The following is a 72,089-nucleotide window of genomic DNA, read 5'->3' as shown; positions in this document are numbered from 1 at the left end:
TCAGGTCTAGAACAAGAAGCTCACTTTTGCTAAAAGAAAGTTAGAAGAATTATTATGAAACAGAAGAACTCTTGTCTCTTTAGTGCAAAATTTAGTTTCGTATTGTTAACCATTAAAACAAAAATGAATGACAAATGGTACTCTTATTTTTATTTATAAGTATGTTATCTTTATTTTTCTTACGAATTTTTACGCTGACGTAAGAAGTCGTCTGCCAATGTTAGTAAGAGTGGTTTTAATAACCCAATCTTTTAATGGAAAATTGTTTTCCATTAACACTTAACATAAGTGAAATGGATTATAAATGTAATTTAGTTTTATAAACAAATAATATTATCTTAGATAAAATATAATTTATTTTATAAAAAATTAGAGACCCGAAAAAATTTCATTATAAATCTCTGATAGCTTTAGAATTTCTACACCAAAGGTTTAGATCAATTTCTATTACTAACAGGAAGAACCTCAGCAATAGGGGGAGTGTCTAAAATCAGTCAAAATTGTAAAAGGTCACGCCAGTTTCAACAGTTCTGTGTGGGAGAAAAGCACGGGTCCTAAAAAATGAGATTGTTTGTAGAATACAGGCTTCGGAAATATACGTTTTGAGGAGTTTGACGGGTGTAACAAGGATAGATAGGACGAAGAATGAGGACATTCATCGGGATTTGAGGATGTATAGTTAAAACAATCAAATACGCTATTATAGAAGTATTTCTGTTTAATTATTTGTTTCAACAGTTGCTACCTATTTCCTTACCTACCTATTTTGGTAATATTACTTTTTGACTGATTCTTGTTTTGAATTTATCTACATTCGCTTATTTGCCAGCTTTTTATTTATATCTGTATTTAATGTTTTGTTCATATGTGTATGAGGTCCTTCTATCTGACAAAGAACCGAATGTGTTGGACACATGTCGTCTATAGATTGGACAAGTTATAGAACCAAGTGATGACATTGCTTAATACATCATGAGTGTTTACTGTATCTTAGTTATTATTATAAGTATTTTTGATAATATGAATGTTTACTGATATCATAATAAATTATAATTTACTGATTGTTTTGGTAGGGGGTCATCATTTGATGGCCCTCTCTCATGTGATATTTTAATGTACCCTTTACTTATTTTTTCGTAGAAACCTATATAGCTAACTTTTTGTTTTACAGCAAAAAAAATTTCATACATATGTTGAATTTTTTTTTTTTTAAATCTAGTTGCTTTGTTGAGAAAGTTTTTCAAGTCGGATTATTTGTAAATTTTGTTCTTTTTCTTCTAATTTAAGTTATATTGGCTTTACGTACAATTAAATACCATAATTACAATTACTTAATAAGTGATAAGTAAACAAGAAACCGCTACTATCTTAGGTGTATTTAATTTTTTTCTCTCGTGTATTATAATTAACTGCAAAAAAGATGACAGTAAGTTAAATTGTTATAATTAACTTTTAACAAGTACGCCGCGACAGAATTTCCTTGCCAGATTTGAGTTAGAAAAATCGTAAACAGCAAATGAAAAAAAAAGAAGAAATATCTCTTGAAAGTAAAAAGTACTTCATGACAACAAAATATTTTTATAAAATTTTTGTAAATAATACAACTTATAAACCAATAAAAAATTAGTAAAATATACTGCACAACTGTCCAGTTTGGCAACATAAGGTCTTTGCCATTTACTATGAACATTAAATAACAGTATTGGATGTAACCATTTTTTGACGTAGATTCATTTTTTAATCGATATATATTTAGCTTTTGTATGTTTTTCGCTTGTATGTAGCTTGAGTGTAAGGTTTTCTGAAGGCTCCGATATCTTCAAGCTAGAGGTTGAAGCACTCCAGAACCATGTTCTACGCCGCTTTTTCCATTTTTGGTGGATCTTCGTTTCCGGATAACGTCTGTTATTCTAAAGAGATAACATCTGTTGTTTTTTTGTAGCCATCATGAAATTATTGAAATTGTGGAATTACTGGGACCCGGTTACCAAGATCCATTGTAACAACTAGGATTGTAAGCCCTAGAGAACTTGAGCAGTAATCTACCATGTTGCCAGACACTACTTACGTTTTTGTAAATAATACAATTTTTAAAATAATAAAAAAATGAGTAAATAAAGTAAATACTGAATTATTTGAATATTCTGCACAACTGTACAATTTGACGACGAAACACCGTTGTTAAATATGAACATCGAATAACATAATACGTCCGCAACTACTTGCTCAGGTAATCCTCTTATTCATAACTGACTATCGTAGCAACGGCCACTCCACTATAGCAACTGTAAGGAGCGCCTTTTTTGCAGCAGCTAGGCTCCGAATCCTTAGGATTTGTGTTTCTTGTAAAAAAGGAATACAGATAAAAGATTTAAGTTCACTAAAGTTTAAATAAAAACAGTATTTTCTTTTAAAGGTTTAATTAATTTTTTTTTATGAATCTGAATAATTAATTTAAATATATAAAAAAATAAAGAATATAACAATATTACAAAAATTAAAACGGCGAAGAAAATAAATTAATCTACAAAATACATCGTTCTAACGCTTAGCTGTTTAAGTCAACAGTTTTCGCTCCATATTAAAAAAGATTTAATAACATTTTATGATATCTGTTTAATGTTACTACACTAGTTAAGATATGAACACCAATGATGGAGTTATCAGACATATAAGTTTAATCTGTGGATAGCCTTTTATTAAACTTGATTTTATACTAGCAATCTCTACCAGGTTGCAGATTAATGCTATTTGGACATATAATTTCATCAGTCAGTTACACATACACGCGCGCGCGCGCGTCATATTTCCCACTAACAAATTAAAAAAAAATAGGTTAATATATATATTTATTTTTTGAGTTGTGGAAGGGGGGGGGGAGTTAATTGTTGCAATGTCAGTTGGTTGTGAGTTTTTACGTGTTGTCATAGAGTTTGTAGTTGATGAATAAATTCCAATCTGAAGACGAGAAACAGATTTGGGTTCTATATCAGACACAACGAAGTGAGCGAGGTGGGTATTTAATAAGATTTCTATTTTACGAAGTGTACATAAAATTGTAATAAAAAAGTCATAAAATAAATATAAATTTATTTATTTTTTGTGAAGGAAAACAAATAGTCGAAGTCAAACAATTATTTTTGGTTAGAAATGTTACAAGAAAAGTTGATTCTTAATTACGTACTAAATTGAATATAGAAAATTATCTTCATTTTAGTTAAAATTTCTAATCAATAAAATTGAATATATATTAGGATCGTCTCATTTTCCATGTATAATAGATTAAAAGCATGAGTAATATGGAATTAAACCATTTATTCCCACTTTATAATTGTTATGTATTAACAAAATTTCCATGAGTATTTTAAGGGACTTTTTACAGACGCAAAGATGCGTAGTCATGTAAAGCTTTGTAAAGCTGTCATCAAACTAGATCCTCATTCAGTTGGTTCTTAAATCAATTCGTAGGACATATCCTACAAATATATCCCATAGGATATATTTGAATTTTCATTTACATATCTTCACCGATAAAAATAAATATAATGTTATTTTTTAACAGCCATTTATTAATGCTACAGATATATTTTACATGGTGTAATATGAAGTGTATTATTATAATGTTTTTTATTAACTGAGAAAAAGTTTTCTATAAGATTTTATTTAATGTTGTTATGCTATTATCTTCTATTTTACTAAAATTTCTTGATGATAAAAACATTCCTTTGATTATTAAATAGTGCGTTTATTTTTTAATCAATGAATAAAGTGACGACACTTAATCCGAATCATCCACTGGGTATTATTTTTTAAATGTCACCTATATTCAACCAGAATAATCTTTGACTTATTAATTAGAATAATTTTTGATTCCAATGAAATTGACAGAAGCGGATTCTAGTCAGAGAAGCTAATAATGGTGTGAAAATTAAGTTAAAAGTTTATTTTATTAAAGATCAATGTCGGTGGTAACAACCAAAGCCAAAGTTGTTGCTCGACCTGGAAAAATATATAACATTAAGTTTATTTAATACGAGAGTTGCGAATTTTAACAATCGTGAAAATTATGACAACAAATATTTAATTTTTATATCTGTAATTTATTAAAAACTTGTAAATGTTTTAAATTTTAGTTTTACGTAACAGTTAAAAAATAATTATTTTAATAAAGCACATTTAAAAAAATAAACAAAAAAAATTTTTATTTTTGAGAATTATTTTGTTAAATGATACATTGTGGTGTAAATCTGACAAATATTGACCATTATTTTTAGAGTATTTTAAATTAAATTCTAACACTAGGAATTTTTCGTTGAATGTTCGGCATTCCTTCAAGTCATTTGATTAATTTTGTAGGCCAGTATAGTACAGAGAAGCACTCCTCTACTCTAATTCCAGGAAATAAATACGAAAAGAGTGGCTCACAAATCGAGTTAATTGCTTTGCATTTGTGTAAATATATATTTATTTGGCTAGTCTTTCCTCTATTTTTGTTAAACTTTTTCTCTTTAAATATTTTTCATTTTATACTCAATATAATTTTGTATAAAAAACTAAATTTTGGAAATATAAGTGAATATATTATTTTACTAAATAAATACATGTGTCTTCTTAACTATTTTTAATATTCACTATTTTTTATTCTAGAACCACACTTCGACATTTTATAAGAATTTTGCAAGTGTATACATTTAGCGTGTTGATTAAAATTAAAATATTTTATCGAACTGATCCTGTAAATTTCCAAATTTGGTTATGTTTTTAAAAGGACGTCATAGTTAATTTTATTTTTTTTAATGATATATTAGATGTTTTCGAATTTAATATATTTTTTAAAATTTACTGATGGATTAAATTTTTATACAAACGTGAATAAATAGAGTTGAATATGATTTTTTTGATAAAGTTTTGTTAATTTCAACTTTGGGGAAAGCGTAATTTCATTACATTATATTAACTAAATGGAATTAACACTGGAGATAATAAAATATGACATATCCTTTATTTTCTCTCAATTTTAGTTTGAGAAAGTTCTACAGTAAAATAAAATATTGTTTTAATGTAAATTCACTGAGTTCTGAAAGGTTTTTATATTTTACTAGACTGCACATACTTGTCGCTTTTCATAATTTCCGATTAGTATGGAGCCTAATAACTCGCTTTAAAATAGAGTTAACAAAAATCAAGGATGTAATCTTTTCTCATCGCTTTTCTGTTGATAAGTTCAATTTGAATTCATTATTAAAATAAGGAAGTGTAATCGAATAGATACATATAACGGCGATTGAAAATAATAAAAATAAAGTCAGTCTTTAAAAGAATGAAAAGAAACGTATAAAAATAGTTGACTATGTTTTAACTTAACCCAAATTCATAGCATCTTCAACTCGCAATTATAGTTAGAAAATCATTTTCTGTTACTTTTTATAATTAATACTAAGTTCATATTTGCTCTTGCAATTTGAGCATTTTATGAGATAATGGTTTATCAAGTACCTGTAAAATATGATTACTTTTTTTAAATAAAGATTGTTCCTTTAACAACCTGAATAGTAAAATATTTTTACAGTAAATTGTGTCTCATTAATTTCAGTTATTGAGAAAGGACTACGTTATAAATAAATTAAAAAGCTTCTAATGTGAAACTTTTTTTGGAATACTTTTTTCTTTTTTTTTAGTTTGGTTTTTTCTTTATCTTCTACATGACATTGTTAGTTTTTCATTTCTATCCAAATTTTCATACTTAGAAGTTTATAAAAAAAAAATTGTTTCTTGGAGAATAGCTGATATCTGGTAAATTTTATCTAAAAACACTCAATCTATAAATATAAAAAAAAAGTTTAATTATTAGGCGGATAATCGATCGATATATTTTCCAGAACTATTTTTGAATATTTTATTCAGGTTTTAATTCTCTAAGTTAAAAAATAATCATATGGTTCTGTGGTTTGGGCTTTCATCTATATTTAAATTGAAATTTTATTTATGAAATGTAAACAAAAATCCCCATACCATAATAATAATAATAATAATAATAAAAAAAATTACAACAATAATAATAATATTTAAGGGATCTATATTTATTTCATTCACAAATCTTTACAAAGATATTTATATTTATTTAACATATAACAAGAAAAAGTTCATTTAATTTTTTACTTTCATTGTATTATTTACCGTATTTGATAGAGTTATCATAAATTTCAGTTAAATTAATACTTAATTTCGTAAACTCTTTATCTACCATTTTATGAAATCCAAAATTTATTAAATATTCTTTATTTTTTTAACGACTCTGATGGTTAATATGAATTAGTAATCAGTAAACCTCAATTTTTACCCATAACTGTTTTTTTGACGTGATGCAAAAACGGTGAGATTTTCAATTCGAATGTGTTTTTTTGTATATACATTAATTGCTCTTGTATTGAAGGTCGGATTTTAACGTATTTAGTTTCAGTTGAAAGGGGATGATCTCTAGTTAGTCCCAACTAAGTTTGATTTACTTTAATCGAGTGTTTCTCTAGTACTGAAGTGATTATAAATCTTAAATTAAATGCTTGTAGGGATAAGTAGTTAATAATAATTATTAGAATAGATAGTACAATCCATATTAGTTTGTTATATTATTGATTAATCATTTTGTTATTCATAAAATATATATAAATCTATATATCATATATTATAAATCTTAAATTAAATGCTTGTAGGGATAAGTAGTTAATAATAATTATTAGAATAGATAGTACAATCCATATTAGTTTGTTATATTATTGATTAATCATTTTGTTATTTATAGAATCAATAAAGTTGTGTTCTTTGTTCTTTCGTAACATCTTACTGAATGCACAAAGTAGATTAATTTTATTTTATTTTAGAGGATGACCCCGGTTGCCTCGTGATATTGCTGAAAGATATTGGGCTAATATAAAAATTTACCGATTAAAAAAAATTTTCCGCTACGTTGCGCATGAACTCCCTCTTCTATAAATCTTTTATATGATGTTTAGAGACATAAAAAATTTATATTAAGAACGAAAATCTTTGCAATATATAAATAAACAGGAAAATGTACATAACCGATAAGAATAATAGATAAATTATGTGCATGTATCCGGAAAAAAGTACAAGACCACTTTTTAAATTTGAAATAAAATTAAATTGTACTTATTTTGACGGTGCTCTTTGACATCGAACTTGCACTTTTGAAAAAAAGGAATATGTTATACACATAAAATTGTTAAAACTTTCCTGGCTACGTCAGTCAAGTCATACAAAACCTTGCCTTTATTTCTTCAAAATTGTTTTTGTTATAAATTCGAGGTCAGTAATTTAAAAATTTTAGACATTTCATGATAGATCCATATATGAAATATAATGTTTCAAAAAATGTTAAACGTATAGGAAGTAGAGTAAAAAAAGAACTCATAATTTTAAGTTTTATTTTTTTGAAAAAAAAATAATAATCTGTATTGTTTATATAATCAATGTAGGTAACAAATTTTATTTAATAGATTTTTTTTTAAATGTTTGAAGAAAATTGAAATTGGATTTTGCAATGTTCTTCCTTCCCCTAAAATAATCTTGAAAAAAAGTTGTTCTATGCCCTACACTTAAAATTATTTATGCCTTTTTTCAAGAAAATCAGCTTGAGATATAAGTTCAGTAGTAATGTGACACAAATACATACATACATGTTTTTTTTTTGTCTATATAAAATATTTGGATTCTAAAACGTACAGATTTGTAAAGAAATTTGTGATGTTAATGGTATTATATAAAACAAAAATAAATGAAATTTCATTTCCATAAAATATACATGTATGTATAATCTGTCTTGAAGTTCAAAAACTAGTATTTATTTTTTGAATATACTGTCAGAATGTAAAAAAAATCAGCTGTAAAACGTTGAAGACGTGTTTAGTATATTGAAAAATGTATTTGAAATAACATCTTTATTTAGCTGTGGAATGAAATTTTTATAACACTTCTTAAAAGAAATTTAATCAGTTACACATGTTGGAAGTACCTTACACTTGGGAGAAGATCTAGAATAATATTTTTTCCGGATTTATGCATTAAAAGTTCAGATATAAGTTTCTTCTGTAAATATATTTGCTTTATAACTAAATTACGTTCTCTACCATTAATGAATTGAAAGTAATATGAAGTTTTATTTACAAAACATAATTGGAAATAATTGTTACTTTATATAATGTGACATTATATTAATTATACCAAGTATTTGAAGATTTACAGTATAATATTGTTATGCGAAAATAGAAGGCAAGTTCTCAAAACTAAAGAATTTTGTATAAAAATAAAAAGCTTAACCCCCTTTAATAATAAATGTTTTCTGTGAAATATTAACAACATTGAATTCGATTTTATTTCATGCTCTTAGAATTTGTTTACTAATGAAAACTGCTGTTGCTTAACAATTAAAATAAAAAAAATGTTAAAATTCTTTCATTTCAAAATTATAATTAAAATTTCAAACATTTTTTTGTATATTTACTTTACATTTTAATCATATTTTATTGTCAGAGCGCTTCAAAGTTTGCTACTTCTTCCTTAACAACAAGGTTGGTTTGATAGAATTTTTTACAATTCATTCTTTACTACGATGGAAACGTAAGTCATTTACAAAAATTCTTCACTAAGATCCATGTAAATAAATAACCACTTAGACCAGACGATGCAGGTAGCTCTAGTGATTTTGGAAGAAATTAGAAATACAATGGTTGAGTTCTTGAAACTTGTATAACAACGATTTATTTCTATTAAAAAAAAAAGTAACGGTTGAATTAGAACAAAATTTTACCTATAATGTATATTTATATATCTGACAGTTCGTTAAGATACTTGTTTATATTAAAACATCTAAGGTTTATTTATAATTAAGAAAATAGTATTAAATAATCAATTAAATATAAATACTTTCTTTTTACTTAAAAAAACATATCAATTTTGGATGAATAAATAAATAATAATTATTTAATAAAAATAAATATTTATTTATTTTTTAATGTTTTTTATTTATTTAATAAAAAATAAATAAAAAAACAATAAATAATAATTTATTGATGTGCAAAAGATTCACATTACATATGTTTACATATAATTTTAGTTTTTGAAAAATAGTAAGATAATTAATTAATTAACAATTTGAATGTATCCAATTAAATAAATAAATTTTTTATTCTGATTGATACATAAAAATATTTGATTTATTAAATCACAGAATTCGTACAATCAACTATAGAATAAAATATAGATAGGTCTGATTCAGTCCACATTAATTATTAATAATATAAAAAAAGCAAATGATATTAAGATGAAAACTCATTAAAGAGGTAAAGATATTAAATATAAAAAATAAATCACAATTGAGAAAATTACTTGAAATAATTTTTTTTCTGTCGAACCAAAATATACAGTCGGTTTCTCATGTCGAAAACCGTTAGTAACATGATAAAATATCATGTATGAAAGGGCGATCCAATGATGACCTCCACCGAAAACAAAACATTAAATAATTATAATAACATGATTATAAACGTCCATTTTAATAAACTAATTAATAAAAAATAATATCCAGTACATGTCATAAGTACTATCATTCCTGGGTTCTAGAACTTGTCTAATTTATGGACCCCATGTGACCAACACATTTAGTCCGCACACGATATTTTTTACCAAATAGAAGATCTGCAAGCACATATGAAGACAGCTAAATAAACGAACGAATGAAAAATTAAACGCAGACAAAAATTAAGGGCTAACAAAAGAAGCGACTAAAGCTAAATGCAAAGAATGAATAGGATAAACAATATGGGACGATCGACTAACCTATAAAGAAATTTGTTTATATGCTGATCTTGAAGCTGTGGCTGTGAATTTTACACATACTTCTGACGCATTTACTATATGTAACATCTACCTCCGTAGCAGTCGGGAGTTTACTATTGTGGAACTAGCAGATATAGTTAGGCATTTGCCAAAGCTGTTTCTAACTATACAAGACTTTAATGCCCACAGCATCAGTTGGAACTCCAATAGTTCTAGGGGTAAGATAATGGTACGATTTCTCAAGAGTACGGAGCTTATTTTTCTAAACCTGGGCATACATACACAACTCAACAGTTCTTATGGAATCTTTAGTGCCATCGACCTTACCATATATAACGCCTCATCACTCAACCTCTTTGAATCAAGAGACTTAGACTTACATTAACTATACGGCAGTGACTCTTTCCCTAATGAAATAGCGATTAAACACCGAAAAATGACAAATATTCTAAGAAGCGCGAGCCTTTTTTTTCCAATTCCTCTTCCGGAAGAAGAGTAAGCCTTAAATGGCTATCAGCAAGCTGACTGGCGTAGATTTAAGGAACTGATTTCTGAAGGATTTGAAGGTCTACATGTGATATGGACGAGGTACCGATAAATGAATATGTTAGGGACACTGCAAAACTTGCAATACGGCTGCTGATATGAGTACACCCAAAACGTCTGGGTGCATCGGTAAAAAAGTTTTGGTTGGTGGAATAATGAATGCAAATTAGCGATGCATGTCCGAAGAAGGCGTTCACTAGATATAAACAGTTTCGTGTTGTGTGTTAAACTCACTTTTACCTTCTAAGGGTAGGTAGTTCAATTCCTTTGTTAGTTAGGTATTTTCAGTCTTGCTTAAGACTAGGTGAGCTGTGTGAGATTGTTTTGAGTTCATTAATTAGTAGTACACCGATGGGAATGTCACTCGTGGCATTCTCATCGGTGGTATCCTGGCCGAGGCGGACTGGAATATGTCAAAAGCCGATATTTTGAAGACGACCTCCGGTAAATCCCATAAGGGCTTGGATCAAAGGTGGTGGTGGAGAGTATCTTCCCCTACGGGGTCAGAATGAGAATAATAGTAGCCGTGAATTCACCTCCGGGTACATACCTCGACGGTATACTAACATCAACCGGGATCAACGCCTCTTACACCTGTTCAACACTATACTGGAGGAAGGGATGTTTCTGGATGTCTACAGGGAGGCTGTAGTCATTACTGTTGCTACGTCCAACCGTGAATTCACTTCGGCAACAACTACAGTATGATTGCCTTAACACGCGCCATTTGCAAGGCGATGGAGAAGATAACAATAACAGACTGAAATGACATCTGGAAGGAATTAAGTTCTTCTATCCATGCCAATACGGGATTAGAGAAAAGCAATCACCATGGATCACCTAGTATCTATAGACATGGATGTCTGCATAGATAGATAATCCTATAGTGAGGATTCTATAGTGCGACATTCTCCTGGTAGGTGAAAAGTCCTACCAGATGGTTAGAAAGAGAGGATAATCCTTGATTTACTACAACAGAACGGTGTTAACGGGGTTATGTCCCCGAAACTAATTTTCCGAGAAGACGGACGAACGATGCGTGTTAAGGCTAGTATGATACTTTCAAAGTCTTTGAAATTAGAAATGGAGTATTTCAATGATCTGTTCTAAGTATAATGTTCTTTTTGTTGGCTATAAATGGGGAAGCAAATGTGATTTCCGCCTGGGAAAAAAAGTATCTTTGCTGACAAAACGACATCACTATCACCTGTAGAGGCAAGAAAATTGAAACTGATATGGAAGTAACGTAGAATTCGTTGAACTTAGTGCAAAGATAGGCACACAGTAGTGGCTTCAAATTGTCAGTACCTAAGTCAAGATTTATTGTTTTTTGTAGACAGCTAGACAGATGAAAGAACATTAACAAACTGTATATAGGTGATGATGAGATAAAAGGAATAGACAAGATTAAACTTCTACGTCTGACTTTTGAAGAAAAGTTCACTTTCTTCAGCCATATTAAGGAAACTAATGCTGAATATCTGAGAATGAGCCCGTCATTTTAAGGACATTTCTTGGTAAGCTTCTGAACTGCATTTTTTGCTCATTTAGTTCTTCAGGGCTGTCCTTAAGTTGCTCAGCCTTATCCATAATGAAGACAATTAATTCATCACGAGAATGAATTTTCATTTTGTACAATCATAATGCTTTTCATACGACTGATCATGGTAAACCACATTTATATACACCAAGATCGACTGATCTAACATCTTTAGATTTTTGCGAATGGCGGGCTTATTTTTGAACATTTATTATAAACTGATATCTATAATGCATTTTGGTGTAATATACTGTTCCTAAATAAAATTTGAATTTTTTTAACTTTTCTCTGTTTCATTCAACTTACCTTACACTCTTTAATTACTTTTTCGGAATTAAATTTCCTACAAGTTTTGATTAAAGACTTTTGTGTTTATTACCCATTTAATAAAGTTATTACACGTCAAACATGAAAAATAGGGGTTTTTACCCAAATTTGTCGGTTTTCACAAGAGATTTTTCAACTTACAACACATACGGTTCTGGTACCATAAGAAATCACTAATTTTGCGTTGGAAATTTTTACATTTAGTTACACATTTTCAGTGAAATAAATTGAATTAGCTTAGAATTCTATCACAATGCATTTTCAAGTCATATTCTGTAACTGTAAAATAAAGTGAAATTCTGTAAACTGATATTCAAGTGATTTAATTCTCTTGCGCTGGATCTAAAAGCCATAGGGGTTGTATATTTAATTTGAAACTTGTTGGAGATTGTTATACGGTATGAGAATGATGGATTAAATATCACAGTACTTGTAGTGAATCATGTACAGTGAAGTTAAGTAAAGTTTAGAGTATAAAAGAAGTATTTTATTTATTATTATTATTATATAACAAATATTGTAGTAGACAGATCATCTTGTTTAATAATCCATGTAAAAGTAATTAAAAACTAATAATTAATAAAAGTTATATGTAGTTTTTTTAATAGAATAAATTACTTATTAATTATTAATCGGAAGTACATCTCAATTTTTATAACAATTTCCTGTAAACGATACTGTAAATTTGAATGTTTTCTTAAGAAGGATCGAGTGACCCTTCTACAAAAACAAACCATTACCTTGAAGAAAGAAAATCACAAAAATTGAAGAAAACAATTGCTGTTGAGGAAGGTAACATAGAGAATGATATATTCCTACTCCTCATATATCAAAATATTAAAAAAAATTATTTTTTCATACTACTCCCATAATGCTACTGAAAGTAATAACAAAAAAGTAGTTAATTAAGTAATTGTTATATAACAAAAATATTAATATACGTTTCAAAAGAGTAGACTTTCATTGACCTTTTCTTAATATTTGTACCTATGAATTAACTTGGACTATTTCAGTAATATGTTCGCTTAGGATAAATTCTTGTAGGAAGTTCTGCAGTTTATTTCTTTGGAGATGAATAATCTGATTTTAGTTTGTGGATGTGCTTTGAATTTAAGCTGCAGCACATCGCTGTAACAAACGGTTTTTTTTCAAATTGCTGAACGTATATACTTGTATGTTAACTTTTCTTGTATCACAAAATTATCTTTTTAGTATTTTCTAATTCAATCATAATTTTAAAAATGTATTGTTGTTGAGTAATAATTTTGTGAACGTTGTTTCAAGCAGAATTACCACAAAAAAAAGTAGCTAGAAAAACGAGAGTAGTAATTATGCTACTAAACTATTTTTATCTTCCATTAAATCATATTTTTGGTAAGTAGGATATTTCTTACCATTCCTTCTTTTTATCTTCGCTGTGTTTGAACAGAAATATTCACTTTAAAACGAAAATTTTACAACTATCATTTAACCTTCGAAATTTATTTATTATTTTCAATGTTTTATTTTATCACAGATTGTCATCGGTATAATTGTGCAATAACGTGAACCTCATTCTAACGTAGTGGGTAAAAGGTAAATCTTAATAACACATTAAGAAAAAAGAAAAATTTTTTAAATGCTATAATTTCGTTTTATTTTATAATGAAATATAATTTTTAATATTGCAGATAATAAAATGTAGTTTTAAAGAACATATTTATTGCAACTTTTATTATTACATCATTGTCATTTTCTTTATTATTACATTTTACTCACTGTAAAAAAATAATCTGTTAAAATTTAGCAGAACATATATATCACACGATAAATTTATGGAAGCTAAACTTTTATTACTAAGTTGTTCATATTTTAGAAATTACTTATGATAATGATATTCCTTGAAATGTAATAGAAAATATTTGTATATGGTAGTTTCGGGGTCTTTTTCTGGGGCTATCTTACAATACGGTCTTGAAAACTCGTTGTCGTTCCAAAATTCTGCATTATATCTATAACAACATTCACCTAATTTGCCGTCACTCTGTAAAATAATAATTATAATATCAAAAGATCTCGTTCTAAGTTATCATATAATTTATATATTTTCATTTAATCAGTAAATTTACTAAAACTACATAGAGGTAGTTAACACGCAATGATGAAATAACTTTATTCATATTTTCTGGTTACGTTCTATTATAACTTCATCTTTCTACATACTATCTTTCACAGATTTTTACCTTGAAAATATGAGTAAAATATTCTGTTTTGTAAAGCTGTAAGGCATACTGCAACAAATATTGTTTCCTACTTAGCTAAATATGTTTGTTGAAAACAAAAAATAATGATTCTACATAATCTTTTTTTTCAAGCAATACATAATTGTTTCTCTTGTGTTCTTATTTAAATCAATTTCAAAGCATTTTTTCTTTTAGTCATTTTGTGTAATATTAGCTGGTGTAAAATTATCAAATGAATATTTAAAAGAAATGTGAAAGAAGGATAAATAATTCCTAAAAGTTAGTTTTATTAAAAAACAAACAAAAACAAATTATTGAAGTTAAAACATAAAAAATCGAATTTTTAAAAAGTAATATTTTTAAATCTAAAGAGACAAAATTAAATTCTAGCAAATAAAATGTAATAAATCGAAGTGCTCGTTTATTTTAAAAGAATTCTTTTTTCCTTTAATACAAAATGCTTATTTTATACAATACAAATTACTTCTAATCTACAGTGCAAAATTCACATATTTTGTGTTTCAGATGTGGCCAAGTTATTTTCTCAAAATTACGATTTATTTCTTCATGTAACTGAAGATTTTACCGGAAAATATTTATTTAATTACACAGGAACATTTTGGCATCCAAATTTCTCCTTCCAAAAAGTTATTTGACTTCATCTTTTCACTTTAAAGACTGAATTTCCAAGTTATGTACCTTATTATCAAGATTATTAAAAATAACAGTAAAATATAACATTACAACTGGCAAAAATCACCTTCAGTTTTAAAATATCACAAATTTTCACATGTACTTTCATTATTTTTCCTTTAAATACTTTAAAATTTTGAGACTAAATTAAAGAATTAATAAAATTTTACGGTGTATTTTTCTTTTTTCTGGTCAGAAATGTGTTTTTTTTTTTAAAACTGATCCCAATCATAAATTATATTATTCGGTTTGTTCAGCATATTCTGCTACATCTGCATATCATTCTAAAGATGATTTTGGTATAAAAGTAATATGAAAAAATTTACTATATTTTATAACGCACAACACTGATAATGAACGTGGAGAACAAGAGTATTTTTTTATTTATAAGTGTTTTCATTTTTATTACGTATTTTAAAAGTTTTATTTTTTATATATTTTTTTTTTAATGAAACAAAAATTCAGCTTCATTAATGAATTACTAAAGATTCCTTTCTCTGATTAGAAAAAAATGGAAACTGCTTTGAAATTACAAATCTCTTTTCCGCTAATATTGCAAAGTTATATATTCTGAAAATAAAAACTTTTTTTTTGAAAAAGATCGATTGAAACCCCTCAATACTGTGTTAGTTTTCTCTAAAAGAAAACTAAACAAATTCTTTGAAGAAACATTAATTAAATGGGGCTAAAAATTGAAGAATTGGAAAGCAAAACATGACGAATTTCTTCTACACCATTAAGATTTTAATGGTCCTAGAATTTACTTATATTTAAAGAAAAGCTTTCAGTATCTCAATACTTAAAAAAAAAGTATTAATTAAATAGTGCTTGAAAGGAAAATATCAAAGAGGACCCAAACCTCTTTAATTTTATTATTTTTTTTTGCTAGGGATATTCATATTACTCTAAAAATAGGAAGAACAGAACAATTCGAGTATAATTATATTTGAATCCCTTCATTAACGTAAAGGATGTATTGCTATTTAGTATTGAGTAAAGAAGGTCTTTAATGCTATGTTTTAAACTTATTTCTAAATATAGAATTTTGCAAATAAGATTTGAATGTTTCAATACCCAAAAATGTTATTGTCTTAAAAAGATTCTTACGGTTTAGAGTAAGGACAAGGAAAACTGAGCAATTTCCATTTAGATTTCACCATTTTATAAGAATCGATATCAAGGATGTATATATATATATATATATATATATATACACATATATATATATAAGTTGTGAACTTAGCAAGTTGTCTTTTTAAAAAAAGACTTTTAATTTATTATACACATAAAATATACAAAGAATGAGATTTACACTCTATTATGAATTATTAATAATTAATTAATTATTGACAATCAGTATGCTTGCTAATTATGTTTAACATTCATCTTATACATTATACATTCATTGTACGTGTTAACGAACGACCATGTGAAAGAATACTAAATTAAAACTATATTCTTAATGTCAAAGGCTGCAGCTACGAGATATTCCTGAAAATGATTTCCGGGAATTAACTGATACCCAGGCGCTCGTGGTATAAGTATAAATTTTATGTTATCTAAATAGATATTTCACCTCTTATAATACTATGTCTTTTAATAATTGACAAATTATTTAAGTTAATCTTCTCTAATTTCAAGTGATTAATTGCTGGCCTCTGTGGCCCGAGTGATAGCATCTCGATCTTTCATCCGGAGGTCCTGGGTTCGAATCCCAGTCAGGCATAGCATTTTCATCAACGCTACAAATCGTTCATCTCACCCTCTGAAGCAACATCTAACGGCGATCCCGGAGGTTAACCAAAAAAAGAGAAAAAAGTCATTAAATTAATTCATAACTCTGTTTGCTGCGCCTAATCAAAATTTAATTCATTTATATCTAAAAATTTTGGATGCTCGTAAGTTTTGCTCATAATGGGCTATCCTTACACAAAACTTTACTACCATTTACATTTATGAAATATATTCCTTTTTTAGTTAGTTTCTTTACATTTTCAATTATACATTTTTCTTTATGTGGCAGTATTGCCAAAAATTACTGTAATTCTGATATCCTTTTAACTAAATTTTAATTTACTTTTAACGTTAAATATTTACAGTCATTTATTTTACCATTATTAATAATATCTTATTCACACTCTATATTTTCATGTGTTATTAATTCAAACGAACAAAAATATTTATTATACTTATTATTATTATAATTATCATTTAATACAATTATTTTTGACTTTTCAGATTTCAATAAATATTTAATTTTTGATATAATAGTTACATATTCTAATTCGTTCTTTGTTGGAAGTGATATAGTGATAAGTAATATATGGAGGTTAGGAGTTTTTTCAACTATAGGCATTTTCAAAAAAAAGTATACAATATCATATTTCATAATCTTACAACTAACTTTCAAAATATTTTCAAAATCTGTTGTGTAACCAAACTTAAGTTCTATTAGTAACATGTTATTATAGTATTTAGATATTAATATTATAGTATCAGCAGTAATGCTTGTGTTAAATAAGCACTGCTCGACTTAAAAACATATATTCATTCACACAACAACCGAACATTTACAATAAAACTCACAGTAAAACAGCAATAAAGTCAGAGGATACCAACACCACAGGCACCTCCAACGTCGCCAGTGTCTCCTAATCTCAAATTTATTTTACTAGAAAATACGAATGACAGAAAGGTTTAAATAGTTGTCTTTCTTAAGGAAATTCTACAGGATATTTGTGCAGCCATGCACAAATATATGATTTATGCTTTAATGTTATTTTATATCTCAGTTTTTTTTTAATATACTAATTAGTAAGAAATTCTGGCTAGATGAATTTAGATTACAACGCTCGTGCGTGTAATCTGTCTCTTCTCAATCAGAATGCAATCACTCATTTGTGAGCGTCTTTCGAAACACACAGCAGTATCCGGTACACTTAAGCCAACCGGGCTGGTCTAGTGGTTAACTCGTCGCATATCAATTATTTATCGGCTGAATTTTGTATTCGAAGGTTTTGAGGTTCAAATCTCAGTAAAAGTCGTTGCTTTTATACGTATTTGAATACTAGACAGTGGATGCCGGTGTACTTTGGCGGTTGGGGTTAAACTTTACCACAAGTCTCGGGAATGTTTGGTCTAAGTCTATGCAAGGCTACACCTCATTTACATGTCATATCATTCTCACCTTATTAGGCCTTCGTCGGGGGCGGGGTTGCTTATTCTTTACTAGTTGAACAAATTGCAATATACATAAAGGAAAAGAACGTTACTGTTTAAATAATATCATCACAGTAGGTTGGATGTTGATGATTACACCGGTTTTAAAAAAAATATTTTAGTTAAAAAAAGATAATAATTTGAAAGTAAACTTTTCATTCTTTAAATTAATATAAAATTATCTATAAACGCATAAATTATTACAATTTAATTATTTTTGTCTTGCTCTTTTACATATTGATTATTATTATAAATAAACAATTTTAAGTATAAACTTAAAAGTATAATCTTTATATATCTATATTAAGTAATTTTATTACGCATTAATTACTTTATTATTCAATATAATTTATTTATTTATTTAATAAACACAAATCTACTAAAAAATTATTTTACAGATAGTAAATAGTAGAATAATCTTAATGAATAATAGGCTACTTCTTTTTTAAAAGTATATATTTCTATTCTTGTGATATATTTATCTGTAGTGGCTTTTAACATAGTTGGTGTACTTATAAACAGTATCTTTTCAATTATTTATTTGTTTGGAGAGTTACGTATTAACAGGCAAAATGGTTTCTTAGACAAAATTTTATTCAACAGCTTCTTCAATCAATTTTTTTTTAATTTTCATGAATTTTATAAACTGTAGGAGCTAGTACGCCAAATTTAAAATCTTGAAACATCCTTTTATGCAATTTTATCAACAAAAAAAATACTACGTTTGTCATAATATGAGCAAAGCTATTCTAATATAAATGGTGTAAAGTAGTATAAGAATGGACTAGTTTGGAGCAGTTTGTTTTTATCATTGAGACGTGAAAAGACTGTGCTGAGAAGAATATGTACTGAAAACTTTATTTAGTAGATACATATTTTAATAATAACTTTTCCAAGTAATATCTTTATGCTAATTACGTGATCCGTAAAATTTTCATACATTAAAAGACCCTAGGAGCTAAGGAGAGCCCTAACCTCAAAACTTAAATATATTTTTTATTATCACTGGATCTAGGAAATTTAGAATATTCAGTTCAAATGTTCGGGAATTAAATTGTTTTTTTTTTATTTGTTAAGTGATCTAAGGTACTTGTATAATAATGGGCTCAAAATTCCCAACTGTACCGGATTAAGTGGCCTTAGACAATTTTTTGAGGCCCTATCACAGAAAAAAGGATTCTGAAGTTCATTAACTACAAATTGAGTTTGATTTTCTTAATTGTCCTAGAAGGACGAAAAATCCTGTTACAAAATTACAATATTTTAATTTTTATTTATGGGTAATTGAGACTGATAGAGGGAAAATGTATAAAAGTGCACTATTTTATTCACTTTTATGGGTGTAGGAGGTTAAATTGTATTAGAGTAATAGAAGAGGAACTTCATTATACCATTAATACTTTCATCGAACCCAAAAATACAAGACCTTTTTAAAGATTTGATTAAACAGAGACTTTATTCCAATTTTGTTAAACAAGAGGAGCTAGGGATGCTAAATGCTATGAGAAAAAAGATTTGGAAATTCCATTAAAATGGGGTTTCAATTTTACGTGAAATTAGAATTATTTTTAAAATAGAAATGTTTAACACTGAATATTTAAATTTTTTTAATTGACTAGAAGGCCCATGAAATCACGAGATCCTGAACTATACAATCGCATTCTATATTCCTAATATTGCAAAATGTATGTTTGTTAATTCAAAGCAATAGGTCTTATAGTTATCACAGAATTTAAAATATTAAATTTTGACATTTAAATATTAGCTACCTACGTGGAACTTAGGAGATAGTAGAAAGTTGAACTTCTTCAATACTACTTTAGTTATTAGTTTTCATTAGTATAGAAAGCTTTTAGGTAAAAAATTCCAAATACTGCAATATTTAGATTTATTTTAATGTACCTTAGAAGCTTGACTATATATTCGCAAAGGGTCTGCAAACTCTTTAATACTGTAGTATTTTTATTTTCTTTAACTAAACTTACAGTAAAATTTTAAAAGATATAATTTAAATACTGCACTGTTAAATTTTCTTTTAAAAGAGAGAGCTGGAATGCTAGGAAATCTTAAAGAACAGAATATCTGAGAATGTATCAAATTTCATTCTTCTTCCCGAAGATACAATGTGTTTGGTTCAATAACCTAAGCTGGTATCTCGAAAAAAAATGATTTTTTTTGTGGAATTTAAGGATTTTTTTTTTTTTTTTTAATTGAGAAGGTCTATGAAAAATAAAGGATCTGTGGTGGAACGGCACCTACATTAAAATATCTGGCATCAATTATTATTATTATTTTTGTCCATGTATGTTTGGAACTAGTTTTAAAATATTATAAACATTTATATTTTTCCCCATGTTAATCACAGAACATGGTTCCAGTGTGTTACTAGATATTTCACACCCTTATTGTATCTATTGATGATCTACTTCTGAATCCTTAAACTTACTCAATAATATTGTACAAATTTTCTATATAAGTTATAACTGTTTTTCTTTTTTCTAATCATTCTTTGTTATTTATAAGGAGGAATATCAATCTTACCTTAAGGTATCAATAATGATGCAATAATAATACAAATAAGCCCATGATGGGCTTGTTTCATTAAAATCTTTATACATGAAAGAACAGTGTTTATGGAAATAAATGTTTTATTGTACATCATTACATTTAATGTTAATTCTATGTATATTTAATGCTAATTCTATGTTAATATCCAAGGTTATCGGAATTTTAAAATTGTTAAGATTTTTAAAAGGATCAAAACAATTTTGATTTCAAAAACATAACATTAAAAATGCATGTTTAAGAATGAATTGCAAGTAAGATTGAAGTATTTATTTTCACTAAATGAAAACTGAAACGATTAATTTAGGTAGCAAAACTGATGATTTGGGCTGGTAAGGGACTCTTGACATTACTGATATAAATAAGGGTTTCGTATCCTAAATTGCATAGGTTGAAAAAAAAATTTGAATATCAAAGAATTGAAATGTTTATCGTAAATTAAGCCTAAGATTCTGACAAAAGAAAAAGGTTAAAATGTTCCTATATAAAATTTTACTGGTGTACAAATTAAGACTGTTTTAAAGAGATAAACTGTCAAAACATACCAGTTTTTAATTTTAACTAAATGGTATTAGAAAACCTTTGAAATTTAAGAAGCCCCCATCACATCAGCAACACTATTTGTATGTTTAAAGGGAACAATTTGAATATCACAACATTAAAATATGAGTAATTGTGGATTGGTGGCTAAAGCTCCTTCAATGCCAAGTTGGCCTGTACATTTCTTCACAAGATTTTTTTTTATAACTGAAATTAAAATCCATTTCGATTGATATTCGAAATCTCATTTTTGAATATCGCAGCATTAAAATATTTTTTAATGGAAGTGCTTTGGATCAAAAAGCAGAGGATTTTTTGAGGAAAGTGTCAAATCCTCTTGGAAGCATTTTAATTTTTTTTTCTTTTCAATACCTTGAAAAAATAATACAAATAACTCAATGTGTTATGGTTTATAATTAAAGGTGAGCTAAAAGCCAATGAGGGAGACGTGGATAAAAATTTTAAATAATAATAATAAATCATGTTTAATAATAATGACTAAGATTTTTCCTAATGTAGACCATATTTTGAGAAAAAATGTTCAAACATTGTTTAAATATATCAGTATAATTTTGTTAATTAAGAGCTTCAACTTAACAAAACCTTCTTGTAAATCAAAACATCTGCAATTCAACAGCTTATATATTATTTATCTGTTTTTCATAAGTTAGTGTATATTTTTTGTGCCTGAGTAAGGCCGCAGGATATGGTCTGGTGACCGGTAAAGTATTTAATTTGTTACCGTCTTTGAGATTGCTTTATATAATCCATGTGTTCATTCAAATACTTCAAACCACATGTTCCCCTTGGAATGGAAGATATCACGTTTTGAAGCCGAATAAGCCCCCAAATCATATTTATTCATACAGGCCAATAACCTTGCTTCAAAGGTCTTTGAAAGACTGTTCCTTCAAAGACTATGGCCAGTCTTAGAAGGGTAACGTTATTCCTGATCACCAGTTTGGCTTTATAGGGGATCATTCATTCATTGGGCAGGCCCATAGAATTATTAGTGTAATGAGTGGGTGCCTAGAAAGAAAGGAATACTGTTTGGCAATCTTCCCAGACGTTTAAAAAGCATTCAATAAAGTTTGGCTTTCTGTCTCTCTTTTAGATTGAAATCAAGGCTGCATCTTAAATGAACAGTTTTCTCAAGTCAAATACAATCAGGAATTATCTGTCTGCATAGACAGTCAATGAGGAGTCCCTCAGGGTTTTGTTGCATAAAATTTTATGTTATACCCTGCAGACCTTCCCAGTACTAGAAGTTGTCAAAGTTTTGTGCTTCGCAGACAACACAGCGATTTTGTAGATGGTGATAAAATAATATCAGGTGATATTTATCATGAGGAGGAGCAATAGCCTGCTGGTTCAATTAGACAATACTCTCATCCCTGACGTGGACAAGGTATGGTATTTAGAGTTATTTCTATTTCGTCGAACTTGAAGAATCAAGTTAGAGGGGAGAGCAGACAACTTAATGCTAAACTTTCATGAATGTTTACACGTATACTTCACGAATAGATTGTTTCTGTATAGGATTTTCCTGAAACCAATATGGAGGTACGGTGCAAAAATTTGGGAGACTACTTGTAATAGTAATATTGAAATCATCCAACAGTTTCAAGACAAGGTGCTCGAAATGGTATCAAGTCCTTCATGGTTCAGTAGGAACAATGAGGTGAACGGGTACCTTTGGGTGCCACATGAGAAGATACGGAGGACCGATTGGGAATATTTATGAAACCGGGATATGCATGTGAATTATCTAGCGCTGAATCTACTTGGCAAGGGCAAGAATGTAAGACGACTGAAAACGCTACATGTACTGCACCTCGCTAATCTTTGAGGGCATGGATGAACATTGAAGTGCATGACCCATGGGATGATACAGTGGATGTTATGTTAATGTTAGTTTAAGACTAGTATTTGTCATATCTTGAAGCCAGGGGACAACTGAATCAACGGTGTGATTCTTTGCTTAGTATTCTGTATTTTTAATGTTTTGTGACTATTATTTTTATCTGAATTTAATATGTGTGACTTTATTTGGTTGATTTTAATGGTTGTGACTGTATTGTTACCTGTCTTTATCTTACTTTATCATTTGTTATCTGTTATCTTTGTTTTTGTTAACTAATCGCGTAGTTTGTGTCATGAGAGGTGATTCATATTATTAACATTGTACTTGGGGGTGGACTATCTTTGGATGGTCTCTTAACAAGTAACTCTTAACCAAAAATTTTACTCATGATTCCAGTTCTTTTGGCGATCGATTGCAAAAATAAGTTGCTCATAAAACCATACATATATATATTTTTTTAATTTATCATCAAAAATACTTTTATTATTTTTTTATTGAGCAAATAAGGAGCTAGAAGCTTGTGGTTGGATAGATTATGATAATATAGATTATTGGAAAATATTAGTTTATTAAATTTCTGTTACTGATGTAATGGATAAAACAATAAATAGGTTGACAGAAAAGAGTACCAGTTTTAGATGTTTGCTGGTTCTTATGGAGTTTAGAAAGGGAAAGATCACTGGTAATTTGCAATTCTGGATTAAAAATTCTGGTGTAAAATTGGAGTAAAAGTGCTCCAGTTTAACTTGAAAGTATAAAAAACTTTGAAAAACTTAATTTAGATGTCTCAATATTTACATTCAATTAGTTGACAGGTATGGAAGTCTGAGAACCTACTGGGATGAAGGAAATCTGTAAATTTCAAAGGCAGGAGTATTTTTTTTAAAAACATACACTTACTAAAAAGATGGTTCCTATAAAATAAAATATCTCAATTGGTAATAATAATATTAATGATACAATAGTAACTAAGGTGCTATTGTGGAAAAAGAAGGTTTAGAGACTAAAGATCAGCCTCTATCTAAAATATGTTTTGTACCTTTTTTTGAAGCTAAAAGTCATTTTCAAAATGTTTATTTACCAGTATTAAACCTTTATTATGATGGTAAGTTAGTAGTCATTTGGTGGTTGGAGGAGAAATTTTGAAAATCCTTCCATCATTATGTTCCTGATTTAACTCTCGAAGGTTAACTCTTTATGAGTTACATAGCAGAGGCTCGCCTAATATTGTTATCAAATAAGGTATAGTCTGATAGGTATTTTACATATGTGCATCACAGATGTTAGCTGAAGTAATAGTATGATTTATAAAATAATATGAAGTAGATTTTGTGTTTTAACTGATGTTATAAATGGGGCTATTTAATGAATATGTCCGAGTCACATTTTTGTGCTAGAGAGTTACAGAACTGATAAAAATAGTAATAGCTTCAAAATCCATCTACATGAACGCTTCCTGAAGAGGTAAAAGGAAACTTTTACCACTACATGTGGTTTTGACTAGATGTATGTAACTCAGTAGTCAAGTCCTGTAACAATTGCATAGCTTTGGTATGTGCTAAAATTGTAGAATTTTAGTAGATCTATTTATATACAGGCAAAAGATTTCATCTTTTAAGTACAAAACGTATAAAAAGTGATATGATTAAACTCTAGTAAAGATGGTTGGAAATAGTATGGTTATATGAAAATTTTTAATTTAACGAGTTAAGGAGAAATATTCTATCGTATATATACAAATATACACGAGTACCTGTATCTCGTAATATAATGTAATATAATACAGAAAATATTTTATCTCGTAAGCAACATGATTTTACAAACAAATGTTTTATATAATCGAATTTTGATGCTTTTGTAACTACAGTTCCATCAATGGAAAATCAAGTTATTTCTTTGATTTTCTGAATAGTTATCGAGACTCGTTAAAGGCACGATTTTCATCAGTAACTTACAATTTTATTGACTTTAACTATAATGTTGACTGTTACTATAATCGTTTCTTCAAAACCGAAAATATATTTCAACAAGCGACCTAAATTCGGAATTGGAATGATAAATAGAAAGGTTGGACCCTAATCGCAATTTTTCTCAAATCCGGGAAACGTTCTCGCAGAGAGACATTAAAAAACCCATTAAGATATTTCTGAGACGGAAAAAATAGAGGAGCCATGGAAAGATTAATGTAATAAGTACAAACCCACAGGAACTCGGATCCAGCACCTCTGATGACTGAGAAAGCTTTATCTAACAGTTTTCTTCAACTGATATGTAAATAAGAATAAACAAACACTAGTTTAAAACGAAAAATTAATTCTAATAAAAAAATGGGTCTTAATTACCGATAAAAACATTACCAGTTGTGTGTATGTTGGATACGATATTGATGTCTGAAAAACAAAAAAAAAAAAAACAAAAGAAATTTCAGTGTTATTTGAATTTTACCCACAAATAAAAAAAAAAAAAAAAAATGGTATAAATTTAATTTTAAAATTGGCTTCTGATTGCAGTAATAAAATTGTACAGAAATTAAAAAAAATTTAGAAATATACAATCTGCTCATAATATTTATTATTCCATTTTTTAACGGTTTAAAAAATAGTTAAGAAATACTGTATTAACCTAAATATTAATTAGTTTTTTAAGATGATATTTTGTAAAACAAAAAATATTTTTGCTTTACATAGTTGCAACATTCTAATACCAAGAGATTATACCTCCTTTCCATAACGGCTTAGAATCAATAAACTTCCGTTCTCAGATTTGCTTTTAAAAAGAAATAGTAAATTACTTTCCGATATCTCTCTTTACTGAGCTGACTAGTATAACACAATACATACTTATCCCACCACAGGTAATATTCCGGCATGCAAGTGATACTGTTGCGTTGTTTACCTTAAAAGTTGATACTATAGTGAATAATAATTCTTTCAGAAGAAGCATAATTGATACTTTCCGATTACAGCACAGGTATTTTTATAATATTACCGCCATAATAAGAACTGGAACAGTGAACTGGCGCCTATCGGCGCGAATTCGGCTTCCAAAATGTAGAATAGATGACTAAGTTATTCATGCTTTTCAATATAACATAAAGTATTTCTTCAAGCATATAAAACGTTTCTTCTTCAACCATAATAATACACGAGTAACTTGTTTTGTATCGTAAGCTAGATTAAGATATTACTAATCGGATTGAATGTAGATTGCTGCATTCAGTAGGTCTCTAGAATGATGACATATAGAAACCAGCGAGATATAAATCATCTATTAGTCCAACGTATAGTATGTACGCATGTAAGTGCGTATGTTAGTATGTTAGGTAATCCTTTATATCCAAGATACCATTGGCAAAATACTTTGATTTACATTTCAATGGTTTCTGTTACCAATTTAAAACTACTGAAAACAAAAAGTACTGTGATTAGTAACATTTAACATATAAGTGGTTAAAACAAGATCGAATAACATGAAGATTTGTTTGTTCTAAATCCATAATTTACAACAGTAAACACTTATTATTTACTGTTTTACTTACTCTTTTTTTAAATATAGTAATTTTATTAATGAACTGATCTCAATTATTACTCTTATATTTACAATACCATAAGCACATTTATGACAAGGAAAGTTATCAATGGTAGGAAACTGATTGTGTGTAGTATAACATCGAATTAAAAAAATGTTCAGTATATAAACTACTGGCAGCAACATCAGACGATTAAAAGTGGAGCGTAACATAAACTTATACAGTAATAATGAGAAGTAGTATAACTACCAATTCGAATTAAATTATAGTCTAAAGTTGAAAATTGTCAATTTAAATTCGTCTCTTTACCACTGTTGAGCGATAAATCATGCTAAATCATGATTTAATCGTCGTTTAACTCGCACAAAAATATTTGATTTTTGCTGCTGCTGGAGTTAGAAATTGTAGGTTTAAAATGCTATAAAAAAGAAACGTGATTATTTTTATCCTGTGCTCTAAAAAAGTATATAGATTCTTATGAAATTATTTCAACTTTTGTTCGGCTTAAATTCCTTCAAAAAGACAGCAGTCATTTTGATCTCTTGTGTCGAAAAAACATTACGGCATTTGCTATCTCAGAATGCACTTAACAATTAATATTACATATTATTAAAAAATAAATGGAAAATTTCTTGCTAGGGTTATTGCTAAACTATCATTAGTTTAATAAATTTACCAGCGTTGATGCGACAAATATAATCTGTCGGAAAGTCATAAATATTTATACATATATTTTTTACCAAGTTTTCAATACTTATCATGTAAGATCCTAACAACATAAATTTTTCGGAAAATCACGGGGAAGTCAGTATCGATCGAAGTTTTGTCCACGCCGACTGGCCTATGTTGCGACGCAGGTGTGCCGACCATCCTTGCTGATAAATTATTGGTTGATAACCATATCCGTATTGAATAGGTGGCTTGTAGGGTTATAAGATGTTCATTTCACGACCTATATTTTCGCTGCTGGGAACCAGGCCACACAGCCAATTCGTGTACCGGACCAGATTGTAATGGCCACTGTTTCACCTGCCCGGTCATCTACGGCAGGACTGCCGGCGAGAGGCTCGGTGTCCTTCCTGTCGGTTGCATGAACATGAATCCGGGGGTAGGGGATACAAGGCTTCACCTGTAACATGAAGATGTGGCGCCTGCTCAGTGCTGATTGGTGTCTGTGGGGAACAATTCCGTCCGGGAGGTTTGGAAGGCTCTGGTGACCCGCCATCAATGATTGGATGGGGATTCCTTTGCAGCATCTCTGGGGGAGGAAATGTAAGACCGTAGTCCCAGTGGGTGATCCCCTGGAGGTTCCTCATTAGAGGCAGGGAATTAAGACTGGAATCCGGGTGAGCAGACCCTTTTAGGGTCTTCTCATTAGAGACGTGGCATGCACTGCAAGACTGAATCCCGGCAACGTTGGCGGGACCTTGTATTCTGCCGAGGTAGTATGAGGTGAATTCACCTCCCGGAGCTGAGTTATGATTAGATACTGTTCCGGCTCCAGGGGACGGGATAAATTAAGGTGAACAAAAAAAAAAAAAAAAATAAATTAACAGCTATTAATTTTTTTGGGAAAATGATTTTTAAGCCTCTCCGTTTGCTATTTTATTTCAACAAGAATTCGTTTGTATTTAATTCATAACGTTAATATTAAATTTTTCTACAAATTTAAAACAAAACATGGAAAGTATTTTTGAGACTAGATATTGTATCTCTTAATTAGAGATATCAAAGAGGCTATTTAAGATGAATTTTAATAAAATACGTAACAAATTAATAATATGTAGATAATTACGAAATGTTTAGAAATTTTCAAAAATTGTTTTTGTTTTTTTTTTTGTTTTTAAATATATAGATAAAACAATTAAGCTACCTTTTTATAAAGGTTTGTAGCTTTTTTTAATAAAAAAGTTATTTTTGCAGAAATGAATTTTTAATTCGGTTAAAAAATTCAGTGCTGGCCTTTCATCGGTGTATTAACCCTCAGTGCGGCATTATTTTCTTTTTTGTTTTAATTAATGTATTATATTTATCAAATTTATATCTGTCTTGATATATAAAACTTTTAAAAGACCGAAAATACACCATTATACGCTAACGCATGGTGCGTACGGGAGACGGAAATGCGCAGGATTTCCTTGCTGAGCACTCCCTCGCAAGTGGTAGAGCGTATTCGTAAATTTCTTAATTGTTCATGTTAGCAATTTATGTTAACTAATTTTATTATATTTTAATTACATAAAAATAATATATTTCTTCGTTTTTGAAAAAAGAATGAATAAAATTTGTGTTAAATTTATGTGCTTCAATTTATTCCGTATATCAATAATTGATTTTGAATTTTTTATTTTATTTTTTATCAGTTCCGTTAATTTAGAGTTAACTTTCATGTGGTTTCACCTATCACATGACTTGTTGACGACCTGAAATTTAATTTTTTAAGTAAATTCTTCCTAAAGTTTTTAAAATAATTCTAACAATCAAGTAAATTAACTATAATGTTTTTTTTATTACAAAATGAAATAATACATAGTATATTTAACGTTTTTATTTATAAGAATAATAATAAAGTTAAAAATATTTATGAAACGTACAATTGATTATAAACAATATAAATAATTGTCAAAAAGTAATAATTTAAAATGAGACTACAATACCTTATTATTTAATTATAAAATACAACATAATTGTGTAATCAATATCAACTGAATATAATAACTTCTTTAAAGAATAAAAATATTTATTATAAATCTATCCTCTTTCCAAAGTGAAAAAAGATCAGTCAAGAATTTAAAATTCCACCAGATTAAACTGATTCAATTTAACTAAGAACGAATTGCTCAGTAACAAAACATAAACGTTTCTGATGCGCTAACGTACGGTATCGAGTTAGCGCAGTTACGGTACAGTAATACGCTGACCCCCACTACTGAGATAGAAAATCTGTTGTACTTCTACGGATATATGCGTAGCAGGAATAATGCATGCACGTATAGAAATGCATCTGCTAGTGCTCACACTGAATGTTTTGATTGTGAATGTACGGCTAACTGTGTATAAGGTGTTCTACATTTTTTTGCGAAGAGATGCTTGAAACTGAATGTAACGAAAGTAATAATGATTATTGTGAAACACCCAGCATACGTCCAATCTGTGCTGCAGTAACCTCTTGGAATTCATCTAACGTATTTTACTGATAAAAGTTAGGTTTCTTAACGAAGATTAGTTTCTTGGAATACCTGACTGTTTTTAAGAAATGAAACCTCATTCTTACATTTTTTTATATTAAATGCTGCATGTACTTAATTTCCCAGGGTGGCTTACTCAGATGGAATATTTTTATAACGATGAGTAAAATTTGAATGTATAACGAATGCCAGTTCCTATTTTCTGTATTCTGTGACTACATCAAAGTAAATTACACTTTATAATGAAGTATAAACTATTCAGTAAACTAACACCAGTTTATCTCGGATCACAAATACGAATCACAATAAAAAATACGAGTAACAGACTAATTACTATATCAATGAATTCACTGTCAGGCGAAAATAAATAAAAATGAAATTAATTTCTTTGACGCTGTAGAATAAACCAATTAAAAAAAAAAAAATTATATATATTTCTTTGCACACGTTTTTTGTCTTCAGTCATTTGACTGGTTTTATGCAGCTCTCCAAGGTTTCCTATCTAGTGCCAGTCGTTTCATTCCGGTATACTCCCTATATCCTACATCCCTAACAATCTGTTTTACATATTCCAAACGTTGCCAGCTTGCACAATTTTTCCCTTCTATCTGTCACTCTACCTTAATATGTGGCCTATAATTCTGTATCTTCTTTTATCTAGATTTTTCCAAATGCTTCTTTCTTCAACAGTTTTCCGCAACACCTCTTCATTTGTCACTTTATCCACACATTTGATTTTTAACATTTTCCTGTAGCACCACATTTCAAATGCTTCTAATCTTTTTTTCTCAGGTACTCCAATCATCCAAGTTTCACTTCCATACACTCCAAATATATACTTTCAAAAATGTTTTCCTAATGTTTAAATTAATTTTTAATGTAAACAAATTATATTTTTCACTGACAGCTCGCTTCGCCTGTGCTATTTGGCATTTTGTATCTCTCCTTCGCCTATAATTAATAATTTTACTTCCCAAATAACAAAATTCTTCTACCTCCATAATCTTTTCTCTTCCAGTTTTTATATTCAGTGGTCCATGAACATTATTTCTACTACATTTCACTACTTTTGTTTTGTTGTTTATTTTCAAGGGTAGTTTTTGCTTAGGATTTCATCCATGCCATTCATTGTTTCTTCTAAATCTATTTTTAATTTCCCCTAGAATTACTGTATCAGCAAATCATAGCATCTTTTCTTTTCTCCTTGTACTGTTACTCCGGATCTAAGTTGTTCTTTAACATCATTAACTGCTAGTTCTATATAAAGAGTAAAAGGTAACGGGAATAGGGAATATCCTTGACAGACTCCTTTTTTTATTATGGTATTTTTAACCTCTTCCATTATTACTGTTGCAGTTTGGTTCCTGGAAATGTAAGCAATTGTTCTTCTATCTCTATTCTTGAATCCTAGATCTTTTAAAATGTCTAAGTATATAAATGTCAAGTATGTTGGTTTGGTTTCCTTTAGTTTTCCTTCTACTATTAATCTGAGTGATAAAATTGTTTCCATTGTACATATACTTTTCCTTAATTGGTCTTCTAAACTTCTTCCACTCTCCTTTTAATTCCTTTCTGTACAGAAGTCTAGTTAAGATTTTTGATGTGTGAGTAGTTAAGCTGTTTGTTCTGTATTCTCTGCATTTATCTGCTTCTGCTTTCTGCGGTATCTTGACAACACTCTTTTTGAAGCCAATTGGAACTCACACTTTGGTGTAAATATTACACACCAGTTTGTATAATCTATGGATCGCTTCCTCACCAGCACTGAGCAGTAAGGCTGCAGGTATCCCGTCTATCCTAGGAGCCTTTCTGCCATTTTAATCTTGTAATGCTAGATTAAATTCAAGTCTCAATATTGTATCTCCCTTTTCATCCTTTCAAATTTTTCTTCTTCCACTATAACACCAGTTTCTAATTTATTTTCTTCAGATAACTCTTCATTATATTCCACCCAAATATCGACCTTTCTTTTGTATTATAAATCGGTGTAACATCTTTATCAACACATTGCTAGATTTTAACTTATGTACCACAAAATTCTCCTTAATTTTTCTGTATGCTCTGTCTGTTTTACCAATAATCATTTCTCTTTCCACTTCTGAACACTTCTCTTTAATCGACTCTTCTTTCGCTAATTTGTACTTGCTGTTTATAGTATTTCTTAATTGTCGCTAGTTCCTTTTAACTTCTTCATCTGTAGTATTATTATACTTCCTACGTTCATCCATCAGCTGCAATATATCCTCTGATATCCAATATTTTTCTACCAGTTCTCTTTATTCCACCTAAGTTTGCTTCTGCTTATTTAAGAATCTCCTTTTTAACATTTTTCCATTCTTTCATATTTTTTACCATCTAATTTTACTCAAAAATCTTCTTTACCTCTTCTTCCTCAAGTTTTTCTAAATTCCACCGATTCATCTGACAGCTATTCTTCAAGTTTTTAAACTCCAATCTACATTTCATTATCACTATTATGGTAATTATGGTCAATGTCAGCTCCTGTACAAGCTTTGCAATCGACAAGTTGATTTCTAAATCTCCGCTTAACAATAATATAAACTATCTGATACCATATCTAGCATTACCATGTGGTAATGCTGGCTTTTTCCATGTGTATATTCTTCTATTATGATTTTTCAAATGGGTTTGACAATTACTAAATTATACTTCGTGCAAAACTCAATAAGTCGGTCCCCTCTTTCATTCCTTTTGCCCACCCTGTGTTGTAGTGACCCATAATATTTCCTTCCCTGCCTTTTCCGATGCTTGCATTCCAATCTCCAACTATTATTAGATTTTCATCCCCTTTTATGTGTTAAACTGCTTCGTCAATTTCTTCGTAAACACACTGTACCTCATTATCCTCATGGACACTTGTAAGCATATACATGTTAATGATATTTGTCAGCTTAGGTTTTGATTGTCTCCTTATTCCAATGATTCTATCGCTAATCTTCTTGAAATACTTCCTTATCTTCTTGTTCATTATGGAACCTACTCATGCCTGCCGTTTTTTTGACGTTGAGTTAATTATTAATTTAAAATCACCTGACCAAAATTATTTTCCTGTTCCCACCAAACCTTGCTAATTCCTTCAACATTTACATTTAACATATCCACTTTCCTCTTTAAATTTTCTAACCTACCCACTCTTTTTAGATTCCTAACATTCCACTCTCCGACTCGTAAAATTTTATTTTTTATTCTTCTTATAATGTAATATGGTAATATTTTACCAAGGAAGGCGTCTCCATCTTTGTTACATGAAAATGCTGAAACATGAATGCTTTGTTACATGAATGCTTTTTTTCTTTAAAAAAAAAATTGGTGGTTTTCGATTGCTTTCTGCTGCGCAGTACTCAGAAGATTGAGTGATGATATGGTTGTTTAAGTCCTTCTAATCTATGCCCTGAAAAACTACTGAAAGAGCTGCTCTCTTCTTTCAGGTATCATTTTTTAATCTGGCTCGCAACAGATACCTCTCTGATATGGTTACACCTTCGATTCAGCTACTCTGTATCAATCTGCACTCAAGCCTCCTCACCATCGGTAATATCTCATGATTCATAGAGGTTGACATTTTAGTAAACGTTGCATATTTCTTTTTGGTAGTTGGTGTACTGGTAAAGCTGTTTAAAATTGTTCAAAATTGTATATTCTGCATTCGTATGGATTTGCAAGAGGAAATAAAATAAAATTAATTCTGTTTAATTCATTTCTGTTATTTAATCGTTCGTGTCTAACAAACCTCATGGAGAAAGTAATTAACATATAAAATACAGGTTGAGTACTATTTTTGTACGTAGTACTCAAAGTAATTTCGCTACTCATTTTATATTAAACTTGCGAATGGTTTGTTAAAATTTAAATTTCTTTGTTCTATAAAATGTATATTAAGAATTGACTATAATTCATCTGCCCTATATACACAGTTTATATTAACGACAAAAATGCTTTCCTCTAACTTTTCTGTGTAAAATTAAATTCATTACAAATTTCATTCTTAAATTTTTTTTCCTTAATAAAACAAGATTTTGTAGGAAAATATTCTTTTTTTTTTGAGAATTATTACAAAATCTACTCCAAAACTTTATGCAAGTCAATTTGAAGGTCATTGAATAATTATTGATTATTCGGAAAAGGATATTATTTTCCATTGAAATAGTAACTTACTTAATATATGATGATAACATTAATTAATAAATTTATGTAAAATCATGAATATGTCATAAAATATAAGCAGAATGATTTGGTATTATTGAGATGATGTGATGAAGCTATTTTCAGGAAGTTATTATAATTTTCTAACTTTATCTCTGTATAGTAACAAAAGGGAGATTTTTTCTCTCGTGCTACAAATGAATTATTAGACACATAAAATTTAACTAATTTAATTTTTTTAATTTGAATTTTCACTGTGGATGTAATTTGGAAAAAGAACATTGGAAGTGAACTGATGACTTATAGTTTCCCACTGATAACGAATTCCTTCAAACACTTCGAATCGTCTAATAATTTAGTTTGAGTCGTATACTAAAAAACTACTTATTTTCTCAACTGTAGACTCTGACAGTATAGTGAGTATTAAGACTCTCACAAAAAAAATTATTTCTATATTATGGGTAATAAAAGATAACATCCAAACATATTAGTCCAAACTTATAAATTTTGAAAACTGCATGTATTAAAATAGGAAAGAAATTATATTGTTCTCTTCTGTAAATTTAAATCATATGATTTTTACTTTTTGAATAATTTTTTTTATAATAAAGTAATAATTATTAATATAGAGTTGATAATCTATTATGATTTTTTATAATTTTTTTAAGATAGTTATAATTAAAATAAATGCTTTTCTTTCTTAATCAGACTATTCTTTTACAACTAATACAAGATTTTAGTTAGTGTTAAAAAATTTGATATGTTACATTAAACATTTAACCTTACTACGATTATAAGTTAAAATTATCTAAATTAAATAATAAAATTTTATAATTTTCTGAACACATTATTGTAGATAACACAAAGTAACTATTTTAATGACAATTAAAGAAGGGGTTAAATGTAGTGGAAAAGTTTTTTAACTTAATTAATACATGTATAATAAAAATAAATTACTAAAATACATAGTACTGTACTTACCTCAGCTACAGTAAGTATTAATGTCATATTTTTTCCATTTGTTTTGCTAATCAATATTGGAAACATCTCTTCAAATGCCTTCTTAACCATTGGATCATCATCTTCGGAAAGTATCTCGAAGTCAGCAGTATCATAAGCAAACTATTGGAAATGATATAACATATACAATTTTAATATAAATCACGCTAAATAAATGAAAGAAAAAAATATAAATTTATAAACTGACATCTCAATTGATTTATACAGCAGCAGAAAATTTTATTGTATTTTTTTAAATACAAGTATTATAAAACAAAATATAAATCACAGTTATGTTACTACAGAGAATAGATGATAACCTCATTTGCTCTTATTATGATTATATGATATATTCTTATTTTGTGTATATTATTATTGTGTTTTATATTCTTATTATGTGATATAAGAATTTATTTCCGCTTAACAATTATTGCATCAAGTGAACACACATGTCTATTGTTATACATGCAATACGTATTATTCTCTAAAAAATGTGTTAAGTATAAGTGGTACAAATTAAAATATAAAAATAAAATAAAATATATAAAACTGTCTTATTTTTCAACCATGATCTTTATATGAACTGAAGTGTAAAATATGTGACTAAAGAACTTACATGTGACTAAAGAAGTAGAAGTTAGAAATTTTGCTACGGTTTGTGAAATTTAAAACAATTTCGTGTAATGCAAATATTTATTAAGGAGTTTAACATACAACAGTTTAGGTACCTTAATATAAAAATTAGAATACGAGTAATATAATGCTGAAATATATATTCGTCTGCAAATGTCCATTTGTTTGGCAAAGAGCGACTTATTATAAACTGTTATGAAAATTATTTAGAAAAGAGAAATACTTAAGAACTACTTAAATAAAATTTAAATCCAGATTTCTATTCTAATGTTAACAACCACTTCCATATATGATGGGGATTAAAAAATATCAGTCATATAGAGAATAAAATCTTTTTTAATTTTCTCTAAGTTTATTATCATTCTCTTTCTTGTTTATGTAGATTACAGATCTATAAACAGAATCTTTCATCACCCTCTGTTTAGTAGAAATGATACATTAAATATCTAAAGAACTTAATATAAATATCTACAAAGGTTAGGATAACTCATTTAAGTGATGTCATATACGAGTACATACATTAAAACGTCTCACCAGATGCTCTCCTTTTGTAGGTAACCTCAATTACATCTCAAATTAAAGTCCAACAGTAATCAGCTAACATATTAACACTCCATTTGCCTTTGCATCAGTTTTCAGTAATGAAACCTTGATAGAAACATTCACCGTATTCATCACGGTGCACCAAGGTTTGAAGTAAACTAATCCAGATTTGAGTACAGGAAAAGGAGTTTTAGTGACATTACATCCGGTAACTCAGAATGAATTTATTAGTTTATTTACAATATTCAAGAAATAGATGTCACTTTATTTGATTTATGGATGTCCAGAAAATTTTGGAAGTATCTTTAAACACTTCTTAAAAAACGAGACCTACATCGGTCACACAGAGCTAAACATTTCATCAATTACACGGTTTCCTTATTTGAAAACCAGTAAAACTCCATTCTTTAATTTTAGTTTCAATTACATTCTTGAATTTCTACTTTATGCAGAAAAATTGTTCTTCTTCTACTTTCTTCTGCTTACTTCTGTTCTTCTTCATATTTCTTTACAGAATTTTTATTAATCCCAGTTTGACATGAAGAGATTGAAAAAAAATATTTTCTGATTTAACTAGATGCTCAAGAATATATTTTTTTCTCCAGGAGTTTATTTCATTGCTTTACTACATAATACTACCCCATCTCCTCAGCGACCGGAAGAGGAAGTCCCAGCTAAGGGAGATAAAGGCATTTCGAACATCAAGGAGTATCAGCACCGGAATCCTGTGTATCCTCCACATGCCCGCCGCTGCTGCATCCACAATCTTCATCACCGCGTTGACTGTATCGACTATCGACCGCCCTGGTCGAAAGCCATAATGCCTCGCGTGCAGCATTCCGTTCACCATGATCTCCTTATGGATCCTTGCATCGAGCAGCCTCTCAAAAAAGCTTTGTGAGATTATTAATAAGGCAGATGAGTCTATACGAAGTGGGCCCCTTTACCGTACCAGGTTTCTTCACAAAGACCAATCTCGACACTTTAATACCTCTGGAAAGGAACCATGTTGCAACATGTTATCAAATACTTGGAGGCCTCCACCTGTATCTCTTCTACTAAGATGCGGGCTACTTCGACCATTTATGCCATCCGGCCAGGATTCTTGTGTAGTCTCATCCTTCTACCTGCCCAGACTTGCTCCTCGACCCGAAAGAGCGGAATGTAGTCAACCACGATCTCTTCCCGCAGAAGGTCTTCACCAATCAGCGCTCTCACACTGGTTCGCACCTGCTTCTCTGTGAGAACCGATAGCGACTGGCCAAACCTCTCAGTCGACACCCGGCCCCATCGTTAATACTGTCGTACAGTTCCCGCCAATAACTCCTCTTGACCTGTTTAGTGGCATACCTAAGAGTCGCCCTGGCAGTTAGATACTCCCGTCGTAAATCCCCAGAGCGTTAACGGTCCCGTCCTCTGCTATTCTGGTAAGCTCTCCTCCTGGTCCATCAACGCTTGTGCAAACTCTCAAGTTCCACACCCCACCAATAAACGTGCCGTCGCCTCGGTTCGTCCACTCCTATCTCTGAAAACTCCTAAGGAGACCCAACTCCGATCAGACGGCCTTCAATCCTCCGGGAGAACTCGCTGCAGCCTACCTTGGAGGTGACCAACCTCGCTAGTTGGTCAATCCTCTGATTTGTCAATGAATAAAACCTGATGAGGCTATGATCTGATAGACATTCCCTCTCCAGCAGCTTCCAGTTACAACAGAAGCTAACACGATCCTCCGTAACAAATGCCAAGCTTATGGCCTATCTCGATACTTCCCCTTGTTACCTGTCGCCTTTTCAGTTAATGCAGCTGAGCCCCAGCAGACTCACCCACTATTCCGGCATCTATTCCTGGTGACTTCTTCATCCACATCGTCCAAGAAGGTAAGGATGTTGGTGTTGGGGGAGTAGTAGTAGCTGTTCACCACCAAGCCATCGAGGTCAGATTCAGGCAACCCCTATCAGATTCAGGAGCAAAGGAGGACTCAGATAAAAAAAGGTAATTTAAACTAGAAAACACAACAAAACGATAAAAAACACAACAAAATGGAAAAGAAAATCAGAAAACAAAATAACACAAAACAGGAACAAGGACAAACCGAATGAATAAACAGTAAAAGTGATACAAGTTGCTTGTAGAGTTTAAGTACGTCTGTATGCGTCAGAGGTACAACCTATTCTAGGCTAATGAAGTTGCCTTCAACCAAACTATAATTATTAAAATAAAATTGTTAGTTCTACTATTTGTTACGTAAAGGGGAGATGTTGTGAATTGCAATAGAGCAGATTTATAGTATAAACTCAGGAATTATTTTGATTAGATATTCTCTATTTTAGAAGTAAAAAAAAAAAGAATTATAAAATTGAGCAGAAGCAGTGAACTGTTTTAAAACATTTCTGAATGCCTTTTAAAACCGAGGTAAAGATTAAACATGCATAGAAAGTTAGTTTTTATTATTTTTTCGGTATACTTATATGAAAATTTGGACCACTTTTACGACAGTGCATATTTTCCAATTATATAATAAAAAAGATAATAATAAATGGAAATAGCCGTTTTGATATCTTCTTTAGTGTAATATTACTTAAATGATTATCTTGTGTTAACTATTTTTAATTAAAAATGCTAAAAATTTTAATTTGCTGTATAAAAATTTAAATAAAAAATAACTAATATAAAAATAATAATAAAGATTTATTTGCACCCTCTTGTGTTACAAGTTTTTAGTTCTAGTTTTTTGTAAAAGAATTAAAAATACATCAGTTAAGTAGAATCTTGAACAATATGTTCATTGCCTTTTGGATAAAAGGGAATAATTTCATGTACATAAATTTAATAATTGTTTCTAATTATTTTTTTTTTTTAAATTAAGTTTTATTTTTTTTCCTATAATGTAAAAAAAACAAAATAAACAGTGGTGTTGAGTTATAGGATACTCGTTTTTCCATGGTAAAATAATCATAAAATGTAAGTTTAATGAAGCAAAAAAATAAATAAATATTTAAAAAAATTAAACATAAAAATCTTGAAAAATTTGGAAAATTCAAACAGCTTAAAAAATCTAAACAATTTTTAAGATCGTAAAAATGTTTGCTTAAAATTTGACTTTAAATAAATGAAAACAAATCAGAGAACCAAAAAGCTGAATTTGCTACATAATTTATTCAAGGGGAAAATATTGAAGCTAATATCAACAATTAGGATAATTCAATAAAATAGAAAATACAAAAAAAAAGATTAGAAGTAAGTAATTCGTTCTATTTTAATAGTTATTGAATTATATGTGACCATTTTAGTATGTATAAAATTTGTATTGTAACCAACATCTTTAATGCAGGAGTAGATTACTTATACATTCAACTGACTAAATTATGCAAACATCCTCGTAGTTGTGACGTGCTTGAACATAGATATTATGTTAATTCTTGATTTAGTATTAATTTTAAGTGCAGTAAACGCTAATAAATATGAATGTATCCCGAAACGTTGATATTTTTCATTGGGACACGCTTAAATTTTAATTCCCTAACAGTGAACTTATATAATTGTTCCAAGATTTAGTTTAAGAATTCCGGCTAAAATATAATTGTTCAAATCGGTTGATGGTATAAGACAAAGTAGTACTTCAAGCAGCAATTACGGTAGTTTGACCTGCTAGTCTACCAAGGTTGGGGAGTACTGCCTGATTTATTATTGGCAGGAACGCATAAAAAAGGAGGTTAAGTCAATTATTATGCAATCCGGATGCAGAATAATCCCAAACTGTTGAATGAACGTCAGTCATTTACCTCCCGCAAAGCGTTGAGGAAAATTAATTGATTAATTACCAATTAGTTTGTACTAATTTTACTGAAAGGAATATATTGATTTTTAGGAGGGTTTGGTAATAATACAAAATTAAATATAATTAAAACAAATAATTTTAATATTACATTAACAACAGAAGAACAGTTAATAATCCTGATCTATAACTAACTAGTTAAGGTTTATAAATTTTTAACTTTTAAAATATATTATGTCCGAAAATGAGAGTTTTGAACAAATTTAAAAATAATGGAAAAGAATAATAGAATCGTTTAATACTGTAATTAAAGAATTATTTAAAAATGTAGTTTGAAAATGATTTTAAAAATTTTGTAAATATTGCTTACAATTTCTGCTTACAAGCTTTAGCGGCTTCTCTACGCTTGAATCATAATAAAAGTTACTGACTAGCCAAAAGCTGAACTCGGATTATTTTGCTTAGTACACGCACACTGCCGCTTATGCCACGGAGACAGGGACAACATTTTTTTTTTTTTTAATTTATTTGTTGTAATTAATAATTTTGAAAATTTCTTTGATGGTTTTCAAATTCATCGTAATTTAACTCATCATCGTAATCATCGTAATTTTAATCATCGACATGAATTTTTTAAAGGCTAAATTGTTACTGGTTCACATGATTAAGTAACCACAATAATCATATTTAATATTGAAATGACGAAAGATAAAAAAAATTTATTTTTTAAAATTATTAATTTCTTGATATAAAAAATTGATGATAAAAATATTTTGCATAATTTAATAATGCAATCTACTGAAAAAGAGACAAATATTAAATATACTTAGAAGATGTTTATTTCGTAAATTTTAACAAAATTTTTAATGATCGATCAAGTAATTACTTACATAAGTTTCTGGACATTTGTAATTTGTATTGTCCCCTCTGATTACAAAAAAACTTTTAGTGTTAACAACAAAAGTCAAGACAGCCAATCCATAAGCACAAAATTTCATTTGAAGTAACATTACAAACTAAATAAAGTATTATGGAAATAATATTGCTTTTATGAACTACGTATGGGTTAAACTGGTAGATTTTATTGCATTTACCTAGCTTAAATAATTGCTGTAAAAAATAAAACTCTGTTATCTAATCTAGTGTGTTGCTAGCTGTACATCTTTAAGCAATTATTGATGTGTTTTATTAAATTAAAATATTTTATTTTTAACAACTAATCTTAATTCAATAGCTTCATACAACATTAGTTGCTGTTTTAATGAATATAGCAAACAGCTTCATATTTTCATTACATTAACGAATGTTAATTTTCCTTAAAATCTTTTTAAGTAATCTAAATATAAATGAAATTATTAGGAAAATTATGCTATCTAGTTAATCTGCTGAACCAGAAGTGTAATTTTAGAAATCACATGGAACGGCTTATCTCCGGATATCTTATCAGCATATCAATTCATCCCCGATTCAGCCACACCTTCTCCTCCATAAGCCATTAGTGGTTAATCGTAGAACATCTTCTTGCCCTCAAACTGATTACATTCCACAGTCATCAGTTGGCCTTGGTGATATCTTATCAGCATCACCTATTTGTGAAGTATTATTTTAGAGTAGCTTATTTAATTACTTAGATTAACGAAGCCTGTATTTCACACTGTATTTTACAAACCTATAAAAATTATAGGCAAAAAAAAATACAGAGAAGGCAACCTTAAAATTTAAAAAGCAGATTTTGATCTGTCAACTATTCGTTTAAAAATGCAAACTATTAACTACTGTATTATTCCGACGCATTATGGAGCCTGGCTTTTAGAAAATAAAAGAAGAGGACATTTTGATGTAATTGTTTGTTTATTTGAATATAATAGTAAAAGTTTAGAACCTACCGTGAAATAGCAACCTTAATTTTTCATTTAGTCTTTCACATAAATATCAAAATTTAGTCAGGAGTTACTGATATTATTAACTAAATTTTGGCTGAATTACAAAAATTATTAACTTTGTATACTTAAATAGGGAAGTAAATAATAAAAATATTATATTAATGACAATGTAAATTGATGAGGATAAAAATATTTTTTAAATAATCATCATTACTAGAAGTCACACATAACAGTTAAACTCGATCCAATAAAATCTTAAATAACAATTCTAGACCGCTTTTAAAGAAACGGCTCGAAATCATCTCGCGCAAAACCACTAATACCCTACTCTGAGAGTTCATAATCCTTAACTTCACTATGTTAAATCTAATAAGATAACAAATGCACCGTGGTCAATACTGAAGTTTGCTGATAAATTCCGTAATCACCATGGTAGCACGTAGCCAAATCAAATCAGAAAAAGTTATCTTGAGAAAGCGTAAATAATTCCAAAACTATGATCATGAAGAGCTACAAGAGAAAATCCCGATTAGTTCTGCTTCTAAAAAACAGGAAAGCCAACACTCGATCAACTACAATGACGAAGACCAGTATTATCATTTCAATAATAAACTAAAAATCTAAGCCAAATAATTTCTTATTTTATGATGTTATTCTTGATGATTTCATAGCATATTTAGTAGCAGTGATCAAGCCCAACTTAGCGTTATATCCTTTTCTTGAATAATATCTAAATTTTGAACCTTCAATTTTGGTTCTACGGTATTAAAATAACAAATAGACAATTCCAAATTTAAAGTGGGCTAGGAAAAAGGGTATCCCTAGGATGATATCTTAGTGTTTTATTATCACACATTCTAGAATATTATGCCTATCGTAAACAATGAATGACTGGAAATATTTCTAAAAAAAGAGATTACTTTTAATATAAATTTGACTTTATTGCTTCAGAATTTTGTATTAGTATATAAAATATAGTTTTATTTAAAGAAATGTAAATTTTTAATTCACACGCGCGCACGCGAACGCACGCATAACACACAAGTAGTACTGTGTATATACAAATAATATCTACAATCTTTAGGATTACTACTCATGTAGTTAATTTTTTCAAATTTTAGAAACAAAAATAATTTTAAATTTGTAAACTGCTGGATATATCTGTTTGTCATTTTAAACACATATTACTACATTTTTATACAATTTCCATCCCAGCAACCAACTTTGACCATCTTTTTATAAAACATCAAATCAATAGAGTGGGAGTTCTGGAAATATTATTACAGGCTGATTGTTTTTTATAGAGCAAGAAAATTAGAAGAGCAGAGGTAGTGACACCTTTTATGAAGAAGATGGTAGAGAAACAGTAAGAGCTATGGCCATTTATGGCGTATTTATGATTCAAGTATCCCCTTATCTTGGCCATAGATCCCCGACGGGGAGTTTTATTTTTTAAGACTTTGGGGTTATGCGTCCTCACTGCCTTAGACTCTGTAACGTTTCTTCCTACTACACACAGAGCTTCGGAACACTTTACATTATACACATACATTACATCAAGAACATTACACAGATTATATACTCTTTCACATCTACACAACAATACCTTACATAATTTATTTTTACACTTACACTCTTTGGCGTTGTGATAACTTACGAAACACAACCGTACCCTTCGTGGAAACTATGGCTCTGCATAGTGAGTTTTAAACGATGTTCTTTGGGCACCTGGACGAACCCAGTTTTATTAAGCTGCACCTCCATTCCGCATGTGTTCTGCTGAAGTAGTCTGTTGTATCACCAGTACTCGTAGAAACCATATGGAAATCTCTAATATAAAACTTTCGGTAGTTATTAGTCCACTTGAAAAAAATCAACAAAAATTGAGGTTTGAAACGACTTCGACCGATATTGGCAGTCGTGTATGTGTCGAGCAACAAAGAGACAGAGCCTAAGTTATCTAATGTAAGATTTTTTATAGTGAAATACAAGGAAGAGAGTAAATCTATCTCTATGTTTTTCCCCTTTTTAATAAATAATTGCATAACAACAGCTTGTAGCTGATCGAAATCAATAAAAAAGCTTAGAAATGGGGCCCTGTTGATTGTGGTGAATAATGATGAACAGAGCGGAAAACTCGTAGTCCTTAGGTACGCAGAGAAAGAGGAAATGATAGTAGAGGCACATAACGCGTTGAACTCCAGCAAACAGTGACTTGGCTGATACAATCAGAGATATCAGAAGAGCTCTCACCACAATCTGTCACTTCTATGCAGAGGATCATGAGGAAGGAGATCCTCATGTGTTCAACATGATGTGCCAACATCCTTACTAACCTTAAATTATTTTGCTCTAACAGTTCCTGTGAAAATAAGAATTGGCTATCTCTCTGTCCGTGTGCGAACGTACATACCTAACCTGAGACGCTGCATTCAGTGTTAGGGTTTTAGAAACAAGAAAATTGGTTCCTACAAGGAACAAGTTTGTGCGCGTTGTAGCCAAATAAGACATGACGATAGTGCATGCAAAGAAGCTGAAAAGTGTATTAATAGTAAAGGTTCACATTCAGCGATATGTCGAGAATGCCTTGTTCATAAAGAGGAAAAGGAATTGTACTAAATAGAAAGTAAATTTTTCTGTAGTTAAGGAAATGTAGAGTAGGAAATATAAATAATCCTTCAACATCAGAATTCATGAAACGGTGTTAATTTTTGAACATGCTCTTTATAACAATGTGCAAAAGAATAAAGAGTACGCATCGTGCAAAATGAACTAAAAAAATGGCAGACTTTGTCAGACCAGGTACTCACCTCTGCTATTGCAGCGTTGAGTATTGATAAGAGAAAGGATAGTTTTGATGGAAAGACTGAAAATGGTGAACCAAAATCATCTTCAGTTAGTGTACCAACAAATAATAGTTCCGCTGTACCAACAACGCAGCAAATACTAAGATCCTAGTGAAGTGGTTTACAAAATGTCATCGACTTTTGTATTCAAATACAATATACCACTTCCACTTGCATTCAGTTACTCATTGTTATTATGAGCTCTCTTCGAAGATGTTCCGGAAGTGGTGGATGAAGTTCCGGAAGAAGTTAAGTACTTCCTGCAGCCAGATTAGAAAATGACAATAAATTTAGTTAAAAGAAAAAATTTCTAGGTTATTTATGAATACGATTTTTTAATATTTGTGGTTTTTGTGATTTTTTTATTTATTCATTTCTGGTTTATATAATAGTGAAATTGGTTAGTTTGAATTGTGGAAATCATTGTGGGTGTCATAAAAGCAACAGTTGGAATCTCACAATGATTAGTAAAATTTCGCGGTTGTCGAGAACAAACGAAAAAGATGTTGCCTTTTTATCCAGTGGTAAGATAAGATGAATAAATAGGAACACAAAAAAGAAAAACTGGGTAGTATTCGACAAATAATTTGCACGCAGAAATTTAATACGTAACAAGAAAATGTATTTCCAGTGGGCTACAAATATTATTCAGTGGAATGTTTGCGGTCTTCGTTCTCTCTGTGACGATATTGAATACTACTAAAGAAGAAAACGCTTTAATCCTGTGTCTGGAGGTGCCTTACCTCCTTCCACAGGATGATGTGTCTTTCGCGGATACGTTTGGGAAAGATGTGACTATCAAACTGAAGGTAGAGGACGAGAAGGTGTGGCTGATTTTCTAAGGGAAACAGTATTGGCTACGCTACCACTAGATAAGAATATTCCTACTGTCTCAGTGAAGATATTGGCGCTATTCAAAATTAATATCTTCAACTCATACCTTCCTCAAAATTCCGACATCAATGAGGATGATCTGTCCATTCTGTTTTTCCAGATTCCGGTGTGCTGCCTAATAATTGACAAGTTTAACGGCCATCACAATTCTTGAGGCTCATCTTCATGTTCTTGCTGGGGAAGGATAGCTGATCGACCGAGTTAAAACTTAGATTTCTGTTTATTGAATGATACACGTTTGTATCATTTTCATCAGGTACGTCTTTGTGCATCGAATTGTTGTGTTCAGCATCACTATTTTCACGTCTTAACTGACGCATTTCCAAATATGTTTTTGGAAGCGATCACAGACCGGTTGTTATCTCGGTCGGTAACAGTGATTTGCAGGTGGGTGGTTGGGAAGTCAGACTGGATTGGGTATAAAGATTCATTTAGCCAATATGATGAAAGTGGTGACGCTTTCCACTAACTTTCCATGTTTTCACACATGTAACTGGATAGTGAAGGTGAATATATCACTGTAGCACCCGTCTTGGAAACCAAGACGGCCTGCTCTTTCTTGGGTAATTACAATCGTAGACATATGAGAAAATCTTCTGTGCCTACCACAATGCGAGGGCTGTTTGCCGTCAAGTGTTTCGGTGTGCTAAATGAAGATCATGACTAAACTATGTGGATACCATTTCTCGGACAACTTCATCATTGGTTGTTTGAAGAAAGAAAGGTACGGGTAATGTCTGGATCAATCTTTGTTTACAATATACACAGAGTGCTATTTTACTCGCTTTAGGATAATTTCTTGCTTTACACGGATTTGAATACTAGATCGTGGATACCGGTGTTCTTTGGTGGTTGGGTTTCAATTAACCACACATCTCAGGAATGGTCGAACTGAGAATGTACAAGACTACACTTCATTTACACTCACTCATACATATCATCCTCATTCATCCTCTGAAGAATTATCTAAACGGTAGTTACCGGAGGCTAAACAGGAAAAAGAAAGAAAAGGATAATTTCTTGCAGGTAGCAGCCAGATTAAAAAATGACAATAAATTTAGTAAAAAAAAATTCTAGGTTATTTATGAATACGATTTTTTTAATATTTGTGGTTTTTGTGATTTTTTGTTTTTATTCATTTCTGGTTTATATAATAGTGAAGTCGGTTAGTTTGAATTGTGGAAATAATTCTGGGTGTCATAAAAGCAACAGTTGGAATCTCATAATGATTAGTAAAATTTCGCGGTTGTCGAGAACAAACGAAAAAGATGTTGCCTTTGTATCCAGTGGTAAGATAAGATGAATAAATAGGAAATTTATATCTCATATATTTTTGAAAACCAGGATTACACGAGGAGAACTAAAATATTTTGGCTACGGAAAGCAACTACGTTTGGGATTCCTATTTTTTTCCCGTTGATATTTTTCTTATCATGTTACCGATGTTTTCTTATCATGTTGTCAGTAACTCACGTTACCGACAACCCTTCTCTCACATCTTACAGCATTTTTTTAGATGAATATAAACTTTGTCAAAATTTAACATGCTTCTTTTTTTGCTAATTTTCTCAGTATGTTACTCTTTCTGTAGATTGATTTTTCCATTCTCCTCCTTTAACATGTTGCAAACGAATCTTATCTATTTTATCTCCACACATTAGTGTTCGTTCTTCTACTCGTTGTAAAACATGTAAAATAACTGTTAGCAGAAAGCGCGATTTTAAAGCCTAGAACTCAACAAATTTATTGTTAGAGTGATAAACATCAATAATTGATCTACTTGCAAGGCAGTAGAGGAACTGTCAATGAATGGAAACTATTGAACTCTCAACCATGCTTGCTTTCTAATTTTTGGGTCCAAATAAAAATTAAAAAATGTAGTAAAAATTAAACAATGTAGTAACAAGTAAAATAAAAAAAGTAAGATTAAATGGAAATTAAGTTACATTTCAGCAGTCTAATCATATTAAGCCAAAATAAGAATATCTTAAAATTACTAAATGTTTCTCAACATTGAAGCAATGACTATTGTATGTTTTTGTTATGGTAATTAGTTCTGTATAAAATAGTAAAACGTCTATTATTTCTACGTGTTAAAAAAATTAATATTAAGTTGCTGAAAAAATAGTTTCCCTCGTACTCCAATTCACGGGCTCAATTGTTACTGTTTTAAAGAGTAGTTTACACAATGCTATACGAGTATTAATACTTTCCATACTTTTAATAATTTTTGTCAATCATTTTCCAAACGGACAATTAGAAATCTTTAATTCTACTACCTTTGAAAATAATTTTCTTAGTCCTCATTTTTACACTAACTTTAATTGCAAAAGTGCAGTTATCTTATACTCTCCAAATAACTGTAACTATCATTATTTATTTTAGATTAAACTTGACTTTCCTTTATTTTGGTATTTATAATCCCTAGACGAAAGTGATCAAAAGAGAAAGCCTCATTAGTTCACTTTGTTTTTGTAATTTTCTAATGTTTTATCAATGTTTATTAAAATATAAAAAGTAATGATTTTAACAACTTTATTTAGGCAAATGAGTACATTTCCTTAGATTTATAAAAAGTCCGAAATCAACCTTACAGCTTACTGATATTCTTTTAGCATACAAACATTGAACTGAAATAAAGAGGTGTTCTTGAACTACTTTTAAATTAATATTTTACGTAGCCTCACATTTAAAAACATTCAAAAAACATTAATTTTCAAATGTGAGTTACATTCTTATTCTGAAAAAAAATAATATATTAATAAATGTGAAATTTATATACATTTATAAATGGTATTTGATTTCAATAACTTACTTTTTCTCAGGTACAATTTTGTAATATATAACTTTCATTATCTTTCTTTAAAACCAGTTTAAATAATATTCTTTGTGCTCTCGTATATGCCTTAGAAGTTATTGAAATAATTTTAAAAAGGTTAGTCTATAATGTTACTAATAATGCATATAAATGCCTTCTGTTTTTATCTTATTAATTATAATCAAGATCTGTTTGACTAATTAAATGTCAAGTTTAGTTAAAAACAATTATTAATTTTAATTGAAAAAAAGAAGAATTTTATGTACGTTTTCTGTAAGTGATGATGAAATTTTCTTAACTCATATGGGTTGAATCACAAAATATTGCAAAAAATTAAACCCCACTAAATCATACATATGTAAAATGTTAACAACGAAAGATGTTTTTAAATGTTATTTGAAGAATTCACAGATTTTAATAATATTTGTTAAAATGTAAATTTTATTCTAATGGATATATTTATTAAACAAATTTACAATTGAAATTAAATATTTTTAATTTTATTAAAATTTTTATTTTTATATATTATTTTATTACAGTATTTTAATTACTACTACAACTTTCACATATTTTTTAACTTGTTTTTGTTTTTTGTTATTAGTAAGCTGATCTGTAATATAATTCATTTGCTGTAGATAATTATAATTTATAAAGTAATGAATTTTAAGTTAACGCTGATATGCGTAAAATATCAAGTAAACGCAATAAAATATTTTATTAATTGTTTTCACGTTGAATAAAAAATCTTTTGTCTATTTTATTTTGTAAAATTTATCGTGTTAAAATATACTAGAGTGTTTTTATTTTTTTGTGAATTAATTTTATTAAAAAACATGAATTATTTCAATAAAGGTCTAAAAATATGTTACGTTAATTTTTTTGTAGTTTTTAAAAGTTTTCATCCTTACTTCCTTATGTTTGGTTTTGCATTTAATTCAATTTTATAACCTCAGCTTAGTATGACGGAATGTATTAATTAGGGCTTGTATTGAAGGAGCAAAACTAATTAAATTCATTAAAATACGCTCAAAAGTTGCTAAAAAAAAGAAAAAAAAATTACATTTACTGCATAATAATAATATATATATATTTTATTAAGCAAACGTAAACTTTATTTTCTTTTGTATACCATAAATATTTATTTACAAAATAAATAAATAATAACAATATTTTTACTTTATTTCATGAAAATGTACATAGCGACACACTTCATCTAATATGAAACACATTATATTTTGTATGGTACATTTTCTTATGGGCTATAATATATGTTTCATCGTTTTTAATTCCAGTAAATTACAACAAACAAAATTATTTACATATATATATATATAGAACAGCTGTCTATGTGACGTGTTAGTTGTAGTATTTCAGTGACCTATTTTCTATATATTGTTATTTTATTTGTGACTTTAAGGGATTTTATTTCCTTAAACAGAAATAATTTATATTCTATAAATTTGGTAACGCAGCCAATTAACTCTACATAATTTTCCAAGTTCAACTGTTTTGACATTCGGCCCAGCTGATCGTCGTAAACAAATATCTCGACTGTGCTGCTTTCTCTGCTTCCTCTGAGTACAAGGGAATTGTTAAGAAGTGACCGAGCAAGAAAAGATCTGTAAAAATATATGTGAGAAGACGCCTGACAGAAATGAACTTAAAAAAATCTGGAATTAATATGGTGAAAAATTGAATGAAGCTGATTGTTGGGAACCACCTCCTAGAAATTCGCCCTTTGTTGACCCAATTAAAAAGAGTTGTCTCTAATGTGTGCTCAGTTATCCCGAATGAGGTATTAGAGGAAGAACTTAAGCGTTTTGGTAACCGCCTTGGGTCGGCTATTACCTCCATACGTGTTGTTGCCCCAGAAACGAGCTACGAACATATCCTGAGTTTTCTCCGCCAGGTATATGTACACCCTGAATATCTTATAAAGTTACTGAGGACCATGGACCTAACCTACGATAATTCAGAGTAATGGATATATCTCTCTGCCGATGCAGTATCCTGCTTACTCTGTAAACAACCAGGGCACGTAGCGAAAAGTTACAACCTACAAGAGGTAAACCTCTGCAACCTAGGAACGTCTCAAGGGAGTACAGACTATCAGATTTCAGAGACCGGTTTTCCTAGCCATTGCCGACTTCCAGATGTACTGCGTAAGGTGCAGAAGAGGGCACTGTCCAATAACTCTAGCGCAGAACATCATCAGGGAGACATTTTGAACGCAGTAGGAGCACCAAACGATCTTTCTAGCCAGAGACCTATCAGAAAAACTAGATCAATGAAGCCAAAAAAGGATGATGACAGGCTTGACGCAGGTCTGGAACCCCTAGTAGAGATCTTGCAAGCCAAGGATAACCCTTATGTTCTGAATTACGTAGACTTCAAAAGCTTCATGGAACGCTGCAGGGATAACTCAGTAAGACTAGCGTAATCACGGGATTACAGATTTAATACGACGAAACTGATACGTATGCTTCGGGAAACATACTTGAAAGTACCAGAAAGGAGTATTAAAAATAGGTTCACGCGTGTAATAAATAAACTGGCGCGTCATGTATCGACTGCTGAGTCAATTGAGGCTCCTGAAGCTACGAGCATGACTGATGCGGATTGTAATGACAGCATCGCGAGTTATCTCTCGTCGGTAGCCCGCTCGCTGATGTTAGTGTTTGGTCGCCCTTGCGGAGACTTTCTTATATACAGACAAAATTCACAATCTCCGTGACCCAATTCTGTAATGGAATTTCAATGGACTCCACCCCCAGCGAGAAAATTTACAGTTTCAAATCAATCGACTCAGTCCTTCTCTGATATGCCTGCAAGAGACTGATTTTAAGGATAACCACTACGTAGTTCTGAAATGTTACAATATTGTTCTCAAAAACAGGTTGGATGTCTCTCACACCAGCGATGGAGTAGCCATTTTGATTAGTGTTCAACTAGCCTATAAAAAAATTGATGTGCATACTAGCCTTGAAGCTGTGGCTGTGACTGACTCTTGCTCCTGGAACGTTTACATCCAGGCTTATCTTCCCAGCATTCGGGAGTTTACTGTAGAAGAACTGATAGACGTAATTAGGCAACTGCTCAAACCATTTCTACTGATGTGTGATTTTAATGCTCACAGCATCAGCTGAGGCTGCAATAATTTGGACGCTAGGGGAAACGCAAGTTAGTGGAAAGATTCCTTGAGAGGCCAGATCTTGTTTTCTTAACCTGGGCTCATATATACATCTCAACAGCTCATATGGGAATTTTAGAACCATTGATCTAACAATTTGTGATGCCTTCTCAGTCCATCTCTACCAATGGGAAGTCCTACAGGAATTACAGCAGTGACCAGTTGCACATTGAAATAGCGATCAAACACTGCAGTGTAACCGGTATTCCAAGAAGAGTGAACCCTAGGTTGCTACTGCAGCACGCTAACTGGGATAGATTTAAGGAACTGGTTATCGAAGACGTTGCCGATTTACATTCGACAGGTGATGGGGTTCAAATAAATGAATACGTTGTTAAGAACTTTGCGGATCTTGTGATGCATGCTGCTGCATTCAGTATACCCAAAACGTCTAGATTCATTGGTAAGAAACCTTTTGCCTGGTGGAACAATGAATGTAAATTAGCGATGCAGTCATCAAAGAATGCTTTTAACAGATACAAACGACATCGGAATGAGGCAACCTTTGTGAATATAAAAACGACGGTCGATAGCTATAAGTACATATAATGATAGTAAACGTCTAGCGTGGTGCAATTTCCTAGCCTCGCTTAATAGACACACTCCTATGAGTGATGTGTGGATCATGATCAACAAAATCAAGGGAACGTTTAAGACCAATCATGTACATGATCTGATTGAGAATTGTCGCCTAATTCACAACACTTACGACATTGCAAATATTCTGGGTGACAAGTTTTCACGAAACTCGAGCGACTCAAACCTTGATAACTATTTTTTGAGGATTAAAAACAGGCTTGAATTCAGTTTAGAGGACATAAATCGACCGAATAACAGCATCAACCAAACTCTGAACGCCCCTCTAACCTTGAGTGAATTACGAGATATATTTGGACGTCTAAAGTCTTATAGCCCTATACCTGATGGAATACTATATGTCTTCATATGGAAACTCTCTAATGAGGGTTTTTAGCACCTGTTAAACCTGTTCAAAATTATCTTGGAGGAAGGCGTGTTTCCGGACGTCTGGAAGGAGACTGTAGTCATCCCTGTGGCTAAGCCCAATCGTGACATCACTTCAGCAGAGAACTAGCGTCCGATTGCTTTAAAGTGCACCCTTTGGAAGATGATGGAGAAGATGATAAATAAACTGTAATGGCATCTGGAGAGAATCAAATTCTTCTCCCAATATCAATACGGATTCAGAGAAAAGAGATCTACCATGGACCACCTAATATCTACACAGACAGATGTGTGTGTGATATTCGCCTCCAAGGAACATCGCCTTGCTGTGACCTTAGACATTGAATAATTGCTACCTTGTTACAGAAAGATGTTAACGGAAATTTGCAGCGTTTTATAGCTAATTTTCTGATTAAACGGACAATCTGTGTTAGAACTAATGGAATCCTTTCAAAGATCTTCAAAATTGAAAACGGAGTCCCAAAGGGATCTGTCGTAAGTGTAGTGCTCTTTTTGGTTGCTATCAATTGGGTGGCTGATGTGTCAGTTAAGAAATATCATATCTTCGCTGATGATATCACTATCACCTGCAGAGGTAAGGAAATTGTTAACTATGAGGGAAATAATGCAGAATTCGTTGAACTCGGTGCACAGATGGGCACAGTGTAGCGGTTTCAAATTGTCGGTAACAAGGTAAATATTTCCTGCAGGCAACTAGTCGAATGCAACGATTTGGTGAGACTGCATTTAGGTGAAGACGAGATAAAGGGAACAAACGAGATTAGGCTTCTTGGTGTGACTTTTGATGAGAAACTGACCTTTTTGAACCACATTAAATACACCAAGGCTGAGTGTCTAAGGATAATGATTTTCCTTAAACTCATTTCATTTTATTGCAACTGGCGTACGGATATATCAATCATCCTGAACACTTATAGAAGCATTGTTCTTTCAGTGCTAGAATACGGGTCTGTACTATATGGCTCTGCGAAAGAGATAATTAAGGGCATAGCTGATCCCTTGCACAACACTTGCATTCGCATGTCAATAGGGGGATTCGCCACTTTCTCTATACCAAGCTTACTGGTGGAATCCGATGAACTCCCATTGCATTACACGAGGAAATACAAGACTGTGAAATCAATTGTGCACGGCAAATGACCAGATACGGCTGCTTGAAGGGAGGATGTCCTTACCGCAGTCTTTCAGCTACCTTCTTTGCTACCTCCAACAACTAGATCTGCCTGCCCCCAAAATCCTTGAAAAGAGAATAGGTTGCGGCGCCTCTAGTTTACGCGCGTCTCCAGAGATCGAATACTTACAATTTGGAAGTCGTAAACGGGACCCAGGGTTCCAGTCTGCTAGAGAACAATTTAACAACATGGCTAGAGGAACAATGGGTACACTCTCATCTACACAGACGGCTGTGTCTCAGCTGTGGCCGTTCTATTGGCGTCTATATCCGTAGCCACGGATGTGGCTGTTCTGTTGTACTCTTTGACACAGAGATATTATATAAGCTTAACGTCTGTTATTCTGTGTTCTTTTGCGAGGCCTATGCAATTTACTCCGCCTTGAAAGTTATCGAAACCCGTAGGGATGACATCTTATTAGTTACAGTCTCTAGGAGTGTACTTGAGAGCTTTAGCTGCAGACGTTCTGAATCCATAGTCCAGATTTTTCATGATATCCTTTCAAGGATAAATAAAACTGTGGTACTGGTATTGGTCCCTGCCATTGTGACATCCTCGGGAACGAACGGGCCGACGAGGCTGTCAAGAGAGCTGCAATAAATGACATCAGAGTACAATTGACATGTGAGATACTTTATGAGATCAGTCCGTGTAAAATTGTGGGCTCAGTAGAATAGGTTCTTGCTGCTGAGTCCTTCCACGGCATTACATAACATCCGGGAGAGTGTCCTCGACAAACCTCTTTCCCCAAGCAACAGAAGAGACCAAGCCATCTTAACTCGGTAAAGAATTGGACACACCTGGCTTACACATGCTCATCTATTTGGCTCTTCTCAAAAGATCTGTAAGGCTTGCAAAGTCAAATGGTCCGAGTCAAATGCCCAATCTTTGTAACCATCCAACAAAATTTAAACCTGGGTAAGATATAAAATTTCTACAAAACCGAAAAAAAGGTATAAAACGTTTGTTGCGGTTCCTCTTCTACAGTGAAATGAAGAAAAAAATGTAATGGTTTTCGTGTGATTTATGTGTTTTAGTTTGTATTTTTTATTGTTGTCCATGTTTATTCTTTATTATTCCTGTTTCTTTATTGCTTATTTTTGTTGTTTTATGTAACACTACACGATAGTGTTACTTTTCTCACTAATGACTGTAATTGTTGATGCAACTCTAAATAAAAGCATTAAACAAAATAAGAACAGGCATTTGTTCCAATAAAAAATAATTCTGAAATAGTTAATACATATAAGTATTAAGTATTACAGTTATATAAATCCATTTATTATATAAATGTTTACACCAAAATTCCATAAAACATGATAAAGAATAATTTTTATATGTATACCAAATTATTATTCTTCCTACATTAGAAAAATGAAAGTAATATCTTTCTTTCACATTTATCTAGCAAATCTGAAAAGAAAGCATCTGAAATATGTAAATGACTTAATAGTTTTATCAAGTAAATATGGGTTATAAATAATTCTTTTTTTCCTAATTTCCTGAAATGAAATATTACAAAACTCATATTAGAGGGCATAGGTAAGTAAAACAGGTTTATAACAGGAAATATATCAGGAATTAGTTGAAAACCAATTAGTGATATATCAAAAACTGATACATCTAATCAAATACATATTTTACTGCATGTATATAAATACGCTGTTTATCCAAGTAAAATGCAATAACATTATATGGAAAATAATCCATACCTTTTTAATAATATTTTTTATAATATCTATTTTTAGTTATTCTCATTAAATGTAGGCAATTCTAGGCTATATTTTAATGTTAGGAAGTCATTTTCCAGACCAGTTAGGGTTTTGCAAATTTTGTTTATATAACCTAAAGAGAGGAAATGTATAAGTTATAGGAACTTTAAGGGAAGAAATAATATTTAAAAATCAATACTCATTCCTAACGTTTAACGAAAATGCTCGTAATGCACTGCAATAGTCCAAAATGATTTAAGCTCCTTCTGTGCGAGTTCACTGTCACTCTTAATAAATATACATGTAGTGGCGATATTACGTACTAAAAATCAGGATTATTATTAATCCTACAATTTTCACTCGATATCTGTTGTTCACAATTTTTTGTTGTTTATTGTTTTGTAGAAATTTTCTGATATTTATTTACTGTAAAAATATCGAAGAAATTTTGACAGTTTTACGTAAAATTAGTTGAGTAACGTTTAGTAATGGAAAAATATCTTGTGGAAAAATTAAACTACAATATTATAATGAACAAGTAAAATAAGGTACTTCTTATAGAAGTATTGGAAGGTATCATTAAGCTTATTAAAATCTTACAACATAATGCTATGCTAGTCACGTTGCATGTGATTCGATCAAACTTTGTGTTGAAGATTAGTAGTTTACTTCAAACAAAGTAAAACAATGAGGGTATTATTACACTCTCTCTCAATTACGTTTCTCTTAAACATGTAATTTCATTCTTTTATTGCCACTTCTTTTTTTAATTAAAACAAAATAAGGGATATCCTTTTTTAAAAATAATTTTAACTTAACGAATTTACAATGATAAATGATGATAAAAAAGTAAAATAAATAAAATGGTTATTTTATTTTATCGCAGGGTCTGGGATTGGGTAGAGATTACGAAGGAAAAAAATAATAAAACACATCATTTAACTGGCGATCCAAAGTTGTATACATTTTATTAACACCACACAGCTTAACTTCAAACAAACATTATTAATAAGCAATTCAAAATTACAGTTCATTTTAGATTCATGTAAACGCAGTTTAAGCGTAAAAAAAATATTAAACAAAGGCCGTTACCAGTCAATGACAAAAAGAGATAGTCTACAAAATAAATAAATATAAAAAAAAGAGATGATAACACCATAAACAATTTAACATCATTATAGCTGAGAACTATTTGCGATAAACAATATAAGATCAACAACTGGAAGGTAAAAATATGTTCTTTGAAAAACAATTCATGTAACCATGCCAATACAATAAATAAACATTAACAGTTCCAGTTCAGTTTTTACATTTTTTCTAAAACAAAACATCAGCTGAAAACACTTTATTTAAAAATAATTTTAACTTATAACAAATTTACGCTGATAAATGATATTTATAATAAAAATAAATAAAAAAAACTTATCTACTTTAATTTTTCGTTTAATATAAGTATATGTTTAAAATTATATATATATATTCTGTAAAACCAATAAAAATAAGTTTATCTTAAAATCACTTTATTCTTATAAACGGTACGATATTATCTTTTGGGCAGTTTACTTGTTAAACCCAAATTTGTTAATTGTCTTCATGTTCAAAGAACACCGGTATTAAGGATTTAGTATTCGAATTTATAGTTAGAAAACTTACTCATTTATAAAATAAAAGAGGCAAAATAATTAAAAACAATATATGAGTCTGAAATCGGATGATTAGTTTTGTGTAATAATTTATGAAATTTGATTCGAAAGACATTACTTTTTGAACTAGTTTCATGATTAAATAACTTTCGTTTTTTTAAGAATACGTATTATTTCAGCTATTTAATCAATTCTTAACATATGCATCTCATAACTTTCGTAATAATAATTGCATTTAATAATTTTGTACATAATTTCTTGTTTATTTTATATAAACAAACATTATATTAAAACTCGAGTTTGTTTTAATACTTTTTAACTATTACTGTTAAAATTAGTTTTTATCTGGAAAATTTTAGAAACTAGAACACCGTTCTTAAGAAACGCCCTTTTTAGTAGAGATAATTTAGTAAATCGGATGTATTTTAAAAATATTTTGCTTTTTTGCCAGATATACAAAGAAATTTTTATTTAAAAGTTGTCAGAATGTTACTTTTCTTAATTTTTCATTTACTTCTGGATGATAATTTAAAAAAATGAAGTAGTACAATTACCAAGATAAACAGAAAATTGATTAGTAAATATTTCAAAACAATTTTTGATTAGTTATTGTTATTCTAATAACCATAAGGTTATAATTCTAGGGAAAACATAAAATTGTGTTTTTCAGATATAACTGCGGAGGTCGCCTTCTAAGTTTTTACAAAGACTAAAAGAAGACGGTATTGAGATCTGATGTTACTATTGTTGTAAAGTTTGATCTCTTTTGTTGTTAAAACAGAGGCAACTTAGAAAAATCAGCCGAGTAGTTTGTTTAAAGTGAACGTTAAAAAAAAAAGAAATTGTTTTGTGTAAAGATGTAAATTTTAAGTAAAATGTTTTGTTGGATGATATTTTACGATATCAATAAGGGCCTAACTCAACAAAAATGACTTTAATCACTTGGTTCAACTTGTATCAACAAATCACCATCAGAAATCGATTTGCAGAATTTCGTTGTGGTTGTGTTTCCGTCAGCAATAAATTTCATGAAGGTCGACCAAAATCGGTCGACCTTTATATGCTGTGCGCAACATAATTACGGTAGAGACATCCTTAGGCATATTAATGTATTAATGACTACAGTACATTCGATTTTGCATGATCATTTATCTGTAAAAAAGCTCTGTTGACCTGACGATGGATTCCGCATATTTTGACCCAAGCTCAAAAACAGGCTCGTGTCAATTGATGTAAGGAAATGCTTTAAAAACATCAACCGAGGAAATAAAAAATCCGTATACAACATCATAACATGAATGGTATGCAAAATTCTGTTTGCCGAATTAAAATATTTCTAAATTTATTTCCAATAAGGGTCAGTCATTTTTATCATAATACTGTTATCGGCAACTAAAATAAAAAAAAAGGTTTACCTCTTAATTAGCCGAAGGAAATATATACTGATTAATTAATAAAAAAAGAAGAATAAAAAAAAAACAAACTAAATTTCTTTTCCATTGTCGTCGTATGGTGATCTTTTTCCTTTTCTTTTCGTTACTCCTTCTTGGGGATTGTACCTAATTCATTATGCACCCAGCCCCGAAATAAATTCAGGGGGAATTACGAGTAATTACCTTGCACTTCTTCATACAAATAATCCTCACCAATATTGCAAGCAATGCCAGCCTCATCCGTTCGGTCAACAGCATAATCCCCATCATGCTATTTGTGGAAAGCACGCCGAATTGCCCTCCAGTGCTTTGTTTTGCTGCAGTAACCAATCGCACATGAACAACGTTTATTCTACGGATTCCTAATTCCCACAGTAATGGCATTTCATAAAGGGTGTTAACGTTAAAGAATTTGATCAACTCGTACTGCAGTTACGCGTGGATGTGGTCCAGGAATTAGCCTTGGTTCCATCTTTTCATTGATCGATCCTATCTTTCCTGCTACCTGGGGACAAGCGATCCCTTCCTCCTCTGTATATCTCCTTGCTCTACTGAACGATCAAACAGCTCTATTCTAGCCATTATGCCGGCGGAATTGCCCGAGATAGTCCTGTATCCACAGCATTCCCGAAGAGAGGCAGCCCTGTGCAACCGGTTATGAATTGCACGGGCCCTTTCTAGCGCATCGGATTAGACTGATGCTCCGTACTAAATTTGCGATAGCACTACTTAGCGCAAGACCGCCAACTTCGATGTGCGGGTTACCACTTTGTTCATTATCTGGTCGATGGTGACACCCGTTAATTCGGTGGTGAATGACACTTCTGTTACGTGTTTCTTAATTCTGGCGTTCTTATACATCCATACCCCAAAGAATTTCACTGCAATTGTAGGGTGGACTACCATGGTTCCGACCCGAAATAAAATCAGGATTAGGTTACGTCTATAAGAGACTACGACTACTTAGGTCTTATTCGGCGAAAGCTGAAGCCCGATCTCACGCAGGAGTGATTGAATCACTTTTACCTCCTCGTTACCAGTGCCCAAACTTGGCCTTCACAATTGCCAAATTATCGGCAAACTCGGTTAGGGCTGCCCCAATGGAAACTAATCCTGATCCTCACTTCTTCCTCTTTAAAACTAGGATTTTCTTCTCAGGTATGGACTTTTCTATAAGAAAAATATTGTTTTTCAAGAAACCTTGTGAATGTCTTTTTAAAAACTTATAATCAAAAATGTATTTATATATCAGTTGTTATGTTAACGATTGATTATTTTTCTTAACGTAATTTTTTTTGTGTATTTTTTCTCATTTCTATCAAAGCGCTGGTTTTTCGAATTTTACTTTTTTCAACCACTCTTTTTAACATATGATCATCATATGAAGAAATACTAAAAGTTAAAAAAAATATTCTCGAAAGGAAATATTAGTCCTTTAATTTCGACATTTTAAATTAGTCAGCCAGTGTCCAGTGTACTTATTAAGGGTTTTTTCAAAAAGGCAACATGTAACGAAGAATTAAATAAAATCGTATATATTTTTTTACATTCACTGCTTTTGGAAGTCGTTTATATTATTTAAGAAATAAAAAATAAGTAGTTTTCAAGTATTTTCGTCGCGAATTCATCAAATAACAATATTATCATGTTAAGAAATATTTTTCACGCAATTGATGTATTAAAACAATTTATGTTATATGATTCTACTATAAATATCGCAGTTCCTACCTACACTTTTCTTTGTTAATAAATCTTCTCTTATCATTACTAGGCCTTATTTTTCTACTTCTTCATTTACTCTTGGTTATTTTTAAAAAAAAATAGTCAGACAAATGTATGAGATAACTTTTCAGAGAAGATTGTTAGTGAGAAAAAGAAATGACTTTGTGTTCATACAGGGTTAGTTTGTTACTTGTAGATAGAGTTACGTTGAGATAGAGTGTACCGGTCCTGTGGGAGTATTCTCACTCAACAACATTCCCACAGGACCTCGGTCTAATCAACAGGATGTAGCTAAGTAAAGAAAACATCTTAGATCTTGTACAATACCCTTCTGTTAGAAAGTATACTCCAGGACATTAGACATACACATGTGCACAACTACATGCGCACTCACATAAACACATACACAATTACAAATTCCTCTTGTGAACAAAAGAATGTTGTTGTACATAAAGAGAAACGAAACATTCAAAAGATTTTATGGAATTTTATGAATGTGAATTTAAATCACTGTGCGTCTGAATTCTTATCTGTCGTGATGGTAAGGGATGATTATAAAGAAAGAATTCCCAAATGATTATCATGTATTATCTTACCACAATAATTTTTTTTTAAATCCAACAGAAATGAATGCAAGTTATTTTGATGGACTGATATGAGATAACTATTTGATAATGTAAATATTGACAATAAATATAACTAATAACTATTGACAATGTAACTGAATATATATATATATATACGTTTTAGATTTTCTATTTAGATGTCACAATTATATGTTTATTTGCAGTTTATAGGTATCAAACCTTCTGTAAATTGTAAGAAATTTGCAAACAACATAACAGCTTGCTAACTGTGTGTTGTGTACTATCTATTCATCATTATAATGTTTTACGGCGTCACGACCAACTAACCTATTTTATTATTCTTAAAATTATTTGTCAAGGTACATTAAAATAAAAATATTGAATAAAGAATCACAAAACACGAATAAAAAAACTTTTAATATTATATTGCGTACAGGAATATGTATAAAGCAAGCCACAAATATCTATGTGAAAAACATAATAACACTAGGCTCCGCGATTGGGCTTATAAAAAGTAATAATCCATCCAAAATGATAAACCGTTTACTCAACACTGCACTGTACAGAAGAAGTCATTCTCTGAGAAAATAGAATTTAAGAGCTGCAAAACATGTTTCACTGTGAAGATTAAAAATAGAAGGAGGTAATGAATTTCAAATTTTAACTCTAGTTAAAATGATTTGCTTCTAATTCACTGGGAGAGCATGTTGCCGTTTGAGAAGTATTTATTACAAAATCTGGTTTTCTAACTATGCTTTACATATTTTCAAACAAATTTTATTTAGCGTCTTTACATGTTTGAGAATATTATTTATATGCAAGAGGAAGATGATGGCAGAATTCCAAACATGAAAATCACTCGGCAAAGCTACAGTTAATTTTAATAAAAACATTCTTTATTTCCCACGTGTTTAATAGTTTCATAGATCAGTGATAATGTGAATCCAAATATACTGTAAAGTTATAGGGTGAAGTCACCGAGTTTATCATCTCCTGCCCTCAACATCTCTTCTACTTGTCTTATAATCCGCTTGTTTTTTCCCTGTACTGGTACATCAGTAAGCGAAAAGACTGGTTCCTTCCCGAAATCGGATCTCCTGTACTGCTGACCGAATTGTATGCAAATGAGTAATGGAAAATACTCTCTGGTACCGCTTCAACACCGTCTCCAAATTCGTTGTTACCTCAGGGGGTAACGTACTTTTCTCTGCCGATCCGTCTAGTTTTGATTCTGCAGGTTCAGGTCGATCGTGCCAAAAAAAACTTTTTACGGGTTTCCCTGCTCAGATGGAGGCACTCACAACTGCAGACTAACAGTTGCTTCTTCAGCCAGTCGTGTCGTAAGATTATTCCTTCCCGAACTCCGTGACTAAAAGAAGCGTGGTGTGAATTATGTCACCGCAGAGGAGCTGTGTTTGCACTAATCCTGAAAGTATAATTCTTTGCGAGATCTATCTGAATGTCTGTGTTAGAATTGGCTTGCCACATCAGCAACTCATCTCTTTCAGTGCTTAATTTGGCATTAGAATCTATGGTTGCCTTCGTGAATCGTCCTTCAACTTCGACGATGATTATAGGGATATCCTTACCTAGTTGATGGAGGGCCCTAGTTGGCTCCACTGCTAGGTACAATATTTGTTTTCCTTCCGTTACTTCTTTATTGGGCAGTCCCTGTGAAATTGCCGCACTCAGGGCAGTAATGAGAACATGAAGACAAGCTATCTCTACGTTCAGTTTCCACGGTTATCTACCATAGGCATGGAAGTATCCGGTTGAGCTCACTTACTCTAACTAGCGAGCTCCGCTCAGAACTACCGCGGGTTTCGTGAGTACTATTCTAATTCATTGTAGCATGGATCTCATGGTCGTTTGTTTCAACGATGATGGCCCAATGAAGCAGGTCGTCAATATCATATATGAATGCCGCTCGCAGCAAAAGTCGAGTCTTGAGTCTGAGCTGCTCCAAGAATAATGGCAGGAAGGCAACTTCACTACCTGCAGCTAGTCGGTGAATGCGTTTCCTCTTCTGCAACAAGAATGGTTCCAATTATTTATTATCCCCTTTGCGTTTGTCCATAAATTTACCACAGCTTGGAAGTAATTTGGGGGCGGTTATATCAATGACAAAATCGGTCAGTGAACTCTTGTTAATCAAGATGTATTTCCTTGCCCAGGAAAGAGCAGCTTCTTTCTGCGGAGTTATTGGGCCATGATGAGAGATTGTCAAATCTATTTTTTGACGGTGAGTGTAGGTAGTCATGGACAGCAAGGCCGGCTAGATGGGTGGGACCGCTACGGGTCGTGCTCCATGATACACCGACTTGGACTCCATTTAGGGTAAGGCATCTACAGTTGAAGATCTATTTCTGGTTCCATTGTGTGTTTTTCAATGAGAGAGGATCAGTTCTGGATCCTCATATGGCAGGCCGGTGAAAATTGCCGTTATTGTAGGAAATGGTGCGTGGATCCCCGCAATTAGGCAATCAATGTTTTTGGATGTCATGTATTGTAGTGTCTCGTCTCCTTGTAGTTGTCGGAGACGACCTTTTGATATGCTGGTACTGCTTCTTATAGGCCCTCACGTACGTGCGGCCCTACTATTGTAGGGGCCGCAGCACCGCTATAGTGGGAATGTTGTGCGGTTGGCTGGCTTGGTGGGAGGGACGTTTGTGCAGACGCGTAGGCTTACTGTAATTCCCGCTGACACCTGAATGGCTAGCGTCGCGTTTGCAGAATGAAGCACAGTATGTAGGTAATAACAATACGTACATGTACGTATTATATTACCCTCCACTTTTTTTTGGTCCCACAGTCATTACTCGTTGAGAAATACAAAAATCCTATAACCCACTATTGCCTGATCACTATACTTCAGTTCTTAAAGTATAGCAATAAAGTATAGCACTATGATGCTAGGAATATAAAAATACGAAAACTAGAGATATTATATATATATATATATATATATATATATATATGCATAAAATGTATATATATATATATGCATAAAATGTATATATATATATATATATATATATATATATATATATATATATATATATATATATGCATAAAATGTACGCTTGAATCACATTTAATATGACTCAAAGGTATATATATTTTATTGTTAAAAATACATTTTATTTGATACACCACGTTATGTCTTCATAAAGAATTATTTTATTAAAAGAGTGTATGTTGTGAACATTTTGTTTTTTAACAGATTGGTATATTTTTTATTTTAAATTTGTATGTAGCTAATTCCTGTTTTACAAATGAAAAAATCGGTTGGTTACTTTCCCCCCATTTAATTAAAATTGGTTCTGGATTTATTGTAACATAATCAAGAGTATTTAATACAATGCTTTCTTTTTGGTACGTTGGATTAAACGATAACTTCAGATTATAATAATTACCTTTTTATAATTGAACAAAAAGAAACCGTATTACAAAAAAAAAATTCTATTAATTAAAATAAACATTCATGTAAATTACTTATTAAAAATGATTGTATAATAAATACTATTAAAAATATTGGTATATTTAATGTAATGAACGTTATTTTAGTTATAAATCCTTAATATTTATTGGCACTGTACAATTGCACCAGTCTCTTGTTAATATAATAAATGCAAACATTTTAACCATAAATGTTGTGAAATAAAAGCTTACATTTTAATGAAGTTTATTTTATTTATTGTTTACATTTTGGTAAAAGTTTGTAAAATTTATTATAAATTTACATTACATAAAATATCATCAGTTTTTTAATTGTTATAATCAATAAAAGAAAAATTTTTTTTTATTTGTATTTTGTTAACGAACACTACAGACGCTTATTTTATTGTTATTTCACTGTAATTTGATTTTATTACGGTATGTTTAATTTGTTTGTTTTGCATCTTTTGTATTATTTATTCTAATAAAATAGAATAAATTATACAAAAGTATAAATACAGTATTAAACTTCTGTATTTGTCTTTTATTATATTGAATTTAATCATTAGTTTAGGTTAAAGCGTTTTAATTCAAAGTAATAAAATTGGTGTCAAAATTACATCTGCATGAATTATCAATTAATTTACTTTTAAACAAAAATTAATTTAAACTTTAATTATTTCGAAAATTTTGAAATTTTTACATGTTTGACATCAGATCTAAACATCAGATTGAATATGTTTCACTTCAGAATTTTTGAAATCAGCACGAAATTTTAAATACTGAGCTGGTAGTACAACTTTGGCGTGAAACTTCATTTAGCGGAACGATTTTTTAAACAGAAAAGCGCGGATCCTGAGGGAAATGTTCAATAGTCGATATTTGAAACATCTTAATCAAATGTGTCGCTTTAATATTTGATTATATCTGACTTTAGCGGGCTTAATACCATATATAAATGAAACCGCAAAAGCTATAGAAAAAAACTCCACAATCAATACAATTATTTTTATTTTGAACTCTTGGGAATTTTATCGTTTTCAAATCAAGTGTAGAAAGAGGTGCCGGAAGCAAAATTCTAATTCTTTATTCCTTTTTCTAGCATTTACAGAGTCATAAATATAAAGAAATTTTGTATCGTAGTAGCAACAAAGTTAATATCAAGAATAATATAATCTGAATATATTCAGTATCTTTTGATACAGGAATAAATTTTGAAGAGTCATCCATCCACAGAAAAGAAAAATTCAAAGTTTTTTTCATGAAATATCTAAACAGATTGATATGTATTTATGAATATATAAAAATAAAAGTAACTGGTAAATAAACTTAGAATACTTTAAGATGATCTCTTGAAATTTGGAGCAAATATAATTTGATTGCTTCAACTAGAATTAATTTTGAAGATTCTGGAGCAAAATATTAATGCTTCAAGAGAATTTTCTGAAAATCTCGGAGCATTGATTATTATGCTTTAACACGAATTTGTATACGAAACGGAGAAGTTTTACGACCACTTTGCGGAATATGTATACGAAATATTTGGAGAGAAAATGTATCTACTGCGAGCTGAAAAAAAAAAAAAATGAAAATGTGTATTCACAAAATATAAATAAATCAAAATATAATTTTCAGGATGATAAAGTAACGCTTTTCTAATTTCGAAATTAGACAAAAAAAGTATTTTTATTCATTAAAATAGTAGAAAGATCAAAATCTTTATTGTATTTATTCGACTATTTATTTGACTAACAAATTATTAAAAAGTCATTCATCTTCAATTAAATTTGTAGAATGTTCTCTGTTAAGCAATATATCATGAAAGTGTTCCGAAATTGTTATGAAAGTTATCAAACGTTTACGAAGTTATCAAACTTTATTTATTCAATATAAAAAAACCATTATAATTGTAAAATTTACAATCATATTCAGACGTTTTTTAACCACGATATATAATATCTATTGATGAATAAAAAAATGTTAAAATTATGTTATTTGCTAGAATGTATTTAATTTTATAATTATGTTATTGTAAGAATGTGTTTTAGTTTAGCCTTATATCATTGAATTGATTTTTAAAACTATAATCAAGTTTTAATTTGAAAATAAAATGAATTGGGCGTATACTATGTACAATATCAACCTAATAAGGCCTAATTAAAATACATTAAATATTACTCATTGTTAAAATTTACTTATTTATTCAAAGGTTAAACCTTCAAATGATAGTTTATGTTGTACTGAAGCTATTATAAAAAAGTATAAATATAATTCAAATTACCTATGAAACTAATAGTATGTAGTTGATGATCAAGTTGATAAGATTTTACCAAATGCACTGAAAAAAAATTTAACCTATGTAAATGAGAAAGATTCCACTCAAGTATAACAGCAAGAATATACTAAATCTGAAATAATGTGATTGGTTGGTTGGACGATACGTCAGATCTAGTCAATAACTATTCATCTGTTAATAATAAGATACTTCTTATTTTTATGAAATAAAGGACTTCATCTTCACGAATGATAATCTTTTTTCATTTTTTTTTTGCAAAAATATAAAACTAGTATAATCTCTTTTAAATTTTATTATTTCAAATATACGCTACCTAGTACTATCAACAACTACTGCCTGCTGACGCGATTCGTAAACGGGGTAGCAAGAAACTTAGGATTAGAAGAACAAAAATGTCACATTTTCACATTAAAAAACGTGAAATTACATAGGTTACCACATATTTATAAAAAAAAAAACTATATTCATTAAGAACATCTATTTCTGCGATGATATGTAGCTTTATTTCATCAAAATTATATGTTTTTATACTTTAAACAATTTAAAAAATTTTTGAATTGTCGATTTGCGAGTAGTTATAAGTCTTCGGTGTTTCCGCCGTCGAACAAAGTCTCACCGGCGTCATTCTACTGAACGATTTCATTCAGAAATATTATTTGACTAATGATTAGTATAACGTCACTGTTTTCAGTAACCCAATAATAATATTAGTTTTTAATAACATTTTTTTTAAGTAATCTTTTTTTCTTATAAATATGAGAAAAAGTGTTTTATTGTGGTTGCTTAAATAGTGTAATTAAAAAAAAAATATTCTTATATTTTTTATCAAATATAAGTATCTAATTTATTATAAAAAGTATTTTCATCAGTTAAATTGAAGATACTTTTTATCTCCATTCTTTTTAAAATGAATAAAACATAGAGTGATAAACATGTTTTTTTAAATCTAGTTGAGTCAACAACTAAAACAGCTGTGCAACCGTGTCAACGGATTTTTTTAAATTAATTTTTTTTCCATGTTATGTAATTTATGTTTACTTATTTTTATTCTACTTATAATTTAGCTTTATTCAGATTTAAATTTTTTTATGTTTTATTTGAAAATCGGTTATCATTATTACACACCATTTTTAATATTGTTTATTTTATAACAATACAAATAAACGACTAGTTTTTTTTAATAAAATTGTATAAAAAATAAAAATAAAATTTGCTGATTTTATTGTTTCAGTAAAGCTAATGAAAATTGGAATTTTCCATCAATATATCTTACCTTAAAGAATTAATTTTAAAAATTATTCAGGAATAATAATGATTAAAATAATTTTTAGTTTTTATATCATTTATAAAGTTCTATAATGTATATTGTATGATACTGTATATATTCGAATGGTTTTCTGATAATCTGTAGTTTTGAGTGCAATTTAGGAGCCATTACTAATAAAACGTAACTGATTCACTATAAATCTCCACATTCGAAAAGGAAGTTGACCCTTTATTATCTGTGGCATTCCGATGAACACAAGACTATATGGGTTTTGTCACTTTATAATTTTGGTTAGGCAAACTGAAAACCGAAAACTTATTACTTTTATTGATAAAAAACATTAAAAGTAGAATTTTTTTTCATTTGCGTATATTTTTTTAAATCTTATTATAATATTACTTTCTTATCTTTCAGGTAAATCAATTATGAAATAACAATCAATTGGTGCACAATGTTTGGAGTAGAATTATGTACGTATTATTCTAAACACTTTTTTATTACTAACATTCTAATGTAATTGTGAATAATGCAATATCTTATTATTCTTATAAAAAATTTCTAATTTATTTAAATTAAGGTATTTTCAATAATTATTTTTATAGGACTGGACACCTATTTTATATAAAGTTGAAGGTAACATATTTTTATTTTGACTACGCATCAATACGCTTCATAAAGCACAATTTTCACATTATCATTACTCTTACTCCATACTTTTATGTGTTGAAAATATTTTGTTTCTAATTTATTTAATAGTTACAACCTAATATTTCAAGGGTAACGAAATACTTTTATAAAAAATGAATTTCACAAGATATCGGAAGCAAATGAAAATCTTTAACACTTAACTTAGTGACCTAGATTATTTTAATCGTGGTTTACTATGCATAACCTTTTATAGCTTAGGGTATGGATACGAAATAGACAACAAAAATCATCTTAGATAAATTTTGATCGGATTACGAGAATAGAGAATTATTTGGAATAACCTGATATAGTACTTCAACATCATCTACATACGTAAAGAAGGCTCCCACATTCGCTATTCGCGAAGAAAAATTAATGTAATCCCACAAGAAATATATATACAGTTAAATAAATAAAAAAAATCAACGGCATCAGTGTTTTAATAATAAACGTTAATTCTAAAACTACACTTGAAGTTACTTAAGTGTATTTGTCTTACCATCGACAATATTTTTTTAAAGATATGTGTAATTATACGTTGTTAAAATGTATGATATAATATAGAATCTAGATAAATCAGCGGGTGCTGAGAAGGCACAGCTATATTCATCACATATTTGTTTACTTAAATAAAGTAATAACAAACCGACGTCATAAAGCTCATTTTTACTGCTTCTGAATAAAAAATAATATTTTAAAAACTGTTTTATTTGTTATAAAAATTAAAAATTATTTATTCTAAAAGGTTCTTTATTGTCGTTTATTTAACCCTTATTTTAGTTCTTGAATCCATTTTCAAAATTAGTTTTTTTGTAATTATTTAAAAAAAAATTACATCATCAAATTTCATTCTTTTAAAATTTAAATATAGAGAGTGGAGTTTTAGTATTACTGAAAATGTAACAATTAATAGAATTTTATTAAACCAGAAAATTATGTAAGGAATGCTTCAATGTGTATGAGTTGAGAAATAACGATCTTGCACAGAAGAGAAAATAGATAATTTGATATAATTTTAAATTAAAAAAATATTTGAAGAAGTAAAACATAAGATGGTGAAACTTTCACTGATTTACTTTTATTAGCCAATTGTACAGTTAATATTACTCAATTTATGTACTTCCAACAACCAGAACTAATTTTTATTATTGTTTTAATTCAAACAATTTTTGCCTAAATTTATAATCAAAGAAGAAAAAATTGTTTATACTCTTCATGATTTTTGCTTTTTTTTAGTACTTTTTCTAACATAATACTTTTTTTTAATGTTTTATTTTACAGTACACTTATTGAAAATTATCCTTAAACAAATGACCACTGTTTATTTATCAAAACAGACATTGATTTTAATTAGTACGTACATTCGTTTTAATAAGATAATTAAGAAGATACACGTGATAATTAAAAATTACTTAATTAAAACTCTATTGGATGGGTGTTAAAAAAATGTTTTTACGAAAACTGCTTAGTAGATTCACGAATACTCATATTTATAACTAATTTTCTTTTCGTATGAAAATTATGAAATAGTTATACTCGTATTTTCGATTCATAATAACTATATGATCATTACATAACAATTCGCTTTTTTCATAATTTAATCATTTAAATTATTCATAATTCTTAACGGTAAACCAATTTTTTTCCATATATTGAATAATATTCAATTTTTTTATAAATTAGGTATAAAAGAAAACTGAACGAATAAAGTGAAAATGAGAGAAGAGAAAATTTTACTAAATATTAGGAGCGGTGTCGATTTGTTGCTGGTGCTACCTTGTTCCACATGGATAGTTGAATCTAAAAACAATGCTCCCGCTTCCGAATTAGTTCGAGCACTAATCAGTAGCAATACTGAATAAAGTTTTGCATGTGATATCCAAGTTCATATTTATGTGTTTCTCATTCATTCTGTCAGTAACGAATCTTCTAATTACCGCTCATCTTAATTTTTTTTTAATTTAATACTTAGACTTTAGAAATTTCCTATAAAATTATTTATGCGAATCATTTCTAACTTCAATGGATATTCATTTATAGAAAAAAGCCCAGTCATTAGAGATAACAGAATAAGCAATGAAGTATTTTTTTTGAAAATTTAAATCTCTTGAAAAAAAAGACGTTTAAAAATTTGATTCAAAAATTGAAGCTGATTTATTTCATATTGTGAGGGCTAGAACTTCCCCTCTTAATAGCAAGGAAACTGCATGCTCATAGAAAATTTTATCAAAAGAAAGAACCTTTCATATACGGGTCTTTCATAAAAAAATTATTTCTTTAAATTTCATAAAAAGTGAAAATCGAAAACGAACTGGAGGTTGGTAGAAGTGCGTAACAAAGACACGAAATGAAATAGAACGAACTAAAACAGGATATTTGCATTTAAACAATTTACATAAAAATAAATATTTTTATTTTTATTGTAATTTTATTAATACATTTTTACTTCTTTGTGCGAAGTAAAGGAAGTATTGTGATTGTGAAAAATTCGGTTTAGGTGTGATCATAAAAGTGCTTTTATTTTAATTAAATATCGGAAATTTAAAAAAAAAATTGTTAATCTTTTTTTTCTTCTGCATATTAATAAGATTTCGATCAGAAAAATAGTGTAATGGTTCACAATTGTGGATTTTTTAAATACATAACGATATATAATTAGGTATAATATTTTCAAGTTATTTTAAATCATTTTGATTAAATTTTATTTTGCAGGAAGCTAAAATATTACGAAAAATACTATTTTATTGATTAGTTTTTACCTCCTTTTTATAGCTTTAATATTTCCCACTAGAGCGTAAATTCCATTCCAGTCATTCTAGTTTCACGGTAGGAATTCTAATCATTTGACTAAAAACTTCCAAGCATTCTTATATTATTTCCTAATAATAGTTGGTATTTTCATAAATGTAATTGTAATTAAATAAGCATTATGGTTATTTTGAAAATAAAATTAATGAACACTTTTCTGCATAATAAAATAAATAATTTTACTGAATATATTAATTTTTTTTTTCCATTAATTTATAGCTTTTTAAAACGTAACATCAGGTGCTACATTTTGATTTTGATTTTTATATATATATTTTTTTAAAGTTTTTGTACAGTATTTTGAATAAAAGTTTATATATTAATAAAATTTAATTTTCTGCAATTACAAAATTTTAAAACAGGAGCTCCCTTATCAGTACAAGATTTTAATCGTAAAACAACTATAATTTTTTAATTTACGAGTATTATTTAATTTATTGAATAATATTAGTTAAGGTTAAAATATATTGATACAATTTTATAAATGTATTTCTGTATAAATTAATATAC

General features: G+C 29.9%; 1 protein-coding gene across 2 annotated transcripts; it reads right to left on the bottom strand.

Moving 5' to 3' along the window:
- Positions 1 to 13,887: 13,887 nt before the first annotated feature.
- Positions 13,888 to 41,259, bottom strand: LOC142318356 (uncharacterized). 2 transcript variants are annotated; one of them, XM_075354942.1, is made up of 4 exons: positions 41,090 to 41,259; positions 35,231 to 35,371; positions 25,711 to 25,758; positions 13,888 to 14,288 (listed from the first exon to the last, which is right to left on the bottom strand). In XM_075354942.1, the coding sequence occupies exons 1-4, from the start codon at positions 41,207 to 41,209 to the stop codon at positions 14,124 to 14,126; spliced, it is 474 nt and encodes a 157-aa protein (XP_075211057.1). In that variant the 5' UTR covers positions 41,210 to 41,259; the 3' UTR covers positions 13,888 to 14,123. The 2 variants fall into 2 exon arrangements, with proteins under 2 accessions (XP_075211057.1, XP_075211058.1); XM_075354943.1 differs by lacking the exon at positions 25,711 to 25,758.
- Between the last annotated feature and the right edge of the window lie 30,830 nt (positions 41,260 to 72,089).

The sequence above is a fragment of the Lycorma delicatula genome, chromosome 1, assembly GCF_047948215.1.
Source record: "Lycorma delicatula isolate Av1 chromosome 1, ASM4794821v1, whole genome shotgun sequence".
NCBI classification, from domain to species: domain Eukaryota; kingdom Metazoa; phylum Arthropoda; class Insecta; order Hemiptera; family Fulgoridae; genus Lycorma; species Lycorma delicatula.
The sequence above is the reverse complement of the archived record's forward strand: the minus strand, read 5'-3'. Positions and strand labels throughout refer to the sequence as shown.

Bases quoted from the DNA above. Each gene is read 5' to 3' on its own strand.
- LOC142318356 (XM_075354942.1), bottom strand. From the start codon at position 41,209: ATGTTACTTCAAATGAAATTTTGTGCTTATGGATTGGCTGTCTTGACT. The intron at 25,759-35,230 runs GTAAGTACAGTA...TTTGTTTTTCAG, and splicing joins TAATACTTACTGTAGCTGAG to ACATCAATATCGTATCCAAC. The intron at 14,289-25,710 runs GTAATTAAGACC...ATTATTTTACAG, and splicing joins AACTGGTAATGTTTTTATCG to AGTGACGGCAAATTAGGTGA.